Source organism: Heterodontus francisci, unplaced genomic scaffold (assembly GCF_036365525.1).
Source record: "Heterodontus francisci isolate sHetFra1 unplaced genomic scaffold, sHetFra1.hap1 HAP1_SCAFFOLD_113, whole genome shotgun sequence".
Lineage (NCBI taxonomy): Eukaryota > Metazoa > Chordata > Chondrichthyes > Heterodontiformes > Heterodontidae > Heterodontus > Heterodontus francisci.
In genome coordinates this window covers 4,814,926-4,887,014 of record NW_027141007.1, presented here as the reverse complement: position 1 = coordinate 4,887,014, position 72,089 = coordinate 4,814,926, and positions in this window count along the sequence as shown.

Sequence of the window (72,089 nt, the reverse complement as noted above, 5' to 3'; positions counted from 1 at the left end):
GCAGAGAGCCTTTGTCTGATAAGCCACTTCCGTACATCCCGAGCTCACTGCTAGCCCGGGATGCAGAGCCTGGGTGCCCTCTGCCCTCCCAGGCGTCTTTCCTGGTGTAGGTCCTCAGCATCCTCATAGTCTGAGGAAGAAGTCTGCTGACATGTTTCCTCATCAGACTAGTCCTGCCCCCTATTGGGTGTGTAGTCTTGCAGAACACAGTGAGCAGCAAAGAAAGGAAGTGGCCTTTTCGGCCCCTAGTGCAGGGCACCAACCTTTCTATCCAGGCATTGGAAGTGCGTTTTCAGCATGGTGTTCTCCTGCTCAATGGCGGTTCTTGTAGCTCAGTGGCAGGCGTTGAATCTCTCCTCTGCAGCAGAGATGGGGTCTCTCACTGGTATCAGGAGTCAAGTCTGCAAAGGATCGCCCTTATCTCCAAGACGCCACCTCTCCATCTGAGCCAGTTCAGTGAACAACGGTGGGAACTGGGACTGGGGCAGGAATCCAGGTGTCATGGCAGCTGCCTGAGAAGCAAGCACAGATTTGCATGAAGCAACTCCGGTGATCACATCCCAGCTGCACCTGGATTGAAAGGGTACCTTTAATGGTAATGTCTGTAGGTGGTAGCCTGGCGGGAAGACCTGCTGACCAAATGGGTCCTGTCTATGAACATTAAATCCTATGGTTCTCCAGCAATGGTGTAGAAACCTCTGGGCCTGGCTGTGAGAGTCCATCCTGAGGTGGAGATCTGCACTGGCACTCCGGTGCAGGGCAGTGGTGACCTCCCTGATGTAGCGGTGAACTGCTGACTGTGTGACCTCTCAAAGATCTCCAGTGTGCCCCTAAAAGGCTTCAGAGGCGTCAGGCGTGAGAACAGCTGTCAGTATGAAGACTGAAGGTCTAAGATGTTCACCGAAGCCCATGGGCTGCAGGTCAGCATTGAGCAGGGCACAGAGACGTGTCACCACCCTTTCTACATGTACAATCGCCTCTGACAGTGGTACTCTGACATCCAATAGCGAGCTCGCTTTGGGGGTTGCTGCTCACGACTGCGGGCCTCGATGTGGACCAAACCTGCTTGTTGATTTTCTCTCTGGCACATATGGATCCTCAGGAGAAGCGGATCACACAATATAGGATGAGACAAACCCAATTCCATGTGATAAATAAAGTTGATCCTTCACTTAACCGAAGGCTCCTAACAGGGCAGACATTGTTGTGAACAGGTAAATCAGGTGCTTTCATGGATAAGCTATATGACGTGGCATGGCATCGCCCATCATTGGCCTTAGTAAGAGTGGCACAGCATGACCACATGAAGATTGTACCAGCTTTTTACACCCTCCGCCCAACCCAACCCCCGACACGACCCACGATGTAGAAAGGCTGGTAAAATGCAGCCCCAGATTTGCTTTCACTGTGATACAAGGTGATGGTCCTTTCCTTAACTGGGGTATTTTTCAGACACTGTTTCATAAATTCTAACCTCAAACAAGCAGATGAAGCTGAGGGTGAATTGACAATTTCAGATCTGAGATTGATAGATTTTTATTCAGCCACGGTATGATGGTTTGTAGAATCATGGCAGGTAGCTCGAGTTAACATACACATGAACCAGGGTCTAACTGAACTGTGGAGCAGACTCGAGGGGCAGAATGGCCTCCTGCTATTTTCATGTTCCGATCACTGCGACAAAGCTGAAACAGAAACAGCTGCAAAGACACGTTGCATTTTGTTCATATTTAACAGGAGAAATCTCTGAAGTCAGGATCTGGAAAAGGAGAGGAGATCTCTCAGCAGCCTGAGAATAAACACACAATGGTCTCCTTCTGTGCTGGTGACTTTATCAGGATAAGATGCTGAGTATTAATATCGAATCCAATGGGAATCGGCCTCCCTCCGCCTCCAGGAAGCAGCAATTCTAATGCTGGGATGTGGGATGTGGGAGTTTGGTTTGGACAGAGAGTTGACTGTGAGACACTCTCTAAACCTTCGGGTTACAATCAGTTATTTGCTGATTGGAGCAGAGAGAGATAAGCCAGCAATACAAAGACATTCACTGGACTTTCCAATAGACTCAAACTGACTGGTGATTCCCAGCTCTGAAACAAGGAGTGTTTGATGTAAATGAAATTCACCAGCAGTATCAGAAAGTCTCCCCCTGATTCGGGACAATTATCTCTCTGCAGCAACTCGCTGTTAGAGATTGAGGTTAATATGATTTAATCTGCAGCTTGGGGTCAGTGCGGCTCAGTGGGAATTGGGGACAGTCTCTCCATTCAGCTTTTCCATCAACACATCCTTCTGAATCGTGGTTGATGAAAGAAGCAGAGGTTTCCACAGTCTAGTGGTTATCACATCCACCTCACACATGAAAGATTCGCAGACAGAAACATTATTTTGGAACTTGTTCCAGATGAGCATCCAGGGCGAATCTCTTCTCGATTGTTTAAAGGAGGGAACAACCAGTCTATCCTGTTAAATTTAACAACGGCTGAACCAGATTCCTGGTGTGATAAAGTGTTACTCAGTTACCATGTGTTACTGTCAGTCTGAAAGAGAAAGTTATCCATCGCCAATGGAGATTACAATTATTCACCTTTCACAGAGTTTGATTAGTTTAGTGTAATTTATTTATTAAGATTTAATTTAATATTTCTCAGACCAGCACTGAACCTGTACCGAGGAGATTAGCGCGGTGAATCCCCACCACCACAGACCATGAAGTGGGTCGAGTAAAGGATCAGCACAGTGGATGCCCAGAAGTAGTTAAAGAGTTGGAGCAGAAAATATTGGCAACACTCATCGGTCAGAGAATATCTGTGGAGAGAGAAACAGAGTTAACACTTCAGGTCAATAACATTTCATCACAACCCCTTCATCAGAACTCTTTCCACAGATGCTGTCTGACCAGCTGAGTGTACCCAGCATTTTCTGATTCCATTTCAGATTTCCAAGATCCACAGTAGTTTGCTTTTGAAACAGAAAGGATCTCATGTTGATGAAAATCTGTGTTGCAGATTTAGAGGATGTGAAAGTGAGAGGCGCTGTACTGCATTTCTAACACAACTCCAAGCAAATTTCAGGCAACACAGGATCAGGAGGAGGCCATTCAGCCCCTCAAACCTGTTCCATCATTCATTTAGATCATGGCTGATCTCTATCTGAACTTCAGTTACCCACATTGGTTCCATATCCGTTAATAGCTCTGCCTGATAACCTCAGCATCTTATTAGGAGTTGTGAAGTTCACAATTCCACGAACCTCTATGTGAAGAAGTGCTTCCTGACATCACTCCTGAACAACCTAGCTCTACCTTTAATGTTACATAGAATTTACAGTACAGAAACAGGCCATTCGGCCCAGATGTTTAATGCCAGTGTTTATGCTGCACACGATCCTCCTCACACTCTACTCCATCAAACACTATTGCAAGTAGACAGGGTGGTGAAGAAGGTGTACGGCATGCTTGCCTTCATTGGCAGAGGAATTCAGTACAAGAGTTGGGACGTCAGGTTAGAGCTGTACTTAACGTTGGTTCGGCTGCATTTGGAGTACTATGTGCAGCTCTGGTCACCGCACGACAGGAAAGATGTGATTAAGCTAGAGGGGGCGCAGAAAAGATTCACAAGGATGTTGCCTGGTTTGGAGGACATGAGATATAAATAGAGGTTGGATAGGCTGGGTCTGTTTTCCCTGGAGCGAAAGAGGCTGAGAGGAGACATAATAGAGGTATATAAAATTATGAGAGGTATCGATATGGTGGATAGCCAGAGTCTGTTCCCCATGGGAGGGGTGACTAAAACCAGAGGGCTTAGATTTAAGGTGAGAGGGAGGAGGTTTAAAGGTGATCAAAGGGGTAAATTTTTCACACAAAGAATAGTGGGTATCTGGAATGAGCTGCCTGAGGAGGTGGTGGAGGCAGGAACAGTCGCAACATTTAAGAGGCAACTGGATAGGTACTTGAATGAGCAAGGCATAGCAGGATGTGGAATTAATGGAGGCAGGTGGGATTAGTATAGATAGGCATTATGGTCGGCATGGACGCACGCGGTGGGCCTTACCCTGATTAATGTTTTATAACCAGTTTGTTATCCAACCTGCTACTTTCCCCAGTTTGGAATCCTATGGTTGTTTCACACACAGTGACAGACAGTGTTAAATACACAAAATCATTAATATTAAACTGTGTGTTCACTCATTCCCTCGAGCTGATGTTTGTCCTTTCAAACATTGCACAGCTCGAGTTTAAGATGTTTGTTCCCTGCTGTTTTGTCTGTTTATTTCAAACTGTGCTTAATACTTTGTTTAGTTACAAAAAAATGATCCTGATTAATTATCCGTTTCTCCATTTAAAAGGCGCATTTGAAAAAAATCAACACAAAGTAGTGGAGAGAATTCTGAGCTGTTTTGGATCCAGGGATCTCCAGAGTAAACTAATTGAAACAATAACAGAGATGTCCAAAGTTAACGAATTGAAACACAAACAGGAATCTCCAAAGTTAACTAATTGTAACACGAACTGAGATGTCCAAAGTTAACTAATTGAAACACGAAAAGGAATCATCAAAGTTTACGAATTGAAACACTAACAGGGATCTCCAAAGTTAACAAATTGAAACCCAAACAGGGATCTCCGAAGTTAACTTATTACAGCAGTAACAGGGATCTCAAAAGTTAAACCATTCAACCACGAACGGTGATGTAGAAAGTTAACTAATTGAAACACTAACAGGAATCTCCGAAGTTAAGTAATTGAAACACAAACAGGGATCTCCAAAGATAACTACTTGAAACACTTAATGGCACCTCCAAGGTTAACTAATAGAAACACTAACAGGGATCTCCAAAGTTAACTAATTGAAACACTAACAGGGATCTTAAAGTTAACAAATTGAAACAGTAACAGGGATCTCCAAAGTTAACTAATTCAAAAGGGACTGGTGGTCTGAGGTGCATTTGTTTTAATGCAAGAAGTGTAGTCGGTAAGGCAGATGAACTTAGGGCTTGGATTAGTACCTGGGAGTATGATGTTATTGCTATTACTGAGACTTGGTTGAGGGAAGGGCATGATTGGCCACTGAATATCCCAGGATATCGATGCTTCAGGCGGGATAGAGAGGGAGGTAAAAGGGGTGGAGGAGTTGCATTACTGGTCAAAGAGGATATCACAGCTGTGCTGAAGGAGGGCACTATGGAGGACTCGAGCAGTGAGGCAATATGGACAGAACTCAGAAATAGGAAGGGTGCGGTAACAATGTTGGGGCTGTACTACAGGCCTCCCAACAGCGAGCGTGAGATAGAGGTACAAATATGTAAACAGATTATGGAAAGATGTAGGAGCAACAGGGTGGTGGTGATAGGAGATTTTAATTTTCCCAACATTGACTGGGATTCGCTTAGTGTTAGAGGTCCAGATGGAGCAGAATTTGTAAGGAGCATCCAGGAGGGTTTTCTAGAGCAGTATGTAAATAGTCCAACTCGGGAAGGGGCCATACTGGACCTGGTGTTGGGGAATGAGCCCGGCCAGGTTGTTGAAGTTTCAGTAGGGGACTACTTTGGGAATAGTGATCACAATTCCGTAAGCTTTAAAATACTCATGGACAAAGACGAGAGTGGTCCAAAAGGGAGAGTGCTAAATTGGGGGAAGGCCAACTACACCAAAATTCGGCAGGAGCTGGGAAATGTAGATTGGGAGCAGCTGTTTGAAGGTAAATCCACATGTGATATGTGGGAGGCTTTTAAAGAAAGGTTGATTAGCGTGCAGGAGAGACATGTTCCTGTGAAAATGAGGGATAGAAATGGCAAGATTAGGGAACCATGGATGACAGGTGAAATTGTGAGACTAGCTAAGAGGAAAAAGGAAGCATACATAAGGTCTAGGCGGCTGATGAAAGACGAAGCTTTGAAAGAATATCGGGAATGTAGGACCAATCTGAAACGAGGAATTAAGAGGGCTAAAAGGGGTCATGAAATATCTTTAGCAAACAGGGTTAAGGAAAATCCCAAAGCCTTTTATTCATATATAAGGAGAAAGAGGGTAACTAGAGAAAGGATTGGCCCACTAAAGGACAAAGGAGGAATGTTATGCTTGGACTCAGAGAAAATGGGTGAGATTCTAAACGAGTACTTTGCATCGGTATTCACCGAGGAGAGGGACATGACGGATGTTGAGGTTAGGAACAGATGTTTGATTACTCTAGGTCAAATCGGCATAAGGAGGGAGGAAGTGTTGGGTATTCTAAAGGGCATTAAGGTGGACAAGTCCCCAGGTCCGGATGGGATCTATCCCAGGTTACTGAGGGAAGCGAGAGAAGAAATAGCTGGGGCCTTAACAGATATCTTTGCAGCATCCTTAAACACGGGTGAGGTCCCGGAGGACTGGAGAATTGCTAATGTTGTCCCCTTGTTTAAGAAGGGTAGCAGGGATAATCCAGGTAATTATAGACCGGTGAGCCTGACGTCAGTGGTAGGGAAGCTGCTGGAGAAGATACTGAGGGATAGGATCTATTCCCATTTGGAAGAAAATGGGCTCATCAGTGATAGGCAACATGGTTTTGTGCAGGGAAGGTCATGTCTTACCAACTTAATAGAATTCTTTGAGGAAGTGACAAAGTTGATTGATGAGGGAAGGGCTGTCGATGTCATATACATGGACTTCAGTAAGGCGTTTGATAAAGTTCCCCATGGCAGGCTGATGGAGAAAGTGAAGGCGCTTGGGGTCCAAGGTGTACTAGCTAGATGGATAAAGAACTGGCTGGGCAACAGGTGACAGAGAGTAGCAGTAGAAGGGAGTTTCTCAAAATGGAGACGTGTGACCAGTGGTGTTCCACAGGGATCCGTGCTGGGACCACTGTTGTTTGTGATATACATTAATGATTTGGAGGAAAGTATAGGTGGACTGATTAGCAAATTTGCAGACGACACTAAGATTGGTGGAGTAGCAGATAGTGAAGGGGACTGTCAGAGAATACAGCAGAATATAGATAGATTGGAGAGTTGGGCAGAGAAATGGCAGATGGAGTTCAATCAGGGCAAATGCGAGGTGATGCATTTTGGAAGATCCAATTCAAGAGTGAACTATACAGTAAATGGAAAAGTCCTGGGGAAAAGTGATGTCCAGAGAGATTTGGGTGTTCAGGTCCACTGTTCCCTGAAGGTGGCAACGCAGGTAAATAGAGTGGTCAAGAAGGCATACGGCATGCTTTCCTTCATCGGACGGGGCATTGAGTACAAGAGTTGGCAGGTCATGTTACAGTTGTATAGGACTTTGGTTCGGCCACATTTGGAATACTGCGTACAGTTCTGGTCGCCACATTATCAAAAGGATGTGGATGCTTTGGAGAGGGTGCAGAGGAGGTTCACCAGGATGTTGCCTGGTATGGAGGGCGCTAGCTATGAAGAGAGGTTGAGCAGATTAGGATTATTTTCATTAGAAAGACGGAGGTTGAGGGGGGACCTGATTGAGGTGTACAAAATCATGAGAGGTATAGACAGGGTGGATAGCAAGAGGCTTTTTCCCAGAGTGGGGGTTTCAATTACTAGAGGACACGAGTTCAAAGTGAAAGGGGAAAAGTTTAGGGGGGATATGCGTGGAAAGTTCTTTACGCAGAGGGTGGTGGGCACCTGGAACGCATTGCCAGCGGAGGTGGTAGATGCGGGCACGATGGAGTCTTTTAAGATGTATCTAGACAGATACATGAATGGGCAGGAAGAAAAGAGATACAGAACCTTAGAAAATAGGCGACATGTTTAGAGAGAGGATCTGGATCGGCGCAGGCTTGGAGGGCCGAAGGGCCTGTTCCTGTGCTGTAATTTTCTTTGTTCTTTGTTCTTTGTTCACTAAGAGGAATCTCCAAAGTCAACTAATTGTAACAGTAACAGTGATCTACAAAGTTAACTAATTGAAACACGAACAGGGCTCTCCGATAGTTAACTAATTGTAGCAGTAACAGGGATCTCCTGAGTTAACTCATTCAACCACGAACAGTGATCTCCAAAGTTAACGAATTGGAACCCAAACAGGAATCTCCAAAGATAACTAATTGTCACTCTAACAGTGATGTCCAAAGTAAACTAATTGAAACACTAACACGAATCTCCAAAGTTAGCTAATTGTCAGACTAACTGGATCTCCAAAGTCAACTAATTGAAACACTAACAGGAATCTCCAAAGTCAACTGATTGGAATAGTAACAGTGATCTACAAAGTTAACTAATTGAAACACGAACAGGGCTCTCAGATAGTTAACTAATTGTAGCAGTAACAGGGATCTCCTGAGTAAACTCATTCAACCACGAACAGTGATCTCCAAAGTTAACGAATTGAAACCCAAACAGGAATCTCCAAAGATAACTAATTGTCACTCTAACAGTGATGTCTAAAGTAAACTAATTGAAACACTAACAGAAATCACCAAAGTTTACGAATTGAAACACTAACAGGGATCTCCAATGTTAACTGATTGAAACACGAACAGGAATCTCCAAAGTTAACTAATTGAAACCCAAACAGGGATCTCCGATGTTAACTAATTGCAGCAGTGACAGGAATCGCCAAAGTTAATTAACTGAAATAGTAACAGGTATCTCCAAAGTTAACGAATTGAAACACGAACAGGGATCTCCAAAGTCATCTAATTCAACCACTAACAGGGATCTCCAAATTTACCTAATTGAAACACGAATAGGAATCTCCAAAGTTCACCAATTGAAACACTAACAGGAATCTCCAAAGTCAACTTATTGTAACAGCAACAGTGATCTCCAACGTTAATTATCTGAAACACTAACATGGATCTCCAAAGTTAGCTAATTGAAACCCAAACAGGGATCTCCGAAGTTAACTAATTGCAGCAGTAACTGGAATCTCCGAAGCTAAATCATTCAACCACTAACAGTGATGCCCAAAATTAACTAATTGAAACACTAACAGGGATCTCCAAAGTTAACTAATTGAAACACTAACAGGGATCTCCAAAGTTAACTAATTCAACCACGAACAGGAATCTCCAAATTTAACTCACTGAAACACTAAATGGGATCTACAAATTTAACTAATTGAAACACTAACAGGGATCTCCAAAGTTAACTAATTGAAACCCAAACAGGGATCACCGAAGTTAACTTATTTCAGCTGCAACAGGGATCTGAAAAGTTAAACCATTCAACCACGAACAGTGATGTCGGAAGTTAACTAATTGAAACACGAACAGGAATCTCCGAAGTTAAGTAACTGAAACACTAAAAGGGATCTCCAAAGATAACGACTTGAAACACTTGATGGCACCTCCAAAGTTAAATAATTGAAGCACTAACAGGGATCTTAAAGTTAACTAATTGAAACAGTAACAGGGATCTCCAAAGTTAACTAATTCAACCACTAAGAGGAATCTCCAAAGTCAACTAATTGTAACAGTAACAGGGATCTCCAAAGTTAACTGATTGAAACACGAACAGGAACCTCCAAAGTTAAGTAATTGAAACACGAACAGGAATCTCCAAAGTTAATTAATTGAAACAGTAACAGGTATCTCCAAAGGTAACTAATTTAAACACTAACAGGGATCTCCAAAGTTAAGTAATTGAAACACGAACAGTGATCTCCAAAGTCAACTAATTGAAACACAAACAGGAATCTCCAAAGTCAACTGATTGCAACAGTAACAGTGATCTCCACAGTTGAACAATTGAAACACGAACAGTGATCTCCAAAGTCAACTAATTGAAACACAAACAGGAATCTCCAAAGTCAACTGATTGCAACAGTAACAGTGATCTCCACAGTTAACCAATTGAAACACGAACAGTGATGTCCAAAGTTAACTAATTGAAACACTAACAGGGATCTCCAAAGTTAACTAATACAACCACTCACAGGAATCAGCAAAGTTAACTAATTGAAACACTAACATAAATGTCCAAAGTTAACTAATTGAAACACTAACAGGGATCTCCAAAGTTAACTAATATAACCACTCACAGGAATCTCCAAAGTTAACTCATTGAAACGCTAACAGGGATCTCCAAAGTTAACTAATTGAAACACTAACAGGAATCTCCAAAGTTAGCTAATTGTCAGACTAACTGGATCTCCAAAGTCAACTAATTGAAACACTAACAGGAATCTCCAAAGTCAACTGATTGGAATAGTAACAGTGATCTACAAAGTTAACTAATTGAACCACGAACAGGGATCTCCGATAGTTAACTAATTGTAGCAGTAACAGGGATCTACAAAGTTAACTAATTCAACCACAGACAGGAATCTCTAAAGTTAACTCATCGAAACACTAACAGGGATCTCCAAAGTAAACTAATTGAAACCCAAACAGGAATCTCCAAAGTTAACTAATGGAAACACTAACTGGAATCTCCAAAGTTAACTAATTGAAACACTAACAGGGATCTCCAAAGTTAACTAATACAACCACTCACAGGAATCACCAAAGTTAACTAATTGAAACACTAACAGGAATCTCCAAAGTTAGCTAATTGAAACACTAACAGTAATGTCCAAAGTTAGCTAATTGTCACACTAACAGGGATCTCGAAAGTCAACTAATTGAAACACAAACAGGAATCTCCAAAGTTAACTATTTGAAAAACTAACAGGGATCTCCAATGTTAACTGATTCAAACACTCACAGGAATCTCCAAAGTTAACTAATTGAAACGCGAACAGGGATCTCCAAAGTTAACTAATTGAAACACTAACAGGAATCTCCAAAGTTAGCTAATTGTCAGACTAACAGGGATCTCCAAAGTCAACTAATTGAAACACAAACAGGAATCTCCAAAGTCAACTGATTGGAACAGTAACAGTGATCTACAAAGTTAACTAATTGAAACACTAACAGGGATCTCCAGAGTTAACTCATTCAACCACGAACAGTGATCTTAAAGTTAACTAACTGAAACACTAACAGGGATCTCCAAAGTTAACTAATTCAACCACTAAGAGGAATCTCCAAAGTCAACTAATTGTAACAGTAACAGGAACCTCCAAAGTTAAGTAATTGAAACACGAACAGGAACCTCCAAAGTTAAGTAATTGAAACACGAACAGGAATCTCCAAAGTTAATTAATTGAAACAGTAACAGGTATCTCCAAAGGTAACTAATTTAAACACTAACAGGGATCTCCAAAGTTAAGTAATTGAAACACGAACAGTGATCTCCAAAGTCAACTAATTGAAACACAAACAGGAATCTCCAAAGTCAACTGATTGCAACAGTAACAGTGATCTCCACAGTTGAACAATTGAAACACGAACAGTGATCTCCAAAGTCAACTAATTGAAACACAAACAGGAATCTCCAAAGTCAACTGATTGCAACAGTAACAGTGATCTCCACAGTTAACCAATTGAAACACGAACAGTGATGTCCAAAGTTAACTAATTGAAACACTAACAGGGATCTCCAAAGTTAACTAATACAACCACTCACAGGAATCAGCAAAGTTAACTAATTGAAACACTAACATAAATGTCCAAAGTTAACTAATTGAAACACTAACAGGGATCTCCAAAGTTAACTAATATAACCACTCACAGGAATCTCCAAAGTTAACTCATTGAAACGCTAACAGGGATCTCCAAAGTTAACTAATTGAAACACTAACAGGAATCTCCAAAGTTAACTAATTGAAACCCAAACAGGGATCACCGAAGTTAACTTATTTCAGCTGCAACAGGGATCTGAAAAGTTAAACCATTCAACCACGAACAGTGATGTCGAAAGTTAACTAATTGAAACACGAACAGGAATCTCCGAAGTTAAGTAACTGAAACACTAAAAGGGATCTCCAAAGATAACGACTTGAAACACTTGATGGCACCTCCAAAGTTAAATAATTGAAGCACTAACAGGGATCTTAAAGTTAACTAATTGAAACAGTAACAGGGATCTCCAAAGTTAACTAATTCAACCACTAAGAGGAATCTCCAAAGTCAACTAATTGTAACAGTAACAGGGATCTCCAAAGTTAACTGATTGAAACACGAACAGGAACCTCCAAAGTTAAGTAATTGAAACACGAACAGGAATCGCCAAAGTTAATTAATTGAAACAGTAACAGGTATCTCCAAAGGTAACTAATTTAAACACTAACAGGGATCTCCAAAGTTAAGTAATTGAAACACGAACAGTGATCTCCAAAGTCAACTAATTGAAACACAAACAGGAATCTCCAAAGTCAACTGATTGCAACAGTAACAGTGATCTCCACAGTTGAACAATTGAAACACGAACAGTGATCTCCAAAGTCAACTAATTGAAACACAAACAGGAATCTCCAAAGTCAACTGATTGCAACAGTAACAGTGATCTCCACAGTTAACCAATTGAAACACGAACAGTGATGTCCAAAGTTAACTAATTGAAACACTAACAGGGATCTCCAAAGTTAACTAATACAACCACTCACAGGAATCAGCAAAGTTAACTAATTGAAACACTAACATAAATGTCCAAAGTTAACTAATTGAAACACTAACAGGGATCTCCAAAGTTAACTAATATAACCACTCACAGGAATCTCCAAAGTTAACTCATTGAAACGCTAACAGGGATCTCCAAAGTTAACTAATTGAAACACTAACAGGAATCTCCAAAGTTAGCTAATTGTCAGACTAACTGGATCTCCAAAGTCAACTAATTGAAACACTAACAGGAATCTCCAAAGTCAACTGATTGGAATAGTAACAGTGATCTACAAAGTTAACTAATTGAAACACGAACAGGGATCTCCGATAGTTAACTAATTGTAGCAGTAACAGGGATCTACAAAGTTAACTAATACAACCACAGACAGGAATCTCTAAAGTTAACTCATCGAAACACTAACAGGGATCTCCAAAGTAAACTAATTGAAACCCAAACAGGAATCTCCAAAGTTAACTCATGGAAACACTAACTGGAATCTCCAAAGTTAACTAATTGAAACACTAACAGGGATCTCCAAAGTTAACTAATACAACCACTCACAGGAATCACCAAAGTTAACTAATTGAAACACTAACAGGAATCTCCAAAGTTAGCTAATTGAAACACTAACAGTAATGTCCAAAGTTAAGTAATTGTCACACTAACAGGGATCTCGAAAGTCATCTAATTGAAACACAAACAGGAATCTCCAAAGTTAACTATTTGAAAAACTAACAGGGATCTCCAAAGTTAACTGATTCAAACACTCACAGGAATCTCCAAAGTTAACTAATTGAAACGCGAACAGGGATCTCCACAGTTAACTAATTGAAACACTAACAGGAATCTCCAAAGTTAGCTAATAGTCAGACTAACAGGGATCTCCAAAGTCAACTAATTGAAACACAAACAGGAATCTCCAAAGTCAACTGATTGGAACAGTAACAGTGATCTACAAAGTTAACTAATTGAAACACTAACAGGGATCTCCAGAGTTAACTCATTCAACCACGAACAGTGATCTCCAAAGTTAACTAACTGAAACACTAACAGGGATCTACAAAGTTAACTAATTCAACCACTAAAAGGAATCTCTAAAGTTAACTCATCGAAACACTGTCAGGGATCTCCAAAGTTAACTAATTGAAACCCAAACAGGAATCTCCAAAGTTAACTAATGGATACACTAGCAGGAATCTGCAAAGATAACTATTTGTCACACTAACAGGGATCTCCAAAGTTAAACAACTGAAACACTAACAGGAATCTCCAAAGTTAACTAATTGAAACACAATCAGGAATCTCCAAAGTCAACTGATTGTAACAGGAACAGTGATCTCCAAAGTTAACTAATTGAAACACTAACAGGGATCTCCAAAGTTAACTAATGGAAACACTAGCAGGAATTTCCAAAGATAACTAATTGTCACACTAACAGGGATCTCCAAAGTTAAACAACTGAAACACTAACAGGAATCTCCAAAGTTAACTAATTGAAACACAATCAGGAATCTCCAAAGTCAACTGATTGTAACAGTAACAGTGATCTCCAAAGTTAACTAATTGAAACACTAACAGGGATCTCTAAAGTTCACTCATTGAAACCCTAAGAGGAATCTCCAAAGTTAACTAATTGAAACACAAACAGGTATCTCCAAAGTCAACTGATTGTAACATTGACAGAGATCTCCAAAGTTAACTAACAGAAACACGAACAGGGATCTCCAAAGTTAACTGATTGAAACACGAACAGGAACCACCAATTTTAACTAATTGAAACACTAACAGGAATCTCCAAAGTTAATTAATTGAAATAGTAACAGCTATCTCCAAAGTTAACTAATTGAAACACTAACAGGGATCTATAAAGTCAACTAATTGAAACCCAAACAGAGATCTCCGATGTTAACTAATTGCAGCAGTGACAGGAATCTCCAAAGTTAATTAACTGAAATAGTAACAGGTATCTCCAAAGTTAACGAATTGAAACACGAACAGGGATCTCCAAAATCAACTAATTGAAACACAAACAGGAATCTCCAAAGTTAATTAATTGAAATAGTCACAGGTATCTACAAAGTTAACTAATTGAAACACTAACAGGGATCTCCAAAATCAACTAATTGAAACACAAACAGGAATCTCCAAAGTTAATTAATTGAAATAGTCAAAGGTATCTCCAAAGTTAACGAATTGAAACACGAACAGGGATCTCCAAAATCAACTAATTGAAACACAAACAGGAATCTCCAAAGTTAACTAATTGAAACACTAACAGGGATCTTCAGAGTTAACTAATTCAAACACTCGCAGGAATCTCCAAAGTTAACTAATTTAATCACTAACAGGGATCAATAAAGTCAACTAATGTAAACCCAAACAGGGATCTCCGATGTTAACTAATTGCATCAGTAACAGGGATCTCCAAAGTTAACTAATTGAAACACGAACAGGGATTTCTAAAGTTCACTCATTGAAACCCTAACAGGAATCTCCAAAGTTAATTAATTGAAACACAGACAGGTATCTCCAAAGTTAACTAATTGAAACACGAACAGTGATGTCCAAAGTTAACTCATTGAAACTCGAACAGAAATCTTCAAAGTCAACAAATTGTGACAGTAACAGGGATCTCCAAGGTTAACTAATTCAACCACTAACAGGAATCTTCAAATTTAACTCACTGAAACACTGACAGGAATCTCCAAATTTAACTAATTGAAACACTAACAGGAATCTCCAAAGTTAACTAATTGAAACCAAAACAGGGATCTTCGAAGTTAAGAAAATGCAGCAGTAACAGGGATCTCAAAAGTTAAACCATTCAACCACGAACATTGATGTCCAAAGTTAACTAATTGAAACACTAAAAGGAATCACCGAAGTTAAGTAATTGAAACACGAACAGGGATCTCCAAAGATAACTACTTGAAACACTTAATGGCACCTCCAAAGTTAACTAATTGAAACACGAACAGGGATCTCCAAAGATAACTACTTGAAACACTTAATGGCACCTCCTAAGTTAACTAATTGAAACACTAACAGGGAGCTCCAAAGTTAACTAATTGCAGCAGGAACAGGGATCTCCAGAGTTAACTCATTCAGCCACGAACAGTGATCTCCAAAGTTAACTAATTGAAACACTAACAGGAATCTCCAAAGTTAACTAAATCAACCACTAACAGGAATCTCTAAAGTTAACTCACCGAAACACTAACAGGGATCTCCAAAGTTAGCTAATTGCAACACTAACAGGAATCTCCAAAGTTAACTAATGGAAACACTAACAGGGATCTCCAAAGTTAACTAATTGCAACACGAACTGGGATCTCCAAAGTTAACAAATTGAAACCCAAACAGGAATCTCCAAAGTTAACTAATGGAAACACTAACAGGGATCTCCAAAGTTAACTAATTGTAACACGAACTGGGATCTCCAAAGTTATCTAATTGAAACACTAACAGGTATCTCCAAAGTTTACGAATTGAAACACGAACTGGGATCTCCAAAGTGAACTAATTGTAACACTAACAGGTATCTCCAAAGTTTACGAATTGAAACACGAACTGGGATCTCCAAAGTGAACTAATTGTAACAGTAACAGGGATCTCCAAAGTTAACTAATTGAAACCCAAACAGGAATCTCCAAAGTTAACTAATGGAAACACTAGCAGGAACCTCCAAAGATAACTATTTGTCACACTAGCAGGGATCTCCAAAGTTAAACAACTGAAACAGGAACAGGGATCTCCAAAGTTAACTAATTAAAACACAATAAGGAATCTCCAAAGTCAACTGATAGTAACAGTAACTGTGATCTCCAAAGATAACTAATTGAAACACTAACAGGGATCTATAAAGTCAAATAATTGAAACCCAAACAGGGATCTCCGATGTTAACTAATTGCAGCAGTGACAGGAATCTCCAAAGTTAATTAATTGAAATAGTAACAGGTATCTCCAAAGTTAACGAATTGAAACACGAACAGGGATCTCCAAAATAAACTAATTGAAACACAAACAGGAATATCCAACGTTAATTAATTGAAATAGTCACAGGTATCTCCAAAGTTAACTAATTGAAACACTAACAGGGATCTCCAAAATCAACTAATTGAAACACAAACAGGAATCTCCAAAGTCAACTGATTGTAACAGGAACAGTGATCTCCACAGTTAACCAATTGAAACACTAACAGGGATCTCCAAAGTTAACTAATTGAAACCCAAACAGGAATCTCCAAAGTTAACTAATGGAAACACTAGCAGGAATCTGCAAAGATAACTATTTGTCACACTAACAGGGATCTCCAAAGTTAAACAACTGAAACACTAACAGGAATCTCCAAAGTTAACTAATTGAAACACAATCAGGAACCTCCAAAGTCAACTGATAGTAACAGTAACAGTGATCTCCAAAGTTAACTAATTGAAACACTAACAGGGATCTCCAAAGTTAACTAATGGAAACACTAGCAGGAATTTCCAAAGATAACTAATTGTCACACTAACAGGGATCTCCAAAGTTAAACAACTGAAACACTAACAGGAATCTCCAAAGTTAACTAATTGAAACACAATCAGGAATCTCCAAAGTCAACTGATTGTAACAGTAACAGTGATCTCCAAAGTTAACTAATTGAAACACTAACAGGGATCTCTAAAGTTCACTCATTGAAACCCTAAGAGGAATCTCCAAAGTTAACTAATTGAAACACGAACAGGGATCTCCAAAGTTAACTGATTGAAACACGAACAGGAACCACCAATTTTAACTAATTGAAACACTAACAGGAATCTCCAAAGTTAATTAATTGAAATAGTAACAGCTATCTCCAAAGTTAACTAATTGAAACACTAACAGGGATCTATAAAGTCAACTAATTGAAACCCAAACCGAGATCTCCGATGTTAACTAATTGCAGCAGTGACAGGAATCTCCAAAGTTAATTAACTGAAATAGTCACAGGTATCTACAAAGTTAACTAATTGAAACACTAACAGGGATCTCCAAAATCAACTAATTGAAACACAAACAGGAATCTCCAAAGTTAATTAATTGAAATAGTCACAGGTATCTCCAAAGTTAACGAATTGAAACACGAACAGGGATCTCCAAAATCAACTAATTGAAACACAAACAGGAATCTCCAAAGTTAATTAATTGAAATAGTCACAGGTATCTCCAAAGTTAACTAATTGTAACAGTAACAGTGATCTCCACAGTTAACCAATTGAAACACTAACATGGATGTCCAAAGTTAACTAATTGAAACACAATCAGGAATCTCCAAAGTCAACTGATAGTAACAGTAACAGTGATCTCCAAAGTTAACTAATTGAAACACTAACAGGAATCTCCAAAGTTAACTAATGGAAACACTAGCAGGAATTTCCAAAGATAACTAATTGTCACACTAACAGGGATCTCCAAAGTTAAACAACTGAAACACTAACAGTGATCTCCAAAGTTAACTAATTGAAACACTAACAGGGATCTCTAAAGTTCACTCATTGAAACCCTAACAGGAATCTCCAAAGTTAACTAATTGAAACACAGACAGGTATCTCCAAAGTTAACTAATTAAAACACGAACAGTGATGTCCAAAGTTAACTCATTGAAACTCGAACAGAAATCTTCAAAGTCAACTAATTGTGACAGTAACAGGGATCTCCAAGGTTAACTAATTCAACCACTAACAGGAATCTTCAAATTTAACTCACTGAAACACTGACAGGAATCTCCAAATTTAACTAATTGAAACACTAACAGGAATCTCCAAAGTTAACTAATTGAAACCCAAACTGGGATCTTCGAAGTTAAGAAAATGCAGCAGTAACAGGGATCTCAAAAGTTAAACCATTCAACCACGAAAATTGATGTCCAAAGTTAACTAATTGAAACACTAAAAGGAATCACCGAAGTTAAGTAATTGAAACACGAACAGGGATCTCCAAAGATAACTACTTGAAACACTTAATGGCACCTCCAAAGTTAACTAATTGAAACACTAACAGGGATCTATAAAGTTAACTAATTGAAACACGAACAGGGATCTCCAAAGATAACTACTTGAAACACTTAATGGCACCTCCAAAGTTAACTAATTGAAACACTAACAGGGAGCTCCGAAGTTAACTAATTGCAGCAGGAACAGGGATCTCCAGAGTTAACTCATTCAGCCACGAACAGTGATCTCCAAAGTTAACTAATTGAAACACTAACAGGAATCTCCAAAGTTAACTAAATCAACCACTAACAGGAATCTCTAAAGTTAACTCACCGAAACACTAACAGGGATCTCCAAAGTTAGCTAATTGCAACACTAACAGGAATCTCCAAAGTTAACTAATGGAAACACTAACAGGGATCTCCAAAGTTAACTAATTGCAACACGAACTGGGATCTCCAAAGTTAACAAATTGAAACCCAAACAGGAATCTCCAAAGTTAACTAATGGAAACACTAACAGGGATCTCCAAAGTTAACTAATTGTAACACGAACTGGGATCTCCAAAGTTATCTAATTGAAACACTAACAGGTATCTCCAAAGTTTACGAATTGAAACACGAACTGGGATCTCCAAAGTGAACTAATTGTAACACTAACAGGTATCTCCAAAGTTTACGAATTGAAACACGAACTGGGATCTCCAAAGTGAACTAATTGTAACAGTAACAGGGATCTCCAAAGTTAACTAATTGAAACCCAAACAGGAATCTCCAAAGTTAACTAATGGAAACACTAGCAGGAACCTCCAAAGATAACTATTTGTCACACTAGCAGGGATCTCCAAAGTTAAACAACTGAAACACGAACAGGGATCTCCAAAGTTAACTAATTGAAACACAATCAGGAATCTCCAAAGTCAACTGATAGTAACAGTAACTGTGATCTCCAAAGTTAACTAATTGAAACACTAACAGGGATCTCCAAAGTTAACTAATGGAAACACTCGCAGGAATTTCCAAAGATAACTAATTGTCACACTAACAGGGATCTCCAAAGTTAAACAACTGAAACACTAACAGGAATCTCCAAAGTTAACTAATTGAAACACAATCAGGAATCTCCAAAGTCAACTGATTGTAACGGTAACAGTGATCTCCAAAGTTAACTAATTGAAACACAAACAGGAATTTCCAAAGTCACCTGATTGTAACATTGACAGAGATCTCCAAAGTTAACTAACTGAAACACGAACAGGGATCTCCAAAGTTAACTAATTGAAACACAAACAGGAATCTCCAAAGTTAATTAATTGAAATAGTCACAGGTATCTCCAAAGTTAACGAATTGAAACACTAACAGGGATCTCCAAAATCAACTAATTGAAACACAAACAGGAATCTCCAAAGTCAACTGATTGTAACAGGAACAGTGATCTCCACAGTTAACCAATTGAAACACTAACAGGGATCTCCAAAGTTAACTAATTGAAACCCAAACAGGAATCTCCAAAGGTAACTAATGGAAACACTAGCAGGAATCTGCAAAGATAACTATTTGTCACACTAACAGGGATCTCCAAAGTTAAACAACTGAAACACTAACAGGAATCTCCAAAGTTAACTAATTGAAACACAATCAGGAATCTCCAAAGTCAACTGATAGTAACAGTAACAGTGATCTCCAAAGTTAACTAATTGAAACACTAACAGGGATCTCCAAAGTTAACTAATGGAAACACTAGCAGGAATTTCCAAAGATAACTAATTGTCACACTAACAGGGATCTCCAAAGTTAAACAACTGAAACACTAACAGTGATCTCCAAAGTTAACTAATTGAAACACTAACAGGGATCTCTAAAGTTCACTCATTGAAACCCTAACAGGAATCTCCAAAGTTAACTAATTGAAACACAAACAGGGATCTCCAAAGTTAACTGATTGAAACACGAACAGGAACCACCAATTTTAACTAATTGAAACACTAACAGGAATCTCCAAAGTTAATTATTTGAAATAGTAACAGCTATCTCCAAAGTTAACTAATTGAAACACTAACAGGGATCTATAAAGTCAACTAATTGAAACCCAAACAGAGATCTCCGATGTTAACTAATTGCAGCAGTGACAGGAATCTCCAAAGTTAATTAACTGAAATAGTAACAGGTATCTCCAAAGTTAACGAATTGAAACACGAACAGGGATCTCCAAAATCAACTAATTGAAACACAAACAGGAATCTCCAAAGTTAATTAATTGAAATAGTCACAGGTATCTACAAAGTTAACTAATTGAAACACTAACAGGGATCTCCAAAATCAACTAATTGAAACACAAACAGGAATCTCCAAAGTTAATTAATTGAAATAGTCACAGGTATCTCCAAAGTTAACGAATTGAAACACGAACAGGGATCTCCAAAATCAACTAATTGAAACACAAACAGGAATCTCCAAAGTTAATTAATTGAAATAGTAACAGGTATCTCCAAAGTTAACGAATTGAAACACGAACAGGGATCTCCAAAATCAACGAATTGAAACACAAACAGGAATCTCCAAAGTTAATTAATTGAAATAGTCACAGGTATCTCCAAAGTTAACTAATTGTAACAGTAACAGTGATCTCCACAGTTAACCAATTGAAACACTAACATGGATGTCCAAAGTTAACTAATTGAAACACTAACAGGGATCTCCAAAGTTAACTAATTGAAACACTAACAGGAATCTCCAAAGTTAACTAATGGAAACACTAGCAGGAATTTCCAAAGATAACTAATTGTCACACTAACAGGGATCTCCAAAGTTAAACAACTGAAACACTAACAGTGATCTCCAAAGTTAACTAATTGAAACACTAACAGGGATCTCTAAAGTTCACTCATTGAAACCCTAACAGGAATCTCCAAAGTTAACTAATTGAAACACAGACAGGTATCTCCAAAGTTAACTAATTAAAACACGAACAGTGATGTCCAAAGTTAACTCATTGAAACTCGAACAGAAATCTTCAAAGTCAACTAATTGTGACAGTAACAGGGATCTCCAAGGTTAACTAATTCAACCACTAACAGGAATCTTCAAATTTAACTCACTGAAACACTGACAGGAATCTCCAAATTTAACTAATTGAAACACTAACAGGAATCTCCAAAGTTAACTAATTGAAACCCAAACTGGGATCTTCGAAGTTAAGAAAATGCAGCAGTAACAGGGATCTCAAAAGTTAAACCATTCAACCACGAAAATTGATGTCCAAAGTTAACTAATTGAAACACTAAAAGGAATCACCGAAGTTAAGTAATTGAAACACGAACAGGGATCTCCAAAGATAACTACTTGAAACACTTAATGGCACCTCCAAAGTTAACTAATTGAAACACTAACAGGGATCTATAAAGTTAACTAATTGAAACACGAACAGGGATCTCCAAAGATAACTACTTGAAACACTTAATGGCACCTCCAAAGTTAACTAATTGAAACACTAACAGGGAGCTCCGAAGTTAACTAATTGCAGCAGGAACAGGGATCTCCAGAGTTAACTCATTCAGCCACGAACAGTGATCTCCAAAGTTAACTAATTGAAACACTAACAGGAATCTCCAAAGTTAACTAAATCAACCACTAACAGGAATCTCTAAAGTTAACTCACCGAAACACTAACAGGGATCTCCAAAGTTAGCTAATTGCAACACTAACAGGAATCTCCAAAGTTAACTAATGGAAACACTAACAGGGATCTCCAAAGTTAACTAATTGCAACACGAACTGGGATCTCCAAAGTTAACAAATTGAAACCCAAACAGGAATCTCCAAAGTTAACTAATGGAAACACTAACAGGGATCTCCAAAGTTAACTAATTGTAACACGAACTGGGATCTCCAAAGTTATCTAATTGAAACACTAACAGGTATCTCCAAAGTTTACGAATTGAAACACGAACTGGGATCTCCAAAGTGAACTAATTGTAACACTAACAGGTATCTCCAAAGTTTACGAATTGAAACACGAACTGGGATCTCCAAAGTGAACTAATTGTAACAGTAACAGGGATCTCCAAAGTTAACTAATTGAAACCCAAACAGGAATCTCCAAAGTTAACTAATGGAAACACTAGCAGGAACCTCCAAAGATAACTATTTGTCACACTAGCAGGGATCTCCAAAGTTAAACAACTGAAACACGAACAGGGATCTCCAAAGTTAACTAATTGAAACACAATCAGGAATCTCCAAAGTCAACTGATAGTAACAGTAACTGTGATCTCCAAAGTTAACTAATTGAAACACTAACAGGGATCTCCAAAGTTAACTAATGGAAACACTCGCAGGAATTTCCAAAGATAACTAATTGTCACACTAACAGGGATCTCCAAAGTTAAACAACTGAAACACTAACAGGAATCTCCAAAGTTAACTAATTGAAACACAATCAGGAATCTCCAAAGTCAACTGATTGTAACGGTAACAGTGATCTCCAAAGTTAACTAATTGAAACACAAACAGGAATTTCCAAAGTCACCTGATTGTAACATTGACAGAGATCTCCAAAGTTAACTAACTGAAACACGAACAGGGATCTCCAAAGTTAACTAATTGAAACACAAACAGGAATCTCCAAAGTTAATTAATTGAAATAGTCACAGGTATCTCCAAAGTTAACGAATTGAAACACTAACAGGGATCTCCAAAATCAACTAATTGAAACACAAACAGGAATCTCCAAAGTCAACTGATTGTAACAGGAACAGTGATCTCCACAGTTAACCAATTGAAACACTAACAGGGATCTCCAAAGTTAACTAATTGAAACCCAAACAGGAATCTCCAAAGTTAATTAATTGAAATAGTAACAGGTATCTCCAAAGTTAACGAATTGAAACACGAACAGGGATCTCCAAAATCAACTAATTGAAACACAAACAGGAATCTCCAAAGTTAACTAATTGAAACACTAACAGGGATCTCTAAAGTTCACTCATTGAAACCCTAAGAGGAATCTCCAAAGTTAACTAATTGAAACACAAACAGGGATCTCCAAAGTTAACTGATTGAAACACGAACAGGAACCACCAATTTTAACTAATTGAAACACTAACAGGAATCTCCAAAGTTAATTATTTGAAATAGTAACAGCTATCTCCAAAGTTAACTAATTGAAACACTAACAGGGATCTATAAAGTCAACTAATTGAAACCCAAACAGAGATCTCCGATGTTAACTAATTGCAGCAGTGACAGGAATCTCCAAAGTTAATTAACTGAAATAGTAACAGGTATCTCCAAAGTTAACGAATTGAAACACGAACAGGGATCTCCAAAATCAACTAATTGAAACACAAACAGGAATCTCCAAAGTTAATTAATTGAAATAGTCACAGGTATCTACAAAGTTAACTAATTGAAACACTAACAGGGATCTCCAAAATCAACTAATTGAAACACAAACAGGAATCTCCAAAGTTAATTAATTGAAATAGTCACAGGTATCTCCAAAGTTAACTAATTGTAACAGTAACAGTGATCTCCACAGTTAACCAATTGAAACACTAACATGGATGTCCAAAGTTAACTAATTGAAACACTAACAGGGATGTCCAAAGTTAACTAATTGAAACACTAACAGGGATCTCCAGAGTTAACTAATTCAAACACTCGCAGGAATCTCCAAAGTTAACTAATTTAATCACTAACAGGGATCAATAAAGTCAACTAATGTAAACCCAAACAGGGATCTCCGATGTTAACTAATTGCATCAGTAACAGGGATCTCCAAAGTTAACTAATTGAAACACGAACAGGGATTTCTAAAGTTCACTCATTGAAACCCTAACAGGAATCTCCAAAGTTAATTAATTGAAACACAGACAGGTATCTCCAAAGTTAACTAATTGAAACACGAACAGTGATGTCCAAAGTTAACTCATTGAAACTCGAACAGAAATCTTCAAAGTCAACTAATTGTGACAGTAACAGTGATCTCCAAGGTTAACTGATTCAACCACTAACAGGAATCTTCAAATTTAACTCACTGAAACACTGACAGGAATCTCCAAATTTAACTAATTGAAACACTAACAGGAATCTCCAAAGTTAACTAATTGAAACCCAAACTGGGATCTTCGAAGTTAAGAAAATGCAGCAGTAACAGGGATCTCAAAAGTTAAACCATTCAACCACGAACATTGATGTCCAAAGTTAACTAATTGAAACACTAAAAGGAATCACCGAAGTTAAGTAATTGAAACACGAACAGGGATCTCCAAAGATAACTACTTGAAACACTTAATGGCACCTCCAAAGTTAACTAATTGAAACACTAACAGGGATCTATAAAGTTAACTAATTGAAACACGAACAGGGATCTCCAAAGATAACTACTTGAAACACTTAATGGCACCTCCAAAGTTAACTAATTGAAACACTAACAGGGAGCTCCGAAGTTAACTAATTGCAGCAGGAACAGGGATCTCCAGAGTTAACTCATTCAGCCACGAACAGTGATCTCCAAAGTTAACTAATTGAAACACTAACAGGAATCTCCAAAGTTAACTAAATCAACCACTAACAGGAATCTCTAAAGTTAACTCACCGAAACACTAACAGGGATCTCCAAAGTTAGCTAATTGCAACACTAACAGGAATCTCCAAAGTTAACTAATGGAAACACTAATAGGGATCTCCAAAGTTAACTAATTGCAACACGAACTGGGATCTCCAAAGTTAACAAATTGAAACCCAAACAGGAATCTCCAAAGTTAACTAATGGAAACACTAACAGGGATCTCCAAAGTTAACTAATTGTAACACGAACTGGGATCTCCAAAGTTATCTAATTGAAACACTAACAGGTATCTCCAAAGTTTACGAATTGAAACACGAACTGGGATCTCCAAAGTGAACTAATTGTAACACTAACAGGTATCTCCAAAGTTTACGAATTGAAACACGAACTGGGATCTCCAAAGTGAACTAATTGTAACAGTAACAGGGATCTCCAAAGTTAACTAATTGAAACCCAAACAGGAATCTCCAAAGTTAACTAATGGAAACACTAGCAGGAACCTCCAAAGATAACTATTTGTCACACTAGCAGGGATCTCCAAAGTTAAACAACTGAAACACGAACAGGGATCTCCAAAGTTAACTAATTGAAACACAATCAGGAATCTCCAAAGTCAACTGATAGTAACAGTAACTGTGATCTCCAAAGTTAACTAATTGAAACACTAACAGGGATCTCCAAAGTTAACTAATGGAAACACTCGCAGGAATTTCCAAAGATTACTAATTGTCACACTAGCAGGGATCTCCAAAGTTAAACAACTGAAACACTAACAGGAATCTCCAAAGTTAACTAATTGAAACACAATCAGGAATCTCCAAAGTCAACTGATTGTAACAGTAACAGTGATCTCCAAAGTTAACTAATTGAAACACTAACAGGGATCTCTAAAGTTCACTCATTGAAACCCTAACAGGAATCTCCAAAGTTAACTAATTGAAACACAAACAGGAATTTCCAAAGTCAACTGATTGTAACATTGACAGAGATCTCCAAAGTTAACTAACTGAAACACGAACAGGGATCTCCAAAGTTAACTGATTGAAACACGAACAGGAACCACCAAAGTTAACTAATTGAAACACTAACCGGAATCTCCAAAGTTAATTAATTGAAATAGTAACAGCTATCTCCAAAGTTAACTAATTGAAACACTAACAGGGATCTATAAAGTCAACTAATTGAAACCCAAACAGGGATCTCCGATGTTAACTAATTGCAGCAGTGACAGGAATCTCCAAAGTTAATTAATTGAAATAGTAACAGGTATCTCCAAAGTTAACGAATTGAAACACGAACAGGGATCTCCAAAATTAACTAATTGAAACACAAACAGGAATCTCCAAAGTTAATTAATTGAAATAGTCACAGGTATCTCCAAAGTTAACTAATTGAAACACTAACAGGGATCTCCAAAATCAACTAATTGAAACACAAACAGGAATCTCCAAAGTCAACTGATTGTAACAGGAACAGTGATCTCCACAGTTAACCAATTGAAACACTAACAGGGATCTCCAAAGTTAACTAATTGAAACACGAACAGTGATGTCCAAAGTTAACTAATTGAAACAATAACAGGGATCTCCAGTGTTAACTAATTCAAACACTCACAGGAATCTCCAAAGTTAACTAATTTAAACACTAACAGGGATCAATAAAGTCAACTAATTGAAACCCAAACAGGGATCTCCGATGTTAACTAATTGCATCAGTAACAGGGATGTCCAAAGTTATCTAATTGAAACACTAACAGGGATCTCTAAAGTTCACTCATTGAAATCCGAACAGGAATCTCCAAAGTTAACTAATTGAAACACAGACAGGTATCTCCAAAGTTAACTAATTGAAACACGAACAGTGATGTCCAAAGTTAACTCATTGAAACTCGAACAGAAATCTTCAAAGTCAACTAATTGTGACAGTAACAGGGATCTCCAAGGTTAACTAATTGAAACACAAACATGGATCCCCAAAGTTAACTAATTAAACCACTAACAGGAATCTTCAAATTTAACTCACTGAAACACTGACAGGGATATCCAAATTTAACTAATTGAAACACTAACAGGAATCTCCAAAGTTAACTAATTGAAACCCAAACAGGCATCTTCGAAGTTAAGAAAATGCAGCAGTAACAGGGATCTCAAAAGTTAATTCATTCAACCACGAACATTGATGTCCAAAGTTAACTAATTGAAACACGAAAAGGAATCACCGAAGTTAAGTAATTGAAACACGAACAGGGATCTCCAAAGATAACTACTTGAAACACTTAATGGCACCTCCAAAGTTAACTAATTGAAACACTAACAGGGATCTCCGAAGTTAACTAATTGCAGAAGGAACAGGGATCTCCAGAGTTAACTCATTCAGCCACGAACAGTGATCTCCAAAGTTAACTAATTGAAACACTAACAGGAATCTCCAAAGTTAACTAATTCAACCACTAACAGGAATCTCTAAAGTTAACTCACCGAAACACTAACAGGGATCTCCAAAGTTAGCTCATTGCAACACTAACAGGAATCTCCAAAGTTAACTAATGGAAACACTAACAGGGATCTCCAAAGTTAACTAATTGTAACACGAACTGGGATCTCCAAAGTTAACTAATTGAAACCCAAACAGGAATCTCCAAAGTTAACTCATGGAAACATTAACAGGGATCTCCAAAGTTAACTAATTGTAACACGAACTGGGATCTCCAAAGTTATCTAATTGAAACACTAACAGGTATCTCCAAAGTTTACGAATTGAAACACGAACTGGGATCTCCAAAGTGAACTAATTGTAACACTTACAGGTATCTCCAAAGTTTACGAATTGAAACACGAACTGGGATCTCCAAAGTGAACTAATTGTAACAGTAACACGGATCTCCAAAGTTAACTAATGGAAACACTAAAAGGGATCTCTCAAGTTAACTAATTGAAATCAAACAGGGATCTCTAAAGTTCACTCATTGAAACCCTAACAGGAATCTCCAAAGTTAACTAATTGAAACACAAACAGGAATCCCCAAAGTCAATTGATTGTAACAGTGTCAGTGATCTCCAAAGTTAACTAACAGAAACACTAACAGGGATCTCCAAAGTTAACTAATTGAAACATTAACAGTGATGTCCAAAGGTAACTAATTGAAACACGAACAGGAATCTTCAAAGTCAACTAATTGTAAAAGTAACAGGGATCTCCAAGGTTAACTAATTGAAGCACAAACAGGGATCCCCAAAGTTAACTAATTGAACCACTAACAGGAATCTTCAAAGTCAACTAATTGTAAAAGTAACAGGGATCTCCAAAGTCAACTAATTGAAACTCAAACAGGAATCTCCAAAGTCAAATGATTGGAACAGTAACAGTGATCTCCAAAGTTAACTAATTGAAACCCGAACAGGGATCTCCGAAGTTAACTAATTGCAGCAGGAACAGGGATCACCAGAGTTAACTCATTCAACCACGAACAGTGATCTCCAAAGATAACTAATTGAAACACGAACAGGGATCTCCAAAGGTAACCAATTGAAACAGTAACAGGGATCTCAAAAGTTAACGCATTCAACCACGAACAGTGATGTCCAAAGTTAACTAATTGAAACACTAACAGGGATCTCCAAAGTTAACTAATTGAAACACTAACAGGGATCTCCAAAGTTAACTAATTGAAACCCAAACAGGGATCTCCGAAGTTAACTTATTACAGCAGTAACAGGGATCTCAAAATTTAAACCATTCAACCACGAACAGTGATGTTCAAAGTTAACTAATTGAAACACTAACAGGAATCTCCAAAAATAACTACTTGAAACACTTAATGGCACCTCCAAAGTTAACTAATTGAAACACTAACAGAGATATGCAAAGTTAACTAATTGAAACACGAACAGGGATCTTTAGATTAACTCATTGAAACAGTAAAAGGGATCTCAAAAGTTAACTAATTCAACCACTAAGAGGAATCTCCAAAGTCAACTGATTGTAACAGCAACAGTGATCTCCAAAGTTAACTAATTGAAAAACTAACAGGGATCTCCAAAGTTAACTAATTGAAACACAAACAGGTATCTCCAAAGTTAACTAATTGAAACACTAACAGGTATCTCCAAAGTTAACTAATTGAAACACTAACAGGAATCTCCAAAGTCAACTGATTGTAACAGCAACAGTGATCTCCAAAGTTAACTAATTGAAAAACTAACAGGGATCTCCAAAGTTAACTAATTGAAACACGAACAGGGATCTCCAATGTTAACTAATTGAAACACTAACAGGTACCTCCAAAGTTAACTAACTGAAACACAAACAGGAATCTCCAAAGTCAACTGATTGGAACACTAACAGGGATCTCCAAATTTAACTAATTGAAACACTAACAGGGATCTCCAAAGTTTACGAATTGAAACACGAACAGGGATCTCCAAAGTTAACTAATTGAAACACTAACAGGGATCTCCAAAGTTAACTAATTGAAACACTAACTGTGATGTCCAAAGTTAACTAATTGAAACACTAACAGGAATCTCCAAAGTTAACTAATTGAAACACTAACAGGGATCTCTAAAGTTACCTAAATGAAACACTAACAGGAATCTTCCAAAGACAACTTATTGTAACAGCAACAGTGATTTCCAAAGTTAACTAACAGAAACACTAACAGGGATCTCCAAAGTTAACTAACTGAAACACTAACAGGGATCTCCAAAGTTAACTAATTGAAACACTAACAGAGATCTCTAAAGTTACCTAAATGAAACACTAACAGGAATCTTCCAAAGACAACTTATTGTAACAGCAACAGTGATTTCCAAAGTTAACTAACTGAAACACTAACAGGGATCTCCAAGGTTAGCTAATTGAAACCCAAACAGGGATCTCCGAAGTTAACTTATTGCAGCAGTAACAGGGATCTCAAAAGTTAAACCATTCAACCACGAACAGTGATGTTCAAAGTTAACTAATTGAAACACTAACAGGAATCTCCGAAGTTAAGTAACTGAAACAATAACAGGGATCTCCAAAGATAACTACTTGAAACACTTAATGGCACCTCCAAAGTTAACTAACTGAACCAAAAACAGGGATCTCCAAAGTTAACTAATTGAAACACTAACAGGGATCTTAAAGTTAACAAATTGAAACAGTAACAGGGATCTCCAAAGTTAACTAATTCAACCACAAAGAGGAATCTCCAAAGTCAACTAATTGTAACAGTAACAGGAACCTCCAAAGTTAACTAATTGAAGCACTAACAGGAATCTCCACAGTTAATTAATTGAAATAGTAACAGGTATCACTAAAGTTAACTAATTTAAACACTAACTGGGATGTATAAAGTAAACTAATTGAAACACAAACAGGGATCTCCGATGTTAACTAATTGCAGCAGTGACAGGAATCTCCAAAATTAATTAATTGAAATAGTAACAGGTATCACTAAAGTTAACTAATTTAAACACTAACTGGGATGTATAAAGTAAACTAATTGAAACACGAACAGGGATCTCCGATGTTAACTAATTGCAGCAGGAGCAGGGATCTCCAGAGTTAACTCATTCAACCAAGAACAGTGATATCCAAAGTTAACTAATTGAAACACTAACAGGGATCTCCGAAGTTAACTAATTGAAAAACGAACAGTGATCTCCAAAGTTAACTAATTGAAACACTAACAGGGATCTCCAAAGTTAACTAACTGAAACACTAACAGGGATCTCCAAAGTTAACTAATTGAACACTAACAGGAATCTCCAAAGTTAACTAATTGAAACACTAACAGGTATCTCCAAAGTTAACTAATTGAAACACTTACAGGGATCTCCAAAGTTAACTAATTGAAACACTAACAGGGATCTCGAAAGTTCACTCATTGAAACAGAAACAGGAATCTCCAAAGTTCACTAATTGAAACATAAACACGAATCCGCAAAGTCAATTGATTGTAACAGTAACAGTGATTACCAAAGTTAACTAATTGAAACACTAACAGTGATGTCCAAAGTTAACTAATTGAAACACGAACAGGAATCTTCAAAGTCAACTAATTGTAAAAGTAACAGGGATCTCCAAGGTTAACTAATTGCAACACAAACAGGGATCTCCAAAGTCAACTAATTGAAATACAAACAGGAATCTCCAAAGTCAACTGATTGGAACAGTAACAGTGATCTCCAAAGTTAACTAATTGAAACCCTAACAGGGATCTCCGAAGTTAACTAATTGCAGCAGGAGCAGGGATCTCCAGAGTTAACTCATTCAACCACGAACAGTGATCTCCAAAGTTAACTAATTGAAACACAAACAGGGATCTCCAAAGTTAACTAATTCAAACTCTCACAGGAATCTCTAAAGTTAACTCACCGAAACACTAACAGGGATCTCCAAATTTAACTAATTGCAACACTAACAGGAATCTCCGACGTTATCTAATTGAAACACGAACAGGAATGTCCAAGTTAACTAATTGAAACCCAAAGAGGAATCTGCAAAGTTGACTAATTGAAACACTAGCAGGAATCTCCAAAGATAACTAATTGTCACACTAACAGGGATCTCCAAAGTTAAACAACTGAAACACTAACAGAAATCTCCAAAGTTAACGAACTGAAACACAAACAGGAATCTCCAAATTCAACTGATTGTAACAGCAACAGTGATCTCCAAAGTTAACTAATTGAAACACTAACAGGGATCTCCAAAGTTAACTAATTGAAACACAAACAGGTATCTCCAAAGTCAACTAATTGTAACAGTAACAGTGATCTCCAAAGTTAACTAATTGAGACAAAAACAGGGATTTCCAAAGTTTACGAATTGAAACACGAACAGGGATCTCCAATGTTAACAAATTGAAACACTAACAGGGATCTCCAAAGTTAACTAATTGAAACAGAAACAGGAATCTCCAAAGTGAACTGATTGGAACAGTAACAGTGATCTCCAAAGTTAACTCATTGAAACCCTAACAGGGATCTCCAAAGTTAACTAATTGAAACACCAACAGGGATCTCCAAAGTTAACCAATTGAAACACAAACAGGAATCTCCAAAGTCAACTGATTGGAACAGTAACAGTGATCTCCAAAGTTAACTAATTGAAACAATAACAGGGATCTCCGAAGTTAACTAATTGAAAAACGAACAGTGATCTCCAAAGTTAACTAATTGAAACACTAACAGGGATCTCCAAAGTTAACTAATTGAAACACTAACAGGAATCTCCAAAGTTAACTAATTGAAACACTAACAGGTATCTCCAAAGTTAACTAATTGAAACACTAACAGGGATCTCCAAAGTGAACTGATTGGAACAGTAACAGTGATCTCCAAAGTTAACTCATTGAAACCCTAACAGGGATCTCCAAAGTTAAACAACTGAAACACTAACAGAAATCTCCAAAGTTAACGAACTGAAACACAAACAGGAATCTCCAAATTCAACTGATTGTAACAGCAACAGTGATCTCCAAAGTTAACTAATTGAAAAACTAACAGGGATCTCCAAAGTTAACTAATTGAAACACAAACAGGTATCTCCAAAGTCAACTAATTGTAACAGTAACAGTGATCTCCAAAGTTAACTAATTGAGACAAAAACAGGGATTTCCAAAGTTTACGAATTGAAACACGAACAGGGATCTCCAATGTTAACAAATTAAAACACTAACAGGGATCTCCAAAGTTAACTAATTGAAACAGAAACAGGAATCTCCAAAGTGAACTGATTGGAACAGTAACAGTGATCTCCAAAGTTAACTCATTGAAACCCTAACAGGGATCTCCAAAGTTAACTAATTGAAACACCAACAGGGATCTCCAAAGTTAACCAATTGTAACACAAACAGGAATCTCCAAAGTCAACTGATTGGAACAGTAACAGTGATCTCCAAAGTTAACTAATTGAAACAATAACAGGGATCTCCGAAGTTAACTAATTGAAAAACGAACAGTGATCTCCAAAGTTAACTAATTGAAACACTAACAGGGATCTCCAAAGTTAACTAATTGAAACACTAACAGGAATCTCCAAAGTTAACTAATTGAAACACTAACAGGTATCTCCAAAGTTAACTAATTTAAACACTAACAGGGATCTCCAAAGTGAACTGATTGGAACAGTAACAGTGATCTCCAAAGTTAACTCATTGAAACCCTAACAGGGATCTCCAAAGTTAACTAATTGAAACACCAACAGGGATCTCCAAAGTTAACCAATTGAAACACAAACAGGAATCTCCAAAGTTAACTAATTGAAACACTAACAGGGATCTCCAAAGTGAACTGATTGGAACAGTAACAGTGATCTCCAAAGTTAACTCATTGAAACCCTAACAGGGATCTCCAAAGTTAACTAATTGAAACACCAACAGGGATCTCCAAAGTTAACCAATTGAAACACAAACAGGAATCTCCAAAGTCAACTGATTGGAACAGTAACAGTGATCTACAAAGTTAACTAATTGAAACACTAACAGGGATCTCCAAAGTTAACTAATTGAAACACTAACAGGGATCTCCAAAGTTAACTAATTGAAACACTAACAGGAATCTCCAAAGTTAACTAATTGAAACACTAACAGGTATCTCCAAAGTTAACTAATTGAAACACTAACAGGGATCTCCAAAGTTAACTAATTGAAACACTAACAGGGATCTACAAAGATTACGAATTGAAACACGAACAGGGATCTCCAAAGTTAACTAATTGAAACACTAACAGTGATTTCCAATGTTAACTAACTGAAACACTAACAGGGATCTCCAAAGTTAACTAATTGAAACACTAACAGGGATCTCCAAAGTTAACTAATTGAAACACTAACAGGAATCTACAAAGTTAACTAATTGAAACACTAACAGGTATCTCCAAAGTTAACTAATTGAAACACTAACAGGGATCTCCAAAGTGAACTGATTGGAACAGTAACAGTGATCTCCAAAGTTAACTCATTGAAACCCTAACAGGGATCTCCAAAGTTAACTAATTGAAACACCAACAGGGATCTCCAAAGTTAACCAATTGAAACACAAACAGGAATCTCCAAAGTTAACTAATTGAAACACTAACAGGGATCTCCAAAGTGAACTGATTGGAACAGTAACAGTGATCTCCAAAGTTAACTCATTGAAACCCTAACAGGGATCTCCAAAGTTAACTAATTGAAACACCAACAGGGATCTCCAAAGTTAACCAATTGAAACACAAACAGGAATCTCCAAAGTCAACTGATTGGAACAGTAACAGTGATCTACAAAGTTAACTAATTGAAACACTAACAGGGATCTCCAAAGTTAACTAATTGAAACACTAACAGGGATCTCCAAAGTTAACTAATTGAAACACTAACAGGAATCTCCAAAGTTAACTAATTGAAACACTAACAGGTATCTCCAAAGTTAACTAATTGAAACACTAACAGGGATCTCCAAAGTTAACTAATTGAAACACTAACAGGGATCTACAAAGATTACGAATTGAAACACGAACAGGGATCTCCAAAGTTAACTAATTGAAACACTAACAGTGATTTCCAATGTTAACTAACTGAAACACTAACAGGGATCTCCAAAGTTAACTAATTGAAACACTAACAGGGATCTCCAAGGTTAGCTAATTGAAACCCAAACAGGGATCTCCGAAGTTAAGTAATTGCAGCAGTGACAGGAATCTCCCAAGTTAACTCATTCAACCACTAACAATGATGTCCAAAATTAACGAATTGAAACACTAACATGCATCTCCAAAGTTAAGTAATTGAAACACTAACAGGGATCTCCAAATGTTACGAATTGAAACACGAACAGGGATCTCCAAAGTTAACTAATTGAAACACTAACAGGGATCTCCAAAGTTAACTTATTGAAACACAAACAGGTATCTCCAAAGTCAACTAATTGTAACAGTAACAGTGATCTCCAAAGTTAACTAATTGAAGCAAAAACAGGGATCTCCAAAGTTTACGAATTGAAACACGAACAGGGATCTCCAATGTTAACTAATTGAAACACTAACAGGGATCTCCAAAGTTAACTAACTGAAACACAAACAGGAATCTCCAAAGTCAACTGATTGGAACAGTAACAGTGATCTCCAAAGTTAACTCATTGAAACCCTAACAGGGATCTCTAAATTTAACTAATTGAAACACCAACAGGGATCTCCAAAGTTAACCAATTGAAACACAAACAGGAATCTCCAAATTCAACTGATTGAAACAGTAACAGTGATTTCCAAAGTTAACTAATTGAAACCCTAACAGGAATCTCCGAAGTTAACTAATTGCAAAACGAACAGTGATCTCCAAAGTTAACTAATTGAAACACTAACAGGGATCTCCAAAGTTAACTAATTGAAACACGAACAGGGATCTCCAAAGTTAACTAATTCAAACACTAACAGTGATCTCCAAAGTTAACTAATTGAAACACTAACAGGGATCTCCAAAGTTAACTAATTGAAACACTAACAGGAATCTCCAAATTTAACTAATTGAAACACGAACAGGGATCTCCAAAGTTAACTAATTCAAACACTAACAGTGATCTCCAAAGTTAACTAATTGAAACCCTAACAGGGATCTCCGAAGTTAACGAATTGCAGCAGGAGCAGGGATCTCCAGAGTTAACTCATTCAACCACGAATAGTGATCTCCAAAGTTAACTAATTGAAACACTAACAGGAATCTCCAAAGTCAACTGATTGAAACAGTAACAGTCATTTCCAAAGTTAACTAATTGAAACCCTAACAGGGATCTCCGAAGTTAACTAATTGAAAAACGAACAGTGATCTCCAAAGTTAACTAATTGAAACACTAACAGGGATCTGCAAAGTTAACTAATTGAAACACTAACAGGGATCTCCAAAGTTAACTAATTGAACACTAACAGGAATCTCCAAAGTTAACTAATTGAAACAGTAACAGGTATCTCCAAAGTTAACTAATTGAAACACTTACAGGGATCTCCAAAGTTAACTAATTGAAACACGAACAGGGATCTCGAAAGTGCACTCATTGAAACACAAACAGGAATCTCCAAAGTTCACTAATTGAAACATAAACACGAATCCGCAAAGTCAATTGATTGTAACAGTAACAGTGATTACCAAAGTTAACTAATTGAAACACTAACAGTGATGTCCAAAGTTAACTAATTGAAACACGAACAGGAATCTTCAAAGTCAACTAATTGTAAAAGTAACAGGGATCTCCAAGGTTAACTAATTGAAAGACAAACAGGGATCTCCAAAGTCAACTAATTGAAACACAAACAGGAATCTCCAAAGTCAACTGATTGGAACAGTAACAGTGATCTCCAAAGTTAACTAATTGAAACCCTAACAGGGATCTCCGAAGTTAACTAATTGCAGCAGGAGCAGGGATCTCCAGAGTTAACTCATTCAACCACGAACAGTGATCTCCAAAGTTAACTAATTGAAAGACAAACAGGGATCTCCAAAGTTAACTAATTGAAACTCTCACAGGAATCTCTAAAGTTAACTCACCGAAACACTAACAGGGATCTCCAAATTTAACTAATTGCAACACTAACAGGAATCTCCGACGTTATCTAATTGAAACACGAACAGGAATGTCCAAGTTAACTAATTGAAACCCAAAGAGGAATCTGCAAAGTTAACTAATTGAAACACTAGCAGGAATCTCCAAAGATAACTAATTGTCACACTAACAGGGATCTCCAAAGTTAAACAACTGAAACACTAACAGAAATCTCCAAAGTTAACGAACTGAAACACAAACAGGAATCTCCAAATTCAACTGATTGTAACAGCAACAGTGATCTCCAAAGTTAACTAATTGAAACACTAACAGGGATCTCCAAAGTTAACTAATTGAAACACTAACAGGAATCTCCAAAGTTAACTAATTGAAACACTAACAGGAATCTCCAAAGTCAACTGATTGAAACAGTAACAGTCATTTCCAAAGTTAACTAATTGTAACCCTAACAGGGATCTCCGAAGTTAACTAATTGAAAAACGAACAGTGATCTCCAAAGTTAACTAATTGAAACACTAACAGGGATCTCCAAAGTTAACTAATTGAAACACTAACAGGGATCTCCAAAGTTAACTAATTGAACACTAACAGGAATCTCCAAAGTTAACTAATTGAAACACTAACAGGTATCTCCAAAGTTAACTAATTGAAACACTAACAGGGATCTCCAAAGTTAACTAATTAAAACACAAACAGGTACCTCCAAAGTCAACTAATTGTAACAGTAAGAGTGATCTCCAAAGTTAACTAATTGAGACAAAAACAGGGATTTCCAAAGTTTACGAATTGAAACACGAACAGGGATCTCCATTGTGAACAAATTGAAACACTAACAGGGATCTCCAAAGTTAACTAATTGAAACAGAAACAGGAATCTCCAAAGTGAACTGATTGGAACAGTAACAGTGATCTCCAAAGTTAACTCATTGAAACCCTAACAGGGATCTCCAAAGTTAACCAATTGAAACACAAACAGGAATCTCCAAAGTCAACTGATTGGAACAGTAACAGTGATCTCCAAAGTTAACTAATTGAAACCCTAACAGGGATCTCCGAAGTTAACTAATTGAAAAACGAACAGTGATCTCCAAAATTAACTAATTGAAACACTAACAGGGATCTCCAAAGTTAACTAATTGAAACACTAACAGGAATCTCCAAAGTTAACTAATTGAAACACTAACAGGTATCTCCAAAGTTAACTAATTGAAACACTAACAGGGATCTCCAAAGTTAACTAATTCAACCACTCACAGGGATCTACAAAGATTACGAATTGAAACACGAACAGGGATCTCCAAAGTTAACTAATTGAAACACTAACAGGGATCTCCAAAGTTACCTAAATGAAACACTAACAGGAATCTCCAAAGACAACTTATTGTAACATCAACAGTGATATCCAATGTTAACTAACTGAAACACTAACAGGGATCTCCAAAGTTAACTAATTGAAACACTAACAGGGATCTCCAAGGTTAGCTAATTGAAACCCAAACAGGGATCTCCGAAGTTAAGTAATTGCAGCAGTGACAGGAATCTCCCAAGTTAACTCATTCAACCACTAACAATGATGTCCAAAATTAACTAATTGAAACACTAACATGCATCTCCAAAGTTAACTAATTGAAACACTAACAGGGATCTCCAAATTTAACGAATTGAAACACGAACAGGGATCTCCAAAGTTAACTAATTGAAACACTAACAGGGATCTCCAAAGTTAACTAATTGAAACACTAACAGTGATGTCCAAAGTTAACTAATTGAAACACTAACAGGGATCTCTAAAGTTACCTAAATGAAACACAAACAGGAATCTTCCAAAGACAACTGATTGGAACAGTAACAGTGATCTCCAAAGTTAACTCATTGAAACCCTAACAGGGATCTCCGAAGTTAACTTATTGCAGCAGTAACAGGGATCTCCAAAGTTAAACCATTCAAGCACGAACAGTGATGTTCAAAGTTAACAAATTGAAACACTAACAGGAATCTCCGAAGTTAAGTAACTGAAACACGAACAAGGATCTCCAAAGATAACTACTTGAAACACTTAATGGCACCTCCAAAGTTAACTAACTGAACCAAAAACAGTGATCTCTAACACTAACAGGGATCTTAAAGTTAACAAATTGAAACAGTAACAGGGATCTCCAAAGTTAACTAATTCAACCACTAAGAGGAATCTCCAAAGTCAACTAATTGTAACAGTAACAGGGCTCTCCAAAGTTAACTGATTGAAACAATAACAGGAACCTCCAAAGTTAACTAATTGAAACACTAACAGGGATCTCCAAAGTTAACTAATTGAAACACTCACAGTGATGTCCAAAGTTATCTAATTGAAACACTAACAGGGATCTCCAAAGTTAACTAATTCAACCACTCACAGGAATCTCCAAAGTTAACCAATTGAAACGCTAACAGGGATCTTCAAAGTTAACTAATTGAAACACTAACAGGAATATCCAAAGTTAGCTAATTGAAACACTAACAGTGATGTCCGAAGTGAACGAATTGAAACACGAACAAAAATCTCCAAAGCTAACTAATTGAAACACAAACAGGAATCTCCAAAGTTAACTAATTTAAACACTAACTGGGATCTAAAAAGTCAACTAATTGAAACGCGAACAGGGATCTCCGATGTTAACTAATTGCATCAGTAACAGGGATCTCCATAGTCAACTAATTGAAACACAAACAGGAATCTCCAAAGTTAACTAATTCAACCACTCACAGGAATCTCCAAAGTTAACCAATTGAAACACTAACAGGGATCTCCAAAGTTAAACCATTCAAGCACGAACAGTGATGTTCAAAGTTAACAAATTGAAACACTAACAGGAATCTCCGAAGTTAAGTAACTGAAACACGAACAAGGATCTCCAAAGATAACTACTTGAAACACTTAATGGCACCTCCAAAGTTAACTAACTGAACCAAAAACAGTGATCTCTAACACTAACAGGGATCTTAAAGTTAACAAATTGAAACAGTAACAGGGATCTCCAAAGTTAACTAATTCAACCACTAAGAGGAATCTCCAAAGTCAACTAATTGTAACAGTAACAGGGATCTCCAAAGTTAACTGATTGAAACAATAACAGGAACCTCCAAAGTTAACTAATTGAAACACTAACAGGGATCTCCAAAGTTAACTAATTGAAACACTCACAGTGATGTCCAAAGTTATCTAATTGAAACACTAACAGGGATCTCCAAAGTTAACTAATTCAACCACTCACAGGAATCTCCAAAGTTAACCAATTGAAACGCTAACAGGGATCTTCAAAGTTAACTAATTGAAACACTAACAGGAATATCCAAAGTTAGCTAATTGAAACACTAACAGTGATGTCCGAAGTGAACGAATTGAAACACGAACAAAAATCTCCAAAGCTAACTAATTGAAACACAAACAGGAATCTCCAAAGTTTACTAATTGATATACTAACAGGGATCTCCAAAGTTAACTAATTCAACCACTCACAGGAATCTCCAAAGTTAACCAATTGAAACACTAACAGGGATCTCCAAAGTTAACTAATTGAAACACTAACAGGGATCTCCAAAGTTAACTAATTCAACCACTCACAGGAATCTCCAAAGTTAACCAATTGAAACACTAACAGGGATCTTCAAAGTTAACTAATTGAAACAGTAACAGGGATCTCCAAAGTTAGCTAATTGAAACACTAACAGTGATGTCGAAAGTTAACTAATTGAAACACTAACAGTGATGTCCAAAGATAACTAATTGAAACACTAACAGGGATCTCCAGAGTTAACTAATTCAAACACTCACTGGAATCTCCAAAGTTAACTAATTGAAACTCTAACAGGGATCTCCAAAGTTAACTAATTTAAACACTAACTGGGATCTAAAAAGTCAACTAATTGAAACGCGAACAGGGATCTCCGATGTTAACTAATTGCATCAGTAACAGGGATCTCCATAGTCAACTAATTGAAACACAAACAGGAATCTCCAAAGTCAACTGATTGGAACAGTAACAGTGATCTCTGCAGTTCACCAATTGAAACACTGACAGTGATGACCAAAGTTAACTAATTGAAACACTAACAGGGATCTCCAAAGTTAACTAATTCAACCACTCACAGGAATCTCCAAAGTTAACTAATTGAAACACTAACAGTGATGTCCAAAGTTAACTAATTGAAACACTAATAGGAATCTCCAAAGTTTACGAATTGATATACTAACAGGAATCTCCAAAGTCAACGTATTGTAACAGCAACAGTGATTTCCAAAGTTAACTAACAGAAACACTAACAGGGATCTCCAAAGTTAACTGATTGAAACACTAACAGGGATCTCCAAAGTTAACCAATTGTAACAGTAACAGGGATCTCCAAAGTTAACTGTTTGAAACACGAACAGGAATCTCCAAAGTTAACTGATTGAAACACGAACAGGAATCTCCAAAGTTAACTAATTGTAACAGCAACAGTGATTTCCAAAGTTAACGAACAGAAACACTAACAGGGATCTCCAAAGTTAACTAATTGAAACACTAACAGGGATCTCCAAAGTTAACTAATTGATACACTAACAGGGATCTCCAAAGTTAACTAATTCAACCACGCACAGGAATCTCCAAAGTTAACTAATTGAAACGCTGACAGGGATCTCCAAAGTTAACTAATTCAACCACGCACAGGAATCTCCAAAGTTAACTAATTGAAACGCTGACAGGGATCTCCAAAGTCAACGAATTGAATCACAAACAGGAATCTCCAAAGTCAACTGATTGTCACAGTAACAGTGATCTCCGATGTTAACTAATTGAATCTCTAAAAGGGTTCTCCAAATTTAACTAATTGAAACACCAACATGAATCTCTAAAGTTAACTGATCGAAACACTAACAGGGATCTCCAACGTTAACTAATTGAAACACTAACTGGAATCTCCGAAGTTAACTAATTGAAATACGAACAGGAATCTCCAAAGTTAACTAATGGAAACACTAGCAGGAATCTCCAAAGTTAACTAATTGTCATACTAACAGGGATCTCCAAAGTTAAACAACTGAAACACAAACAGGTATCTCCAAAGTCAACTGATTGTAACAGTAACAGTGATCTCCAAAGTTAACTAATTGAATCACTAAAAGGGTTCTCCAAAGTTAACTAATTGAAACACTAACAGGGATCCCCAAAGTTCACTCATTGAAATCCTAACAGCAATCTCCAAAGTTAACCAATTGAAGCACAAACAGGTATCACCAAATTCAACTGATTGTAGCAGTAACATTGATCTACAAAGTTAACTAATTGAAGCACGAACAGGAATCTCCAAAGTTAACTCATTGAAACACTAACAGGGATCTCCAAAGTTAACTAATTGAAACACTAACAGGGATCTCCAAAGTTAACTAATTGAAACACTAACAGGAATCTCCAAAGTTAACTAATTGAAACACTAACAGGAATATCCAAAGTTAACTAATTGAAACACTAACAGGAATCTCCAAAGTTAACTAATTGAAACACTAACAGGAATATCCAAAGTTAACTAATTGAAACACTAACAGGGATCTCCAAAGTTAACTAATTGAAACACTAACAGGAATATCCAAAGTTAACTAATTGAAACACTAACAGGGATCTCCAAAGTTAACTAATTGAAGCACGAACAGGAATCTCCAAAGTTAACTCATTGAAACACTAACAGGGATCTCCAAAGTTAACTAATTGAAACACTAACAGGGATCTCCAAAGTTAACTAATTGAAACACTAACAGGGATCTCCAAAGTTAACTAATTGAAACACTAACAGGAATCTCCAAAGTTAACTAATTGAAACACTAACAGGAATCTCCAAAGTTAACTAATTGAAACACTAACAGGAATCTCCAAAGTTAACTAATTGAAACACTAACAGGAATATCCAAAGTTAACTAATTGAAACACTAACAGGGATCTCCAAAGTTAACTAATTGAAACACTAACAGGGATCCCCAAAGTTAACTAATTGAAACACTAACAGGAATCTCCAAAGTTAACTAATTGAAACACTAACAGGAATATCCAAAGTTAACTAATTGAAACACTAACAGGAATCTCCTAAGATAACTAATTGAAACACTAACAGGGATGTCCAAAGTTAACTAATTGAAACACTAACAGGAATCTCCAAAGAAACACTGAGCTGATACGCTGCGAACAGGTTTCGAACCTATGTGCGGAAGTGAGTTTTGAATTTAACTCGTTTACTATTTGGGAACGGAAACTGCATAGACGCTGCTGCTAATGTGAATTACTGCAGATGCTGCAAATCTGAAAACCCGTCAGAAAACGCTGGAAATACTCAGCAGGTCTGACAGCATCAGTGGAGAGAGAAACAGTGTTAATGTTTCAAGTCGATGACTTTTCATCAGAACTGGGAAAAGTTAGAGATGTAACAGGACAGAGGCAGGGAAACAGGGAGGGGGAAGAAACAAAAGGAAAGGGTTGTGATCAGGTGGAAAGCAGGAGAGATGAAATGACAGAGGGTATGATAGTGCGAGGCTAAAGAGCAGAGAATTCAAATGATTGTCATTTTATTTCTCTGCTTCACTCCCACTCTTCCCTCTCTGTCCTCAGCCTCCAGAACACTGTTCGACTGAAGATCAATGGCAGCTCGAGGGACAGCGCATCATTTTTCAAATCAGGCAGTGTACAGTATTCGAGACCCAACATTGAGCTCAATAAGTGAAGATCACAGCAAATACTCCCATTGATTCAGACATAAACAGTATGGCATTGTGTAACTAGCAGAGAGCTGAAAGGATCAGTTCTTGGCCCTCAGTTCGGAACAATCTATTTCAATGTCACAATTGAAGGGACCGTGGGTCATCTCTCCAGGTTTACTGAAGATACAAAGTGAGATGTGAGTTCAAATGGTGAGAAGGTTGTAAAGAGCCTGTAACTGGATGTAGACAGTTTGAATGATTGGGGTAAAAGCTGGCAGATAGAGAATATTATTGTGAGATGTGAACTTATCCAACTTCACAGGAGAAATGGAAAAGTAGTGTTTTTTTACGGAAGTGAGAGTCTTGTAAATGTTGATATTCAGAGGGATTTGGGGATGTTTGTATAAGAATCACAGAAAGTTTATGGACAGGTACTACAGGAAATCAGGAAGACAGATGATATTTTAGCCATTATTGTAAGGACTTGTGTGTTGGAGTGAGGCAGTCTTGCTGCAATTGTACAGGCCTTTGCTGAAACCACAACTGAAATATTATGTTCAGTGTTGGTCTCCTTACCTAAAGAAGGATGTACCTTCCTTAGAGGGAGAGAAACAAAGGTTCATTAGATTGATTCATGGGATGACAGGGCTGTTCACTGAGCATTCATGGAGTAGAATGGGCTAATGTTCTCTGGAGTTTAGAGGAATAAGAGGTGATTTCATTGAAATATATATACTTGTCAGAGGGTTTGAACCATCTAACTCAGAGGCGATTGTCCTACCAGCTGACCTAGAGCACACAGATGGTGATTCAGACAACTTTCAGTCAGTGGTGTAACTGGTAACTCGGAATGGCCAATTCGTCTGTTTCAGGATGGAGAGTTTAATTATTTGTGGATTTTCTCTTTCGTGTTTTTCCTGACTCTCTTTCAGGTTCCCTTCCCACTCCTCTGTCTCCTGGACTGTCTTGTGGACTGTGTTCTCTGATGCAGTTTTCAGTGGCTGACAAACACAAGCCTTCCATTGATTTCAAATTGTCTCTGCCCTGTGCTTATACAGACTGATTCTACCAGACAGCAGCTGGTGTTTGCAACAGTTTCCACAGCTGGAGGCCTCTTTATCTGTAGTTTTCCAGACAGGCTGTAGAACACTTGTTTCATTCAGCCAAGCTTCCATTTTGAACTGTCAGTTTAACAGGTCATTTGCTGGATTAATGCTTTAAAACAGACGCAGCTACTTTAGAGGAATATAATCCAGGGTTTTCAGCCAATTATCCTTAAAACCGTTATTCAAATGTCCTACATCCTTCCTGAGGAAGAAGATGATGGAAAATTGTTACCAACATTGAGCTTCAGACTTGACGAATCCGCTGTGATCCAGGTTCAAACATGTACAGAGAAACCCCGGAGGATTTCCAGTCCAACACCTTAACCACTCAGTCATCACAGCTGCATAAAGGCATTGCCCAACAGTTTAACTTCTCAAATCTCCAACCCTGTTCTCTGTGTTCAATCTCAGCAATATTTATTATGCTGGTTTTTGTGATGTTCAATTTGCTACAAACGCATAAAATCAAAAAGAATTATAGCGATATTAAAATAATCTCACATTCTGATATGAATAACATGAAAGAAAATATGTTGAGAGAATTTACAAATTACATGTTATTGATATTTAACCACAAGAATACCCACAGTCAATGGTTGAAATGAAGGGAGGTACGGGAGTTCTGAGAATAAGAGACAAAGCTGAACGACCATTAAAAGGTAAGTGTGGGTTTTGCTGAGTTCCCTGAAGGTGATTCCCAGATAGTACTTTATTACATTTCCAGAGAATTCACTGAAGGTGATTTATAGATGGTCTTTTATTTTGTAAATGGACCCTTGTAGGTTCATTATGCACATTCTCTTATTGTTCGGGATATTGATTTCCTGAAGGTGGTTTAAGGATCGTGCCTTCGTATTTTGAATTTCAGTTCCCTCAGACTCTCTATAGACAGTTCTGTTTTATGTGATGCAGATTAATCTGAAGGAACTTTCTAAACTATCCCTTATCTTTAATTATTGTTGCTCCACAGGAGATTTATGGGCAGCACTCTACATTTGGATGGAGATTTCTACAAAGAAGAATTGTGGACAGTCCATGATTATTTGAATGGATGAATATTTCTCTGTTGAAAGGATGTTCTCCTTTTGTTCAATGGTGATTTTTCAAACTGTGCATTATGGAAGCTCCCTCATCATTCAGAGCAGAGACTTCTCCAAAGGCAGTTTATCGACAGTCCCACATTCGTTGTGATGATTCCCATCTTCCACCCTATCACAGACTGTCTCTTTTGTTCTTCTTTCCATCTCCCCCCTTTCACTTGCTCAAAACCTATTACACTTCTAACTTTTCTCAGTTCTGCTGAAGGGTCACAGATCTGAAACATTAACTCTGTTTCTCTCTCCACAAATACTGCCTGACCTGATGCGAATATCCAGTATTTTCTGTTCTATATGTTGTGGTGTAATTTCCATTCCTGTGATTTGTGGGATCTCTTTAAGCTGTGAGAAACAGGTGAGAATCTGTATTCTGTGTGTGTGTGAAACTGAGCTGGTACTGCTCCAGCAATCCTCGTCATTGTCCATTGTTCAGCCCAGTAAAGACTGAGCTTGGAATAAGGTCTCATTTCCTCAGACATTACTCCTAAAAAACAAATTTTAAAAGCAAAATGTATTGTCCACTGCAACGAATTGAATCTTCATTATTGAGCCAGACCCGTGCAGTTAAACAGGTAAGTTTACCTGTCTCTGTGTGATCTGCATCTCATTGTCCAATCAGACAGTTTGGTGATTGAAGTGACAGTGACAGGGATTGTATTATTAGATTGTCCTGAGTGTCCCTCCTTCAAATCTCCATTTAAAATGTTCTGTTCAATTCCAACAATGAGTGGTAATTATGGGTGGAACTCCGGTGTTCAACATACAAGCACTAATTCGATCATGTAACTTGAGAAATTCTACACAATTTTCTTTTGTGTAAAAGCGGCTTGTAGTGAACTGATTATTTGCTTTTAAAAGTTGGAACGAAGACAGAATTTCTCACAGAAAATGCGAGGATGTTTTGTGGATATGTGGATTGAAAATGATTTCAGCCAGGTCAGTGAGTGTTTCTGGACAATGTGTAACTATATAAATATATCTCCTCTTGTATCACAGCTCCTCCCCAGCTGTCTGAACATTAAACCCCTTTGTGTGGAGTTGTATCTTAAACAGGCATCTGTTTAGTGTTGTCAGTGTTGAAATGTCGTGCTCTAAACATTTACTATTTAATCCATCTGAACGTTTTATCCAGACGAGATTATTCTTTGACTCTGCAACATAAGTTAAAATCTCTCACTCAGGCCGTGCTTTGACATCATTTTTGGGCGATGGCTCTCTTGAAGGTTTCTGGTTCAGTTAATTGGCATTGAAACAGTTTCTGGGTGCTGGGATAGTTTGAGTGTTGAGATCAGAAATGGTTACTTGGTCAGTTTCCAGGTGCTGGGTCAGTGAACATGTCTAGGTTAGGTGATGATCACCTGTTCAGTTTCCAGGTGCTGAGTCAGTGAACATGTCCTGGATTAGGCGAGGCTCACCTGGTCAGTTTTCAGGTGCCGGGTCGGTGAAAGTGTTCTGGGTTGTGTGATGACCACCTGGTCAGTTTCCAGGTGCTGTGTCAGTGAACATGTCCTGGGTTATGTGATGCTCACCTGGTCAGATTCCAGGTGCTTTGTCAGTGAACATGTCCTGCGTTAGGTGATGCTCACCTGGTCAGTTTCTGGAACTGTTCCAGTGTTGAGGTGTTTGGTCGGTCATCCAGTATATTCTCTAATTCATAATCAGTATACATACTTAACTGGAAAATGTATAATTTACAACACTGCTGCAATGTAATCTCCAGATAATCCAGACAAATCTTTATGTTGCGTTGCTGGTATGTATTACTGTCAGGGAATGATCTGCCTTCTAGATGCTATAACAATATGAAAGGGTTGAAAGCAGGATATGTGCGACACTCAAATAGAGCTAATGGGTAATATGGGTAATTCAATTAAACTAAAAGAACATCAGAAATAAAAGAACAGAACAGCAAACAGAGGCAGCCTTGTTCCCATGAGAATGTAGACTATGCATCTTATTTGGAATGTGATAATGAGTAAAGGAGGACTGGTGTTATGGTTCAAGACAGGACAGGGGATGGTGTTGGGAGGGACCTCTATTTGGAATCATTGGTCCATCAAGAATTTTACATGTCTACAGTGTAATATATGCCTCTTTGCATTGTCACAGCTACACTGATAACTTCAGCTGGAGGAAAAAATGTGATCTCAGGGGTTATTAGACAGAAACCTGAGTGAAACAGGGCCTTGTGAATGTCTATACCTGCAATTTTAAAAGGAGGATAGTAGTAAGTCAATGATCGGTCTCGTGAAATTTAGCATGTTTGTATTACTGTAAGGGTTATACAAAGAGTGTCCAAATAGACAGAAAGTGTTGAAGATTTCAAAAGGCACTTGGAGGATGAGACAAGTGATTTCACCCACAGCTGCAGATATTTAATCACCATGAATTTTACCCAAGCGAAATACTGGGTCATATAAATGACACATTGTAAACTACTGTTCAGATACTGTGAGGTATCATATCTTACTTGTGCAGAATAAAGTTGAATCACTGCCATCAATTTGGGCCGATGTCGACTCAATGGCTATTAAGGTTTATCAAAAAGCAAACTGAACATAGGGTAGATGATGAAAAACTATTTCCACTGCTTGGGGAATCCAGGACCAGGTGCCATATTCTAGAAATGAGAGCCAGACCTTTCAGCAGTGAAATTAGGAAACACCTGTACACACAAATTGTGGTGGAAGTTTGGAACTCTCTTCTGCAAACAACAAATGATGCTAGATAAATTGCAAATTTTCAATCTGAGATTAATAAATACTTGCCAACCAATGCTATTAAGATATAATGGACAAAAGGAGGGTGTCTGGAGTTCGGTCACAGATCAGCCATGACCTCACGGAATGGCAGAACAGGTTTAAGGGGCTAAATGGCCTAAATGAATATCAACTAGTCATATATTCACCTTATATCAACACGCACTAACCCTATATACAGACCCAAGGCTTCAAGGTGGGATAAAAACTGTTGAAGAGGCATTAGATAGGCTGGCTGTACTTAAAGTTGATAAGTTACCAGTAACAGTGGCGGCACAGTGGCGCAGTGGTTAGCACCGCAGCCTCACAGCTCCAGGGACCCGGGTTCGATTCCGGGTACTGCCTGTGTGGAGTTCTCCCTGTGTCTGCGTGGGTTTTCTCCGGGTGCTCCGGTTTCCTCCCACAAGCCAAAAGACTTGCAGGTTGATAGGTAAATTGGCCATTATAAATTGTCACTAGTATAGGTAGGTGGTAGGGAAATATAGGGACAGGTGGGGATGTTTGGTAGGAATATGGGATTAGTGTAGGATTAGTATAAATGGGTGGTTGATGTTCGGCACAGACTCGGTGGGCCGAAGGGCCTGTTTCAGTGCTGTATCTCTAATCTAATCTAATCTAACTGATGAGATGCAATGTTACTGAGGGAAGTAAAAGTGGAAATTGAGGATTTACTGGACAGAGTCTTCCAATCCTCCTTAGATACAGGGGTGATGCCAATGGAGTGGAGCATTGCAAATATTACACCCTTCCTCAAAAAGGGTGTAAGGACAAGCCCAGCACCGACAGTCAGTCAGTTTAATCTTGGTCATGGGAAAGCTTTCAGAAACGACAATTCAGGACAAAAGTAATAGTTACTTTGGATAAATGTGGATTAACTGAGGAAATCCAGCATGGATTTGTTGAGGGAAAAGCATGTTTAACTAACTTGTTTGAGTTTTTTTGTTTGAAGGAACAGAAAGGGTTAATGAGGGTATCCCATTGCAGTGTGTACATGGTCTTCAAAAAGGCATTTGATAAAGTGCCACATAACAGGCTTGTCAGTAAAGTTACAGTCATGGAATAAAAGGGACAGTAGCAGCATGGATAGAAAATTAGTTGCGTCACAGCAAACATACGAACATATGAATTATGAGCAGGAGTTGACCATTTGGCCCATCAAGCCTGTTCTCCCATTTCATAAGATCATGGCTGATCTGATTGTGGCCTCAACTCTATGTTCCTGTCCACCTACTATAACCTTTGACTCCCTTGTCAATCAAGAATCTGTCGAACTCAGCCTTAAAAAATATACAATGACTCTGCCTACACTGCTCTCTGGGGAAGAGAATTCCACAGACTAATAAACCTCTGAGAGAAAAAAAACACCTCATCTCCATCGTAAATGGGAGACCCCTAATTTTTAAACTGTGTCCCCTTGTTCCAGTCTCTTCTGCAAGGGGAAACATTCTCTTAGCATCCACCCTGTCAATTCCCCTCAGGACCTCATATGTTTCAATAAGATCACCTCTCATTCTTCGAAACTCCAATTGATACAGACCCAACCTGTCCAACCTTTCCTCATAAGAATAACCCCTTATCCCAAGAATCAGTTGAGTGAACCTTCTCTGAACTATTTCCACTGCAATTCTATCCTTAAGTAAGGACACCAAAGCTGTTCACAATACTCCAGCTGTGTTGTGCAAAATGCCAACCATAGCAAAACATCCCAGTTTTTATATTCCATTCACCTTGCAATAAATTACAACATTTCATTTGCATTCTTAATCACTTGCTGTACCTGCAGATTGACTTTCTGTTAAATCATGTACCAGGACACCGAAATCACCCTGTCCAGCAGAGTTCTGCAATCTCTCTCCATTTAAATTATATACTGTTTTGCTATTCGTCCTGACAAAGTGGACAAGACACGTTTTCCCAGATTATACTCAATCTGACACACTCTTGACAGAGAGTTGTTGTGAACTGCACAGTGCCGCAGTGGCGAGCACCGGAGTCTTTCAGGTCCAGCGACCTGGGTTTGATTCTGGGTACTGCCGATGTGAACTTTATACGTTCTCCCTGTGACTGCATGGGTTTCCGACGGGTGCTCCGGTTTCCTCTCACAGCTAAAGACTTACAGGTTAATAAGTAAATTGCCACCGGCGTTGGTAGGTGGTAGGAGAATGTGTGGATCTAGTAGGGAATTTGGGGTTAATGTAGCATTAGTATAAATGGGTGGTTGACGGGGCCAAAGAGCCTGTTTCAGTGCTGTATCTGAAAATAAAACATTTTTTTTTTCCAAACTGTAGGAAAGTACATAGTTGAGTTCCCTCGGGGTTGGTATCAGCAGCCCTGCATTTCTTGATATATGGTCATGACTTTGACTTTGGTGTACAGAACACAATTTCAAAATGTAAGTTTGACACAAACTCGCCACCTTTAAAGGGAGAAGGAGAGGACCAGATGGGCAGAATCACACTGCTTTTTGACATCGATGCAGTACCTGGTAACCAAAGCCCCTGTGCCCTGCTCAATATTGGCTGATGTGTGTTTAATGGGACACTGTAGAAAGAGCTTTACTCTGTGCTGAGTAACCTTGCTGTACCTGTACTGAGAGGGTTTTATTGGAATGTCTAGAAGGAGCTGTAATCTGTATCTAACCCGTGCTGTACATTCCCTGCGATTGTTTGATGGGACAGTGTAGAGGGAGATTTACTTCATATCTAATCATGCTGTGGGTGTGTTTGATGAGATCATTTCTCATTCTCCTTAAGTCTAGTCTACTCAGTCTCTCCTGATGGGACAATACCCAAGTCCAGGAGCTTGTCTGGTGAACTTTCCATGTTAAGTACATCCTTCATTAGGTAAGGAGACCAAATCTATGTACAAAGCTGTAATTAATCAAATGCAGGACTGAACCATGACAGAGGGTCCAGTCACTGTGGGTTCAGCATGAATTATTCAATAATTTTAACTTAGTCACATCAGAGAACATTATTTCCAAATTCTTGAAGGAAACCTCAATGGCGGCCATCCTACCCAGCATTCCAAGAGGCAATGAATATGCCGTACACACTCCACAGGTGGCCACCGCACAGCCACAAATCCAGCCGCGCAGAGACACGGCGCATGCTCCAGAGAGAGGCGGTCATTGCGGTGGAAGGTGGTTAAATTCGGTGGCACACAGAAGTCTAAGCCAGTAGAGCGCATGCGCAATATCCTGGTGATGTCAATGAGTAGGCGTGGCTTCGGGATCCACTGTGTTGAGCTGGAGCTGACACAGCAGAGGCAGGGATCTTCCTGTGCACAATCAGCAGAGGCTAGGATCTTCCTGTGCTCACTCAGCAGAGGCTGGGGATGGAGGCTGGGATCTTCCTGTGCTCACTCAGCAGAGGCTGTGGATGGAGGCTGAGATATCACTGTGCTCACTCAGCAGAACCTGCGGATGGAGGCTGGGATCTTCCTGTGCTCACTCAGCAGAGGCGGGGATGGAAGCTGTATTCAGCAGCACGAGGAACCGCTCCACTCCCCACAAAACCCCTAATATTACACAGTGAGGTGAACATATCATCTTCACCCTTCTGTGCACTGACAGCCTATGTTCAGCATTCTCAGTCAAACATGTATTCAGAAGGACGAGGAACCACTCCACACCCCACCAAACCCCGAACATTACACCGTGAGGTGAATATATAATTTTCACCCTCATGTGCACTGACTGCCTGGTATCAGCACTCTCTGTTAAACATGTATTCAGCAGCACGAGGAACCACTCGACTCCCCACCAAACGCCTAATATTGCACAGTGAGCTGAATATATCATATTCACACTCCTGTGCACTGACAGCCTGAGTTCCGAACTCTCAGTTAAACATGTATTCAGGAGCACGAGGAACCACTCCACACCCCACCAAACCCCAAATTTTACACTGTGCGGTGAATATATCATATTCACCCTCATGTGCACTGACAGCCTGTGTTCAGCACTCTCTGATAAACATGTATTCAGCAGCACGGGGAACCACTCCGCTCCTCACCATACCCCTAACATTCCACAGTGAAGTGAATATATCATATTCACACTCATGTGCACTGACAGCCTGTGTTCAGCACTCTCTGTTAAACATGTATTCAGCAGCACGAGGAACCACTCCCCACCCCACCAAGCCACTAATAATACACAGTGAGGTGAATATATCATTTTCACCCTCATGTGCACTGACTGCCTATGCTCAGCACAGTTATACATGTATTCAGCAGCATGAGGAACCACTCCTCTCCGAAGCAGACCCCTGACATTACAAAGGGAGGTGAATAAATCATATTCACCCTCATGTGCACTGAATGGCAGTGTTCAGCACTCTCAGTTTAGCATGTATTCAGCAGCACGAGGAACCACTCCACTCCCCACCAAACCCGTAACATTACACAGTGATATGATTAAATCATATTCACAATCCTGTGCACTAACATCCTGTGTTCAGCACTCTCAGTTAAACATGTATTAAGCAGCAGGAGGAACATCTCCACTCCCCACCAAACCACTAACATTACACAGTGAGCTGAATATATCATATTCACCATCCTGTGCATGACAGCCTGTGTTCAGCACTCTCAGTTAAACATGTATTCAGCAGCACTTGGAACCTCGCCACTCCCCACCAAACTCCTTACATTATACAGAGAGGTGAATATATCATTTTCACCCTCATGTGCACTGACAGCCGGTGATCTTCACATTCAGCTCAACCTGCATTCAGCAGCACGAGGAACAACTCCACTCCCCACCAAACCCTTAACATTACACAGTGAGGTGAAACTATCATATTCACACTCCTGTGCACTGACAACCGGACTTCCGAACTCTCAGTGAAACATGTATGCAGCAGCACGAGGAACCACTCCCCACCCCTCCAAGCCCCTAATAATACACAGTGAGGTGAATATATCATTTTCACCCTCAAGTGCACTGACTGCCTATGCTCAGCACAGTTATACATGTATTCAGCAGCACGAGGAACAACCCCTCTCCCCAGCAGACCCCTGGCATTACACAGGGAGGTGAATAAATCTTATTCACCCTCATGTGCACTGACTACCAGTGTTCAGCACTCTCAGTTTAGCATGTCATCAGCAGCACGAGGAACCACTCCGCACCCCACCAAACAAATAATATTACACAGTGAGGTGAATATATCATATTCACTATCCTGTGCATGACAGCCTGTGTTCAGCACTCTCAGTTAAACATGTATTCAGGACCACGAGGAACCACTCCACTCCCCAGCAAACCCTTAATTTTACACAGTGAGGTGATGATATCATTTTCTCCCACATGTGCAATGCCAGCCTGAGTTCAGCACTCTCAGTTAAACATGTATTAAGGACCACGAGGAACCACTCCACTCCCCAGCAAACCCTTAATTTTACACAGTGAGGTGATTATATCATTTTCTCCCTCATGTGTAATGCCAGCCTGTGTTCAGCACTCTCAGGTAAACATGTATTCAGCAGCACGAAGAACCACTGCACTACCCACCAAACCCGTAACAATACACAGTAATGTGTATATAATATTTTCACCCTCATGTGCAATGACTGCCTGTGTTCAGCACTCTCAGTTAAACATGTATTCAGTAGCACGTGGAACTGCTCCACTCCGCAAAAAACTCGGAACATTACAGAGTGAGCTGAAGATATTATTTTCACCCTGATGTGCACTGACAGCCTGTGTTCAGCACTCTCAGTTAAACATGAATTCAGCAGCACGAGGAACCACTCCACTCCGCACAAAATCCCTAACATCACCAAGTGAGGTGAATATATCATTTTCACCTTCATGTGCACTGACAGCCCGTGTTCAGCACACGCAGTTAAACATGTATTCAGCACCACGAGGAACCTCTCCACTCCCCACCAAACCCCTAACATTACACAGTGAGGTGAAGACATCGATTTCACCCTCAAGTGCACTGAGCCCCTGTGTTCTGCACTCTCAGTTAAACATGTATTCATCAGCACGAGGATCCACTCCCCACTAAAGCCATAATATTTCAGTGAGGCGAATATATCATTGTCAACCCCGATGTGCACTGACAGCCTGTGTTCAGCACTCTCAGTTAAACATGTATTCAGGACCACGAGGAACCACTCCACTCCCCACCAAACCCTTAATTTTACACAGTGAGGTGATTATATAATTTTCTCCCTCATGTGCACTGCCAGCCTGTGTTCAGCACTCTCAGTTAAACATGTATTCAGCAGCACGAAGAACCACTGCACTACCCACCAAACCCGTAACAATACACAGTGAGGTGAATATATTCTTTTCACCCTCATGTGCACTGACTGCCTGTGTTCAGAACTCTCAGTTAAACATGTATTCAGTAGCATGGGGAACCACTCCGCTCCACAAAAAACCCCGAACATTACAGAGTGAGCTGAATATATTATTTTCGCCCTGATGTGCACTGGCAGCCTGTGTTCAGCACTCTCAGTTAAACATGTTTTCAGCAGCACGAGGAACCACTCCACTCCCCACCAAATCCCGAATATTAGACTGTGAGGTGAATATATTATTTTCACCCTCATGTGCACCGACAGCCTGTATTCAACACTCTCAGTTAAACATATATTCAGTAACAGGGGGAAGCACTCCACTTGCAACCAAACCCTTATCATTACACTGTGAAGTGAATATATCATTTTCACCCTCATATGCACTGACTGCCTGTGTTCAGCACTCTCAGTTAAACATGTATTCAGAAGCACGAGGAACCACTCCCCACCCCACCACAGCCCTAACACTACACAGTGAAGTGAATATATGATTTTCACCCTCATATCCACTGACTGCCTGTGTTCAGCACGCACAGTTAAACTTGTATTCAGCAGCACGAGGATCCACTCCCCACGAAAGTCATAATATTGCAGTGAGGCGAATATATCATTTTCACCCTGATGTGCACTGACAGCCTGTATTCAGCACTCTCAGTTAAACATGTATTGAGCAGCACGAGGAACCACTCCACTCCCCACCAAACACCTTACTTTACACAGTGTGGTGAAGACATCGATTTCACCCTCATGTGCACTGAGCCCCTGTGTTCTGCACTCTCAGTTAAACATGTATTCATAAGCACGAGGATCCACTCCCCACCAAAGCCATAATATTACAGTGAGGCGAATATATCATTGTCACCCCGATGTGCACTGACAGCCTGTGTTCAGCACTCTCAGTTAAACATGTATTCAGGACCACGAGGAACCACTCCACTCCCCACCAAACCCTTAATTTTACACAGTGAGGTGATTATATAATTTTCTCCCTCATGTGCACTGCCAGCCTGTGTTCAGCACTCTCAGTTAAACATGTATTCAGCAGCACGAAGAACCACTGCACTACCCACCAAACCCGTAACAATACACAGTGAGGTGAATATATTCTTTTCACCCTCATGTGCACTGACTGCCTGTCTTCAGCACTCTCAGTTAAACATGTATTCAGTAGCATGGGGAACCACTCCGCTCCACAAAAAACCCCGAACATTACAGTGTGAGCTGAATATATTATTTTCGCCCTGATGTGCACTGGCAGCCTGTGTTCAGCACTCTCAGTTAAACATGTTTTCAGCAGCACGAGGAACCACTCCACTCCCCACCAAATCCCGAATATTAGACTGTGAGGTGAATATATTATTTTCACCCTCATGTGCACCGACAGCCTGTATTCAACACTCTCAGTTAAACATATATTCAGTAACAGGGGGAAGCACTCCACTTGCAATCAAACCCTTATCATTACACTGTGAAGTGAATATATCATTTTCACCCTCATATGCACTGACTGCCTGTGTTCAGCACTCTCAGTTAAAAATGTATTCAGAAGCACGAGGAACCACTCCCCACCCCACCACAGCCCTAACATTACACAGTGAAGTGAATATATGATTTTCACCCTCATATCCACTGACTGCCTGTGTTCAGCACGCACAGTTAAACATGTCTTCCGTAGCACGGGGAACCACTCCGCGCCGCAAAATTCCTGATCATTACAGATTGAGCTGAATATATCATTTCCACCCTCATGTGCACGGAGAGCTTGTGTTCAGCATTCTCAGTTAAAAATGTATTCAGTAGCACGAGGAACCACTCCCCACCAAACCCCTAACATTACAAAGTGAGATGCATATATCATTTACACCCTCATGTGCACTGACAGCCTGTGTTCAGCACTCTCAGTTAAACATGTATTCAGCAGCACGAGGAATCACTCCCCACCCCACAAAAGCCCTAACATTACACATTGAGGTGAATATATCATTTCAACCCTCATGGGCACTGACAGCCTGAATTCACAACTTTCAGTTAAACATGTATTCAGTAGCACGGGGAACCACTCCCCACCCCAGCAAACCCCGACCATTACACAGTAAGGTGAATATATCATATTCAAATTCAAGTGCACTGACAGCCTGTATTCAACACTCTCAGTGAAACATGTATTCTGTGGCAAGGGGAAACACGCCACTCACAACCAAACCCTTAACATTAAACAGTGAGGTGAATATATCATCGTCACCCTCATGTGCACTGACTGCCTGTGTTCAGCACTCTCAGTTAAACATGTCTTCCGTAGCACGGGGAACCACTCCGCTCCGCAAAAAACACCGAACATTACCGAGTGAGCTGAATATATCATTTTCACCTTCATGTGCACGGAGAGCTTGTGTTCCGCACTCTCAGTTAAAAATGTATTCAGCAGCACGAGGAACCACTCCCCACCAAACCCCTAACATTACAAAGTGAGATGCATATATCATTTACACCCTCATCTGTACTGACAGCCCGTGCTCAGCACTCTCAGTTAAACATGTATTCAGCAGCACGAGGAACAACTCCACTCCCACAACACCCCGAACATTACATGGAGAGGTGAATACATCATTTGCATCCTGATCTGCACTGACAGCTGTGTTCAGCACTCTCAGTTAAACATGTATTCAGCAGCACGAGGATCCACTCCCCAACAAATCCATAATATTACAGTGAGGCGAATATATCATTTTCACCCTAATGTGCACTGACTGCCTTAGTTCAGCACTCTCAGTTAAATATGTATTCAGCAGCACGAGGAACCACTCACCACCCCACCACAGCCCTAACATTACACAGTGAGGTGAATATATCATTTGAACCCTCACGGGCACTGACAGCCTGAATTCACAACTTTCAGTTAAAAATGTATTCAGCAGCACGGGGAACAACTCCACTCCCCACCAAACGCCTGAGATTACACAGTGTTTGAATATATCATCGTCACCCTCATGTGCACTGAGCTCCTGTGTTCAGCACTCTCAGTAAAACATGTATTCAGTAGCACGAGGAATTACTCCCCACCCCACCAAAGCCCGAACATTACACAGTGAGGTGGATATATCATTTGAACCCTCATGTGCACTGAGCTCCTGTGTTAAGCACTCTCAGTTAAACATGTATTCAGCAGCACCAGGAACCTCTTCCCACCAAACCCCGAACATTGCACAGTGAGGTGAATATATCATTTACACCCTCATGTGCACTGACAGACTGTGTTCGACACTCTCAGATACACATGTATTCAGCAGCACGAGGAACCACTCGACTCCCCACCAAACCCCTAACATTACACATTGAGGTGAATATATCATTTACACCCTCATGTGCACTGACAGCCTGTGTTCAGCACTCTCAGTTGAACATGCATTCAGTAGCACGGCGAACCACTCCACTGGCCACCAAACCCCGAACATTACACAGTGAGTTGAATATATCATTTACACCCTCATGTGCACTGACAGACAGTGTTCAGCACTCTCAGTTCAACATGTATTCAGCAGCACGAGGAACCACTCCACTCCCCACCAAACCCCTAACATTGCTCAGTGAGGTGAATATATCATCGTCACCCTCATGTGCACTGAGCTCCTGTCTTCAGTACTCTCAGTAAAACATGTATTCAGTAGCAATGGGAACCACTCCACTCCCCACAAAACCCGTAACATTAAACAGTGAGGTGAATATACCATATTCAAACTCAAGTGCACTGATAGCCTGTATTCAACACTCTCAGTTATACATGTATTCAGTAGCACGTGGAACCACTCCCCACCCCACCAACAACCTAACATTACACAGTGAGGTGAGTATATCATATTCAAATTCAAGTGCACTGACAGCCTGCATTCAGCACTCTCAGTTAAACATGTATTCAGTGGCAAGGGGAACCACGCCACTCACAACCAAACCCTTAACATTAAACAGTGAGGTGAATATATCATCGTCACCCTCATGTGCACTGAGCTGCTGTGTTCAGCATTCTCAGTTAAACATGTATTCAGCAGCACCAGGAACCACTCCCCACCCCACCAAACCCCTAACATCACCCAGTGAGCTGAATACCTCATTATCACCCTCATGTGCACTGACAGCCTCTGTTCAGCTATCTCAGTTCAGCATGTAGTCAGCACCACGAGGAACCTCTCCACTCCCCACCAAACCTCAAACATTACACAGTGAGGTGAATACATCATTTTCACCCTCAAGTGCACTGTCAGCCTGTGCTCAGCACTCTCAGTTAAACATGTATTCAGAAGCACGAGGAACCACTCCACACCCCATCAAACCCTGAACAATGAACAGTGAGGTGAATATATTATTTTCACCCTCATGTGCACTGACTGCTTGTGTTCAGCACTCTCAATTAAACATTTATTCAGTAGCACGGGGAACCACTCCGCTCCTCAGAAAACCCCGAACATTACAGAGTGAGATGAATATATCATTTTCAAACTCATGTGCACTGACAGCCTGTGTTCAGCACTCTCAGTTAAACATGTATTCAACAGCACGAAATATCACTCCACGACGGACCAAACCCTTAATATCACTCAGTGAGGTGAATATATCATTTTCACCCTCATATGCACTGACTGCCTGAGTTCAGCACTCTCAGTTAAACATGTATTCAGCAGCACGAGGATCCACTCCCCACCAAAGCCATAATATTACAGTGAGGCGAATATATCATTTTCACCCTCATGTGCACTGACTGCCTGTGTTCAGCACTCTCAGTTAAACATGTCTTCCATAGCACGGGGAACCACTCCGCTCCACAAATTTCCCCGATCATTACAGATTGAGCTGAATATGTCATTTTCACCCTCATGTGCACGGAGAGCTTGTGTTCAGCATTCTCAGTTAAAAATGTATTCAGCAGCACGCGGAACCACTCCCCACCAAACCCCTAACATTACAAAGTGAGATGCATATATCATTTAAACCCTCATGTGCACTGACAGCCTGTGTTCAGCACTCTCAGTTGAACATGTATTCAGCAGCACGAAGAAGCACTGCACTACCCACCAAACCCCTAACTTTACACAGTGAGGTGATTATATCATTTTCTTCCTCATGTGCACTGCCAGCCTGTGTTCAGCACTTTCAGTTGAACATGTATTCAGCAGCACGAAGAACCACTGCACTACCCACCAAACCCGAACAATGCACAGTGAGGTGAATATATTCTTTTCACCCTCATGTGCACTGACTGCCTGTGTTCAGCACTCTCAGTTAAACATGTATTCAGCAGCACTTGGAACCTCGCCACTCCCCACCAAACTCCTTACATTATACAGAGAGGTGAATATATCATTTTCACCCTCATGTGCACTGACAGCCGGTGATCTTCACATTCAGCTCAACCTGCATTCAGCAGCACGAGGAACAACTCCACTCCCCACCAAACCCTTAACATTACACAGTGAGGTGAAACTATCATATTCACACTCCTGTGCACTGACAACCGGACTTCCGAACTCTCAGTGAAACATGTATGCAGCAGCACGAGGAACCACTCCCCACCCCTCCAAGCCCCTAATAATACACAGTGAGGTGAATATATCATTTTCACCCTCACGTGCACTGACTGCCTATGCTCAGCACAGTTATACATGTATTCAGCAGCACGAGGAACAACCCCTCTCCCCAGCAGACCCCTGGCATTACACAGGGAGGTGAATAAATCTTATTCACCCTCATGTGCACTGACTACCAGTGTTCAGCACTCTCAGTTTAGCATGTCATCAGCAGCACGAGGAACCACTCCGCACCCCACCAAACAAATAATATTACACAGTGAGGTGAATATATCATATTCACTATCCTGTGCATGACAGCCTGTGTTCAGCACTCTCAGTTAAACATGTATTCAGGACCACGAGGAACCACTCCACTCCCCAGCAAACCCTTAATTTTACACAGTGAGGTGATTATATCATTTTCTCCCACATGTGCAATGCCAGCCTGAGTTCAGCACTCTCAGGTAAACATGTATTCAGCAGCACGAAGAACCACTGCACTACCCACCAAACCCGTAACAATACACAGTGAGGTGAATATATTCTTTTCACCCTCATGTGCACTGACTGCCTGTCTTCAGCACTCTCAGTTAAACATGTATTCAGTAGCATGGGGAACCACTCCGCTCCACAAAAAACCCCGAACATTACAGTGAGCTGAATATATTATTTTCGCCCTGATGTGCACTGGCAGCCTGTGTTCAGCACTCTCAGTTAAACATGTTTTCAGCAGCACGAGGAACCACTCCACTCCCCACCAAATCCCGAATATTAGACTGTGAGGTGAATATATTATTTTCACCCTCATGTGCACCGACAGCCTGTATTCAACACTCTCAGTTAAACATATATTCAGTAACAGGGGGAAGCACTCCACTTGCAACCAAACCCTTATCATTGCACTGTGAAGTGAATATATCATTTTCACCCTCATATGCACTGACTGCCTGTGTTCAGCACTCTCAGTTAAACATGTATTCAGAAGCACGAGGAACCACTCCCCACCCCACCACAGCCCTAACACTACACAGTGAAGTGAATATATGATTTTCACCCTCATATCCACTGACTGCCTGTGTTCAGCACGCACAGTTAAACTTGTATTCAGCAGCACGAGGATCCACTCCCCACGAAAGTCATAATATTGCAGTGAGGCGAATATATCATTTTCACCCTGATGTGCACTGACAGCCTGTATTCAGCACTGTCAGTTAAACATGTATTGAGCAGCACGAGGAACCACTCCACTCCCCACCAAACACCTTACTTTACACAGTGTGGTGAAGACATCGATTTCACTCTCATGTGCACTGAGCCCCTGTGTTCTGCACTCTCAGTTAAACATGTATTCATAAGCACGAGGATCCACTCCCCACCAAAGCCATAATATTACAGTGAGGCGAATATATCATTGTCACCCCGATGTGCACTGACAGCCTGTGTTCAGCACTCTCAGTTAAACATGTATTCAGGACCACGAGGAACCACTCCACTCCCCACCAAACCCTTAATTTTACACAGTGAGGTGATTATATAATTTTCTCCCTCATGTGCACTGCCAGCCTGTGTTCAGCACTCTCAGTTAAACATGTATTCAGCAGCACGAAGAACCACTGCACTACCCACCAAACCCGTAACAATACACAGTGAGGTGAATATATTCTTTTCACCCTCATGTGCACTGACTGCCTGTCTTCAGCACTCTCAGTTAAACATGTATTCAGTAGCATGGGGAACCACTCCGCTCCACAAAAAACCCCGAACATTACAGTGTGAGCTGAATATATTATTTTCGCCCTGATGTGCACTGGCAGCCTGTGTTCAGCACTCTCAGTTAAACATGTTTTCAGCAGCACGAGGAACCACTCCACTCCCCACCAAATCCCGAATATTAGACTGTGAGGTGAATATATTATTTTCACCCTCATGTGCACCGACAGCCTGTATTCAACACTCTCAGTTAAACATATATTCAGTAACAGGGGGAAGCACTCCACTTGCAATCAAACCCTTATCATTACACTGTGAAGTGAATATATCATTTTCACCCTCATATGCACTGACTGCCTGTGTTCAGCACTCTCAGTTAAAAATGTATTCAGAAGCACGAGGAACCACTCCCCACCCCACCACAGCCCTAACATTACACAGTGAAGTGAATATATGATTTTCACCCTCATATCCACTGACTGCCTGTGTTCAGCACGCACAGTTAAACATGTCTTCCGTAGCACGGGGAACCACTCCGCGCCGCAAAATTCCTGATCATTACAGATTGAGCTGAATATATCATTTCCACCCTCATGTGCACGGAGAGCTTGTGTTCAGCATTCTCAGTTAAAAATGTATTCAGTAGCACGAGGAACCACTCCCCACCAAACCCCTAACATTACAAAGTGAGATGCATATATCATTTACACCCTCATGTGCACTGACAGCCTGTGTTCAGCACTCTCAGTTAAACATGTATTCAGCAGCACGAGGAATCACTCCCCACCCCACAAAAGCCCTAACATTACACATTGAGGTGAATATATCATTTCAACCCTCATGGGCACTGACAGCCTGAATTCACAACTTTCAGTTAAACATGTATTCAGTAGCACGGGGAACCACTCCCCACCCCAGCAAACCCCGACCATTACACAGTAAGGTGAATATATCATATTCAAATTCAAGTGCACTGACAGCCTGTATTCAACACTCTCAGTGAAACATGTATTCTGTGGCAAGGGGAAACACGCCACTCACAACCAAACCCTTAACATTAAACAGTGAGGTGAATATATCATCGTCACCCTCATGTGCACTGACTGCCTGTGTTCAGCACTCTCAGTTAAACATGTCTTCCGTAGCACGGGGAACCACTCCGCTCCGCAAAAAACACCGAACATTACCGAGTGAGCTGAATATATCATTTTCACCTTCATGTGCACGGAGAACTTGTGTTCCGCACTCTCAGTTAAAAATGTATTCAGCAGCACGAGGAACCACTCCCCACCAAACCCCTAACATTACAAAGTGAGATGCATATATCATTTACACCCTCATCTGTACTGACAGCCCGTGCTCAGCACTCTCAGTTAAACATGTATTCAGCAGCACGAGGAACAACTCCACTCCCACAACACCCCGAACATTACATGGAGAGGTGAATACATCATTTGCATCCTGATCTGCACTGACAGCTGTGTTCAGCACTCTCAGTTAAACATGTATTCAGCAGCACGAGGATCCACTCCCCAACAAATCCATAATATTACAGTGAGGCGAATATATCATTTTCACCCTAATGTGCACTGACTGCCTTAGTTCAGCACTCTCAGTTAAATATGTATTCAGCAGCACGAGGAACCACTCACCACCCCACCACAGCCCTAACATTACACAGTGAGGTGAATATATCATTTGAACCCTCACGGGCACTGACAGCCTGAATTCACAACTTTCAGTTAAAAATGTATTCAGCAGCACGGGGAACAACTCCACTCCCCACCAAACGCCTGAGATTACACAGTGTTTGAATATATCATCGTCACCCTCATGTGCACTGAGCTCCTGTGTTCAGCACTCTCAGTAAAACATGTATTCAGTAGCACGAGGAATTACTCCCCACCCCACCAAAGCCCGAACATTACACAGTGAGGTGGATATATCATTTGAACCCTCATGTGCACTGAGCTCCTGTGTTAAGCACTCTCAGTTAAACATGTATTCAGCAGCACCAGGAACCTCTTCCCACCAAACCCCGAACATTGCACAGTGAGGTGAATATATCATTTACACCCTCATGTGCACTGACAGACTGTGTTCGACACTCTCAGATACACATGTATTCAGCAGCACGAGGAACCACTCGACTCCCCACCAAACCCCTAACATTACACATTGAGGTGAATATATCATTTACACCCTCATGTGCACTGACAGCCTGTGTTCAGCACTCTCAGTTGAACATGCATTCAGTAGCACGGCGAACCACTCCACTGGCCACCAAACCCCGAACATTACACAGTGAGTTGAATATATCATTTACACCCTCATGTGCACTGACAGACAGTGTTCAGCACTCTCAGTTCAACATGTATTCAGCAGCACGAGGAACCACTCCACTCCCCACCAAACCCCTAACATTGCTCAGTGAGGTGAATATATCATCGTCACCCTCATGTGCACTGAGCTCCTGTCTTCAGTACTCTCAGTAAAACATGTATTCAGTAGCAATGGGAACCACTCCACTCCCCACAAAACCCGTAACATTAAACAGTGAGGTGAATATACCATATTCAAACTCAAGTGCACTGATAGCCTGTATTCAACACTCTCAGTTATACATGTATTCAGTAGCACGTGGAACCACTCCCCACCCCACCAACAACCTAACATTACACAGTGAGGTGAGTATATCATATTCAAATTCAAGTGCACTGACAGCCTGCATTCAGCACTCTCAGTTAAACATGTATTCAGTGGCAAGGGGAACCACGCCACTCACAACCAAACCCTTAACATTAAACAGTGAGGTGAATATATCATCGTCACCCTCATGTGCACTGAGCTGCTGTGTTCAGCATTCTCAGTTAAACATGTATTCAGCAGCACCAGGAACCACTCCCCACCCCACCAAACCCCTAACATCACCCAGTGAGCTGAATACCTCATTATCACCCTCATGTGCACTGACAGCCTCTGTTCAGCTATCTCAGTTCAGCATGTAGTCAGCACCACGAGGAACCTCTCCACTCCCCACCAAACCTCAAACATTACACAGTGAGGTGAATACATCATTTTCACCCTCAAGTGCACTGTCAGCCTGTGCTCAGCACTCTCAGTTAAACATGTATTCAGAAGCACGAGGAACCACTCCACACCCCATCAAACCCTGAACAATGAACAGTGAGGTGAATATATTATTTTCACCCTCATGTGCACTGACTGCTTGTGTTCAGCACTCTCAATTAAACATTTATTCAGTAGCACGGGGAACCACTCCGCTCCTCAGAAAACCCCGAACATTACAGAGTGAGATGAATATATCATTTTCAAACTCATGTGCACTGACAGCCTGTGTTCAGCACTCTCAGTTAAACATGTATTCAACAGCACGAAATATCACTCCACGACGGACCAAACCCTTAATATCACTCAGTGAGGTGAATATATCATTTTCACCCTCATATGCACTGACTGCCTGAGTTCAGCACTCTCAGTTAAACATGTATTCAGCAGCACGAGGATCCACTCCCCACCAAAGCCATAATATTACAGTGAGGCGAATATATCATTTTCACCCTCATGTGCACTGACTGCCTGTGTTCAGCACTCTCAGTTAAACATGTCTTCCATAGCACGGGGAACCACTCCGCTCCACAAAATTCCCCGATCATTACAGATTGAGCTGAATATGTCATTTTCACCCTCATGTGCACGGAGAGCTTGTGTTCAGCATTCTCAGTTAAAAATGTATTCAGCAGCACGCGGAACCACTCCCCACCAAACCCCTAACATTACAAAGTGAGATGCATATATCATTTAAACCCTCATGTGCACTGACAGCCTGTGTTCAGCACTCTCAGTTGAACATGTATTCAGCAGCACGAAGAAGCACTGCACTACCCACCAAACCCCTAACTTTACACAGTGAGGTGATTATATCATTTTCTTCCTCATGTGCACTGCCAGCCTGTGTTCAGCACTTTCAGTTGAACATGTATTCAGCAGCACGAAGAACCACTGCACTACCCACCAAACCCGAACAATGCACAGTGAGGTGAATATATTCTTTTCACCCTCATGTGCACTGACTGCCTGTGTTCAGCACTCTCAGTTAAACATGTATTCAGCAGCACGAGGAACGACTCCACTCCCCACCAAACCCCTAATATTAGACAGTGAGGTGAATATATTATTTTCACCCTCATGTGCACTGACTGCCTGTGTTCAGCACTCTCAGTTAAACATGTATTCAGCAGCAGGAGGAACCACTCCCCTCCCCACCAAACCCCTAACATCACCCAGTGAGGTGAATACATCATTTACACCCTCATGTGCACTGACAGCCCGTGTTCAGCACAGGCAGTTAAACATGTATTCAGCAGCACGAGGAACCACTCATCAACAAAGCCATAATATTACAGTGAGGCGAATATATCATTTTCACCCTCATGTGCACTGACTGCCTTTGATCAGCACTCTCAGTTAAACATGTATTCAGCACCAAGAGGAACCTCTCCACTCCCCACCAAATCCCTAACATTACACAGTGAGGTGAATACATCGATTTCACCCTCAAGTGCAATGAGCCCCTGTTTAAAGCCCTCTCAATCAAACATGCGTTCAGCAGCACGAGGAACAACTCCAGTCCCTACCAAACCCCTATCATTACACTGTGAAGTGAATATATCATTTTCACCCTCATGTGCACTGACTGCCTGTGTTCAGCACTCTCAGTTAAACATGTCTTCCGTAGCACGGGGAACCACTCCGCTCCGCAAAATTCCCCGATCATTACAGATTGAGCTGAATATCTCATTTTCACCCTCATGTGCACGGAGAGCTTGTGTTCAGCATTCTCAGTTAAAAATGCATTCAGCAGCACGCGGAACCATTCCCCACCAAACCCCTAACATTACAAAGTGAGATGCATATATCATTTACACCCTCATGTGTACTGACAGCCTGTGTTCAGCACTCTCAGTTGAACATGTATTCAGCAGCACGAAGAACCACTGCAATACCCACCAAACCCCTAACTTTACACAGTGAGGTGATTATATCATTTTCTTCCTCATGTGCACTGACTGCCTGTGTTCAGCACTCTCAGTTAAACATGTGTTCAGTAACACGGGGAACCACTCTGCTCCGCAAAAAACCCCGAACATTACAGAGTGAGCTGAATATATCATTTTCACCGTCATGTGTACTGAGTGCTTGTGTGCAGCACTCTCAGTTAAAAATGTATTCAGCAGCACGAGGAACCACTCCACTCCCACAAATACCCCGAACATTACACAGTGAGGTGAATACATCATTTGCATCCTAATCTGCACTGCATGCCTGTGTTCAGCATTCACAGTTAAACATGTATTCAGCAGCACGAGGATCCACTCCCCACCAAGAACAGAGAAGAAAGAACAAAGAAAATTACAGCACAGGAACATGCCCTTCGGCCCTCCAAGCCTATGCCGATCCAAATCCTCTAACTACACCTGTCGCCTATTTTCTAAGGGTCTGTATCTCTTTACTTCCTGCCCATTCATGTATCTGTCTAGATACATCTTAAAAGACGTTTTCGTGCCCGCGTCTACCACCTCCGCTGGCAATGCGTTCCACGCTCCCACCACCCTCTGCGTAAAGAACTTTCCACGCATATCCCCCCTAAACGTTTCCCCTTTCACTTTGAACTCGTGTCCCCTTGTAATTGAATCCCCCACTCTGGGAAAAAGCTTCTTGCTATCCACCCTGTCTATACCTCTCATGATTTTGTACAACTCAATCAAGTGCCCCCTCAACCTCCGTCTTTCTAATGAAAATAATCCTAATCTACTCAACCTCCCTTCATAGCTAGCGCCCTCCATACCAGGCAACTTCCTGGTGAACCTCCTCTGCACCCTCTCCAAAGCATCCACATCCTTTTGGTAATGTGGCGACCAGAACTGCAGGCAGTATTCCAAATGTGGCCGAACCAAATTCCTACACAACTGTTACATGACCTGCCAACTCTTGTACTCAATACCCCGTCCGATGAAGGAAAGCGTGCCGGATGCCTTCTTGACTACTCTATTGACCTGCGTTGCCACCTTCAGGGAACAATGGACCTGAACACCCAAATCTCTCTGTACATCAATTTTCCTTAGGACTTTTCCATTTACTGTATAGTTCACTCTTGAATTGGATCTTCCAAAATGCATCACCTCGCATTTGCCCTGATTGAACTCCATCTGCCATTTCTCTGCCCAACTCTCCAGTCTATCTATATTCCATTGTATTCTCTGACAGTCCCCTTCACTATCTGCTACTCCACTAATCATAGTGTCGTCTGCAAACCTGCTAATCAGACCACCTATACTTTCCTCCAAATCATTTATGTACATCACAAACAACAGTGGTCCCACTGTTATACCCCTGACATTACACAGTGAGGTGAATACATCATTTTCACCCACATGTGCACTGACTGCCTTTGTTCAGCACTCTCAGTTAAACATGTATTCAGCAGCACGAGAAACAACTCCCCACCCCACCACAGCCCTGACATTACACAGTGAGGTGAATATATCATTTCAACCCTCATGGGCACTGACAGCCGGAATTCACAACTTTCAGTTAAACATGTATTCAGCAGCACGGGGAACAACTCCACTCCCCACCAAACGCATGAGATTACACAGTGATTGAATATATCATCGTCACCCTCATGTGCACAGAGCTCCTGTGTTCAGCACTCTCAGTTAAACATGTGTTCAGCAGCACGTGGAACCACTTCCCACCCCACCAAACCTGCAACATTTTCCAGTGAGGTGAATATATCATTTTAACGTCATGTTCACTGACAGAGTGTGTTCCGCACTCTCAGTTAAACATGTATTCAGTAGCGCCAGGAAACACACCACTCCCCACAAATCCCCTAACATTACATAGTGAGGTGAATATATCATTTTCACCTACATGTGCACTGACAGCCTGTGCTCAGCACTCTCGGTTAACCATTTATTCAGCAGCACGAGGAATCACTCCTCTCCCCGAAATACCCCTAACATTACACAGAGCGGTGAATAAATCATTTCACCCTCATGTGCAATGACTGCCTGTGTTCAGCACTCTCAGTTAAACATGTATTCAGCAGCACGAGGAACCACTCCATTACCCACAAAACCCCTAACATTAAACAGTGAGGTGAATATATCATTTTCACCCAGATGTGCACTGACAGCCTGTGTTCAGCACTCTCAGCTAAACATGTGTTCAGCAGCAAGAGGAACCACTCCACTCCCCACATAACCCCAACATTACACAGTGAGGTGAATATATCATATTCACCCTCATGTGCACTGACAGCTTGTGTTCAGCGCTCTCAGTTAAACATATATGCAGTAGCACGAGGATCCACTCCCCACCAAACACCTAACATTACTCATTGAGGTGAATACTTCACTTTCACCCTCATGTGCACTGACAGCCCGTGTTCAGCACACGCAGTTAAACAAGTATTCTGCAGCACGAGGAACCACTCCCAAACAAAGCCATAATATTACAGTGAGGCGAATATATCATTTTCACCCTGATGTGCACTGACTGTCTTTCTTCAGCACTCTCAGTTAAACATGTATTCAGCAGGACAAGGAACCACTCCCCAACCCTACCACAGCCCTAACATTACACAGCCTAACATTACACAGTGAGGTGAATATATCATTTCAACCCTCATGGGCACTGACAGCCTGAATTCACAACTGTCAGTTAAACATGTATTCAGCAGCACGGGGAACAACTCCACTCCCCACCAAAGGCCTGAGATTACACAGTGATTGAATATATCATCGTCACCCTCATGTGCACAGAGCTCCTGTGTTCAGCACTCTCAGTTAAGCATGTACTCAGCAGCACGAGGAACCACTCCCCACCCCACCGAAGCCGTAACATTATGCAGTGAGGTGAATATATCATTTTCACGTCATGTGCACTGACAGAGTGTGTTCCGCACTCTGAGTTAAACATGTATTCAGTAACAGGGGGAAACACTCCCCTCCCCACCAAACCGCTAACATCACCCAGTGAGGTGAAAACATCATTTTCACCCTCATGTGCACTGACATGCCTTTGTTCAGCACAGGCAGTTAAACATGTATTCAGCAGCACGAGAAACCACTCCCCACCCCACCACAGCCCTAACATTACACAGTGAGGTGAACATATCATTTCAACCCTCATGGGCACTGACAGCCTGAATTCACAACTTTCAGTTAAACATGTATTCAGCAGCACGCGGAACAAGTCCACTCCCCACCAAACGCCTGAGATTACACAGTGATTGAATATATCATCGTCACCCTCGTGTTCACAGAGCTCCTGTGTTCAGCACTCTCAGTTAAACATGTATTCAGCAGCACGAGGAACCACTCTGCACCCCAACGAAGCCGTAACATTATACAGTGAGGTGAATATATCATTTTAACGTCATGTGCACTGACAGAGTGTGTTCCGCACTCTCAGTTAAACATGTATTCAGTAGCGCCAGGAAACACTCCACTTCCCACCAAACCCCTAACATTATACAGTGAGGTAAATATATCATTATAACGTCATGTGCACTGACAGATTGTGTTCCGCATTCTCAGTTAAACATGTATTCAGCAGCAGGAGGAACCACTCCCCTCCCCACCAAACCCCTAACATCACCCAGTGAGGTGAATACATCATTTACACCCTCATGTGCACTGACAGCCCGTGTTCAGCACAGGCAGTTAAACATGTATTCAGCAGCACGAGGAACCACTCATCAACAAAGCCATAATATTACAGTGAGGCGAATATATCATTTTCACCCTCATGTGCACTGACTGCCTTTGATCAGCACTCTCAGTTAAACATGTATTCAGCACCAAGAGGAACCTCTCCACTCCCCACCAAATCCCTAACATTACACAGTGAGGTGAATACATCGATTTCACCCTCAAGTGCAATGAGCCCCTGTTTAAAGCCCTCTCAATCAAACATGCGTTCAGCAGCACGAGGAACAACTCCAGTCCCTACCAAACCCCTATCATTACACTGTGAAGTGAATATATCATTTTCACCCTCATGTGCACTGACTGCCTGTGTTCAGCACTCTCAGTTAAACATGTCTTCCGTAGCACGGGGAACCACTCCGCTCCGCAAAATTCCCCGATCATTACAGATTGAGCTGAATATCTCATTTTCACCCTCATGTGCACGGAGAGCTTGTGTTCAGCATTCTCAGTTAAAAATGCATTCAGCAGCACGCGGAACCACTCCCCACCAAACCCCTAACATTACAAAGTGAGATGCATATATCATTTACACCCTCATGTGTACTGACAGCCTGTGTTCAGCACTCTCAGTTGAACATGTATTCAGCAGCACGAAGAACCACTGCACGACCCACCAAACCCCTAACTTTACACAGTGAGGTGATTATATCATTTTCTTCCTCATGTGCACTGCCAGACTGTGTTCAGCACTCTCAGTTGAACATGTATTCAGCAGCACGAAGAACCACTGCAATACCCACCAAACCCATAACAATGCACAGTGAGGTGAATATACTATTTTCACCCTCATGTGCACTGACTGCCTGTGTTCAGCACTCTCAGTTAAACATGTGTTCAGTAACACGGGGAACCACTCTGCTCCGCAAAAAACCCCGAACATTACAGAGTGAGCTGAATATATCATTTTCACCGTCATGTGTACTGAGTGCTTGTGTGCAGCACTCTCAGTTAAAAATGTATTCAGCAGCACGAGGAACCACTCCACTCCCACAAATACCCCGAACATTACACAGTGAGGTGAATACATCATTTGCATCCTAATCTGCACTGCATGCCTGTGTTCAGCATTCACAGTTAAACATGTATTCAGCAGCACGAGGATCCACTCCCCACCAAGAACAGAGAAGAAAGAACAAAGAAAATTACAGCACAGGAACATGCCCTTCGGCCCTCCAAGCCTATGCCGATCCAAATCCTCTAACTACACCTGTCGCCTATTTTCTAAGGGTCTGTATCTCTTTACTTCCTGCCCATTCATGTATCTGTCTAGATACATCTTAAAAGACGTTTTCGTGCCCGCGTCTACCACCTCCGCTGGCAATGCGTTCCACGCTCCCACCACCCTCTGCGTAAAGAACTTTCCACGCATATCCCCCCTAAACGTTTCCCCTTTCACTTTGAACTCGTGTCCCCTTGTAATTGAATCCCCCACTCTGGGAAAAAGCTTCTTGCTATCCACCCTGTCTATACCTCTCATGATTTTGTACAACTCAATCAAGTGCCCCCTCAACCTCCGTCTTTCTAATGAAAATAATCCTAATCTACTCAACCTCCCTTCATAGCTAGCGCCCTCC